This window comes from Sorex fumeus, unplaced genomic scaffold (assembly GCF_029834395.1).
Source record: "Sorex fumeus unplaced genomic scaffold, SorFum_2.1 ptg000125l, whole genome shotgun sequence".
Taxonomy (NCBI): domain Eukaryota; kingdom Metazoa; phylum Chordata; class Mammalia; order Eulipotyphla; family Soricidae; genus Sorex; species Sorex fumeus.
In genome coordinates, this window is record NW_026606182.1 from 3,385 (window position 1) to 75,091 (window position 71,707).

Genomic DNA, 71,707 nt, shown 5'->3' on the forward strand with positions numbered 1-71,707 from the left:
GGACGCTTCGAAGAGGACAATTCAAAATGCTACAAGACTGTTTTTATACAGCCCAGGAGCTAAGGGTCTTGTTTCCGTTTGTTTTGACAAATGTATACAGTTGGGGAAGATATATAATACATAAGTATTATTAATGGTCTGTGAAAAATTACATGAAGTCTAAACGCCATAATCGTCCTACTGGAACTTAGCCTTGCCGTCTGTGGTTGGGCCTGGTTGCAGCCAGTTGCCCCTCAAACTGGAGGGTCTGCGAAACTGGAAGCTTTGGCTAAGGAGATATTTGCATGAAGAGCCTGTCCACGCCACCCACACACACACACACACACACACACACACACACACACACAGACACTCCCTGCAGGAAATCGCCTACAAGCAGAAAGGCCGTCAGTAAGCCCACCAACTTGCTCTGATTGCACATGCTTCCTTCCTTTCATATTTGTCAAAGTTATTTTCAACATTTTAAACATCAATTTGCATCTATGAATGCATAAAATGGGAAAATGACAAACTAGGAGATAAGTACAGTGCCTAGCACGCACTGACTGGGAGTCAATTCCGTGAGCAACCGTGGTCTCCTAAGTGACTGGGTACAGCCCTGGACGTCCCCACACACCCCCTACCCACCCACCCCCAGCACAGCAGGTTTTGGCCCAGGTCATCTCCGCCACTGCCAAACTCCAGCAGAACCACAATCTTTTTTTTCTTTTTTTTTTTAATTTTTATTAGTGAAACACCATGAGGTACAGTTGTAGACTTACAAATTTTTGTGCTTGGGTTTCGATTATACAATGATCAAATACCCATCCCTCCACCAGTGACCATTTTCCACCACACTGATCCCAGTATCCCTCCCAGCCCCCTATTCCCCCCATCCCACCCTGCCTTTGTGGCAGGGCATTCCCTTTTGTTCTCTCTCTCTCCTTTTGGGTGTTGTGGTCTGCAAAAGAGGCAATGGGTGGCAATCATGTTCTGCCCATAGTCTACTTTCAACATGCATCTCCCATCCTGGGAGGATCCTCCAAACACCCTTTATTTGGTGCTCCCTTCTCTATCTGAGCTGCCCTTTCCCCTAGCATGCCCGGCTGGCCTCTAAGTCATGGAGTAATCCTCCTGGTACTTATCTTGCAGCATAACCACGATCTTAGACCTTGCCTTCAACTCCCAGCTTGTTGGCCAAGAATCCCTAGTGGGTGGAGCGCCCTGGAGGGGGCCAGATGAGACGCCCTTGCAGCCCCAAGGGACCCAACCCCGGCAGCTAAAAACCTCCAGAACTCAACCACCGCCAGGCTCAAGGCCACTTTCCACATACTCAGCCAAGCCTCACGCACGAGTGAATCTATTCCTGAACTGCGTGGCCATGCAGCCACTCGATACTTCAAATCACACACCCTACCCATACTCCAAGATTACCACACCACATTTGATAGGGTTCAAAGCAGGAGGCAAACAATCTTAGAAGGAAATATACTTTGTTAACAGATATATATGTGTGCTATATATATATATATATGAAGTACGGTCCTCCCGTTGTTCATCGATTTGCTCGAGCGGGCCCAGTAACGTCTCCTTCGTGAGACTTGTTGTTACTATGTTTGGCATATTGAATATGCCACGGGTAGCCTGCCAGGCTCTGCCGTGCGGGCGTAATACTCGGTAGCTTGCCGGGCTCTCCAAGAGGGGCGGAAGAATCGAACCTGGCTCGACCAGGCTGGCTTTGTGCAAGGCAAATGCCCTACCCGCTGTGCTGTCGCTCCAACCCCATATATATATATATATATATATATATATATATATATATGTAAAGTAAAGGCCCTCCCGTTGATCATCGATTTGCTCGAGCGGGCCCAGTAACGTCTCCATTGGAGACTTTGTTATTACTGTGTCTGGCATATCGAATACGTCACGGGGAGCTTGCCAGGCTCTGCCGTGCGGGCGAGATACTCTCGGTAGCTTGCCGGGCTCTCCGAGAGGGGCGGAGGAATCGAACTCGGGTCGGCCATGTTGGCTGCGTGCAAGGCAAACGCCCTACCGCTGGGCTATCCCTCTAGCCCTCCTATATATATATATATTTTTTTTTTGGTAGCATTTTCAGCAGTTTTTCATAACAAACAATACAAAATATATTTTTTTCGGTTAGCTTTGGGCCAGAGGTTGGGATTTGAGATGGAAACATCTAAAATATGGTGGTGAGAAGGTGGGATTGTGGTGGGATTAGTGTTTGAATATTAAATGTAATGAAATATTGTGAGCTACTTCATAAAATTAAAATATATATATATTAAAAAAAAGAATCTCTAGTGGGGCCCCAGAGTCTTCTGACCCCCCTTTTTGACACCCCTTCCCAACCCCAGAAAGAAAAATATCTGCAAAATACATTGGATAAAACATTCCTAAACTATCTGAGACCAGCTCTTCAGAATCTCTTTCTGACTCCAAGGCCCTTTTTGCTCTTGTTTTATAAGAAAAGCTGCCTCTCTTTGGTGCCTCTGTGGAGTACTTAGAAGAACACATCAGGGCTGGAGCGATAGCACAGCAGGTAGGGTGTTTGCCTTGCACGCAACCGACCCAGGTTCAATCCCCAGCATTCGATATAGTCCCCCAAGCACCACCAGGAGTAATTCCTGTGTGCAGATCCAGGAGTAACCCCTGATCATGGTCAGGTATGACCCAAAAAGCAAAAAAATAAATAAAAATTGAAAAAAAAAAGAGCTCATCTCGGAACTGGTCCTTGTTCAGAAGCTTGTCACTAGGGCAAGAGGGAGGGGAGGGGAGGAAGTGAGACCGTTAGACGATGATGGAGGGCTTGGTCCCTCTGGAGTGAGTGATGAAAGGAAGGGACATGGCAGGCATGACACCCCAGTGCGACGCCCTCACTGTAGCGGAGCTGTAAGCCACTGTGTCCCAGAGGCAGGCTAGGGGACAGGCAGGTAACTGGGGATGCTAGTGGAAGAAAGTGGACACTGGTGAAGGGATGGGTGTTGGAACATTATACACCTGAAGCCCAATCTTGAATAACTTTGTCATCCATGGTGATTCCATTTTTTTTTATTAGTAAAACACCATGAGGTACAGTTGTAGACTTACAGATTTTTGTGCTTGGGTTTCAGTTATACAAAGATCGAATACCCATCCCTCCACCAGAGCCCATGCTCCACCACCGCGGGTCCCAGCATCCCTCCCACCCCCCATCCGCCCATCCCACCCTGCCTCTGTGTCAGGCATTCCCTTTTGTTCTCTCTCTCCTTTTGGGTGTTGTGGTTTGCAAAAGAGGCATTGAGTGGCAATCATGTTCGGTCTATAGTCTACTTCTCCCATCCTGGGAGGATCCTCCCAACACCCTTTATTTGGTGCTCCCTTCTCTATCTGAGCTTCCTTTTCCCCTAGTACCTGTGGCTGGCCTCCAAGTCATGCAGCAAAATTCCTGGTACTAATCTCGGGTGATTCCATTTTTAATAAAATTTGCTCGATTTGCTCGAGCGGGCCCAGTAATGTCTCCATTGGAGACTTTGTTGTTACTGTGTCTGGCATATCGAATACTCTCGGTAGCTTGCCGGGCTCTCTGAGAGGGGTGGAGGAATCGAACTCAGGTTGGCCATGTTGGCTGCATGCAAGGCAGATGCCCTACCCGCTGTGCTATAAAAAATTTTTTTGAAGAATGCTGCTCTAACATCTTGGTTTTCCTTCTCGGCTTCTGATGCCAAAAGTTTGGAAGCTTCGGGGTGTATCTTTTGGTAATGAGAGCTGCTGGCCCCTGATGCTGTGACAGTTCCATACCAGGGGCTGGAGAGATTGTACGGGGTAATAAAGCACTTGCCTGGCATGTACCTAACCTGGTTCAGTCCCCGCCAGTGGACGGGGTTCCCCAGCATCCCCCCTTAGCATCACTCCTTAGAACAGAGCTGTGATTGTGGAGTGTGACTCAACGCTCCCTCCGTCAAAAGAAAGGGGGTGAGAAAAAGAAGAAACATCTCAATCCCAGAGACGTGACAATGGGCAGAAAGGGAATGACATGAATAATGAGGAATAGCAAACTTTTTCAAGGGGATTACTTGATCACTTGATCCCCCGTTATTCATCGATTTACTCGAACAGGTGCCAGTAACGTCTCCATTCATCCCTGTTGAGTGCTAGAGTAACCCAATGGCATCTGTTCATTCTAGGAACATGCAGAGCCTCAAACCGATCATTCAGGGTCTTGACAAAGAAGTCTGACCATCTTGTAGGTGGGCGTCCACGCAATATTTTGACGTCCCATGGAATCCAGTCAGTAATGGCTCTAGTCCAGCGGTTGTCTGTAAACCTCATTACATGTCCAGCCCATCTGATTTTTGATGCCTTGGCAAATGAGACAGCGTCCCTGATTCTTGAGCATTGACGGAGATCAGAACTTCAGATTCTATCTCTCATTTGAGTGAATCATGATATTCCAAGCATAGCTCTTTCGATTCCTCTTTGAGGGACCCGAATAGCGTTCTCATCCTGTTTTCGTAGGGCCCAGGTCTCTGAGGCATATGTTAATGCAGGAAGAACAGTGGAATGTGCTTGAAGCTGGAGGTTCTTTGTCCTCTTACTTATTTCAAGGGGATAACAATAGGAAATGCAACATCCAAATTCTGTCTTCTAGGAACTAGACTCTCACGGGCTAGGAAGATAAAAGATAGGTGTGTTGTGTTTGTGTGTGTACATTCACGTGCACTCATGAATGTGTGTGCGTGAGTGTGTGTGCAAGTGTGTGTGTACATGTGTGTATGCATGTGTCTGGGTGCTTGTGTGTGCATGTGGGTACGCACATGAGTGTGCATGTGTGTATATGTGTGTGCGTATGTGCATGTGTAACATGTGTGGATGTATGTGTGTGTGTTTGCATGTGTGTATGTACGTGAGTATGCATGTACATGTGCGCACATGTGTATACATGTGTGCATGTATGTGCATGCATGTGTGTACATGTTTGTGTGTATGTTAAATAGGCTACTAATAAAAGCTCATGGGGGAAAAAGCATAAGAGGAAGGGAGAGGGACATGAGAAGATTCTTGGAAGTGGGTCTACCAAGGAGGGTTCGGCTGCCCATGGTTCTATCCAGTGGGTCTCCCCTGGGAAGGCACAGCTGTCCGTGACCAGCAGGAGACCAGCCTTCGCGTTTCAAAGCAAAAGACCAGGCCAGGAGAGATCCTGAGAAGGGTCAGGAAGTCCTGATTCTGTATGAGACCCTCCCCAAAGGGGGAGTGGGAATCTGCAGAGATACTCTGCAACTCCTCCCGCCCCCCAAAAAATACCTCCCGAGGGCTCAGTTTCCAACACAAGTTCAGACAGATGAGAGGAACCATCAGCACTCGGGCCGGCCACATCAGGAGCTGGAAACGTAGGGACCCATCCTGGAAGTGAAGAATTGCAAACTGGGGGCTGGAGCGATGGCACAGCGAGTAGGGCATTTGCCTTGCACGCGGCTAACCCAGGTTCGATTCCCAGCATCCCATATGGTCCCCTGAGCACTGCCTGGAATGATTCCTGAGTGCAGAGCCAGGAGTAACCCCTGTGCAACGCTGGGTGTGACCCAAAAAGCAAAAAAAAATTAAAAAATAAATTGCAAACTGACGGTGGCCCAGGCCTTTCATGAAGCTATGAAGCTTGAGTCCCTGAGTGGGTATGTCGCCAACCCACCTCAAAACTGGCCTGGCCCAGGAGCCAGACATCAAGGCAAAGGTGACAAGCGCCGAGAGGAGACAAGAACGTATACCAAGTATACCGAGGACAAGTGGGTGAAGGACGTGAGGATTGAGAAGGGCTGGAGCGAGAGCCCAGAGGGCAGGACATCTGCCTGGCAAGCAGTCAATCCGGGTTTGATCCCTGCAACTTCATTCGGTTTCAAACCCCACCAGGAATGATCCCTGAGCTCAGAACCAGGAGGAAGCCCGGAGCACCACCAGGTCTGACCCCAAAAACCAAACGCATTGAATTGATGAGCGTCCACTAGACACCTCAATAAGATAAGTGCGGATGTAGTGAGGGGTGCATGCAGGGGGTACAAAGGCTTGATGGGTGGATCATCCAAGAAGAGAGTGTTGTCAGGGATGGGCGAGTTTTGAGGATTTGCTCTAGAGGAGGAGGAAGAAGGAGCCTGCAGCATAGCCAGATTACGTTCTTATCTAGGCAGTGTTGTCACTGTCACTGTCACTGTCATCCCATTAATCATCCATTACTCGAGCAGGCTCCAGTAGCATCTCCATTTGTCCCAGCCCTGATATTTTAGCATCGTAAACTTTATGATCTCTCTCCCTGGATGCGGCACGCCAGCTGGATGTCCTCAGGCATAATGGTGATGCCCTTGGCAGGGAATGCGCAGAGGTTGGTGTCCTTGAAGAACCCCACCAGGTAGGCCTCACATGCCTCCAGCAGTGCATTGATGGCCAAGCTTTGGGAGCGCAGGTCAGACTTGAAGTCCCACGAAATCTCGCATACCAGCCACCAGAACGGCAGCTAGGAGATCTCGAGTAGCACCACGGTGTCAGGCCGGTAGTAGTGTGGCCTCTTCACGCCACCCGTGGCTGGCGTGCTCTTGCGGGCTGCCTTGGTGGCCAGCTGCTTGTGGGGTGCCTTCCTGCCTTTGACTTGCACGCCATCTGCTTAGTACAAGCCCTCTTGTTCTTCCCATCTCAGCTGGGGACTCCGTCGGGGTTAGGGAAATGAGATCTATTTTAACTACTGTTGTTGGCATATTTGGTACATCACAGGTGGCTTGCCAGGCTCTGCCGTGTGGGCTGGGTACCCTCGGTAGCTTGCCAGGCTCTCCAGGGGAAAGATGAAGGCAGTGTTGTAGGCTGATGAAAAAGTTCTGGAGAGGATAGAAAGTTGATTAGCATCAAAGAAATTGGGGGCTTTGCAGGCCACGGGGTTGGAGGAGCTGGACTTCTGCGGACAGACAGTTGGTCTACAGATTGAATTAAAAGGAAGGCCAGATATTTCCTCTAAGGATACCTTTTTGTAGCATTTTCAGTGGTTTTTCACAACAAACAATACAAAATATATTGGTTCTGCTTTGAGGCAGGGATTGGGGTTCAGCATGGAAACATCTGAAATATGGGGGTAGGAAGGTGTCATGGTGGTGGGATTGGTGTTTGAATATTAAATGTAATCAAACATTGTGAACCACTTTATAAATTTTTTTTAAATTTAATAAACACTCTAAAAAAATTTTTTTAAAAAGGGAGGCCAAAGAGATAGTATAGCATATAAGACACTTGGCTTGCATGCAGTCAATCTGGGTTCAATACCGGCACCTTATATGGTCTCCTGAGCCCACCAGGAATAATCTCTGAGCAGAGTCTCACTGTAGCACTGTCCTCCCATTGTTCATCAATTTGCTCAAGCAGGCACCAGTAATGTCTCCATTGTGAGCCTTGTTACTGTTTTTGGCATATCAAATATGCCGTGGGTAGCTTGCCAGGCTCTGCAGTGCGGGCAGGATACTCTTGGTAGCTTGCCATGCTCTCCAAGAGGGATGGAGGAATCGAACGCAGGTCGGCCATGCACAAGGCAAACGCCCCACCTGCTGTGCTATTTGAGTGGAGTAATCCCCTTTATCTTATATCAGTTCCTCTATTTGGTTTGAGGCCAGTGGGGTCAGCATCCACCTTTGGGTATAAGTCCTTTGCCAAGAAATGAATGACGGGCCTCCTGCCACATGCATGAAGAAAAAAAAATGGCTCCAGGACCCCAGGACCTGGATGGTGTCCAGAAGGAGGCATCAGGATAGTTAGTACCAGCTTTTCTACCACTGATCCCTAGGTCCTCAGCATCGATCAATCCCTAGGCTTTGCTCTCCAAATCTCACTTCCTCTGTGTGTTCCTCCGCTCCCTCATTAGTTCAACAATCCCTGAGCAGCGAAGCAGTATTTCTTACAAATCAAGGGCAAAACGGGACTTTGAGTCAGAAAGGGATTCTGAAGAGTTGGTCTCAGGAATGCCTGATCCAATGTATTTTGGATCAGATATTTTTTTTCTAGAGCTGAGTTAACCAGATGAAGTCACTCAGTCATCCTGTGGCTCCATTTCTTTACCTGTACAATGGACCAAGTCGTCAATTTCTCCCAGGCTCATATTCAAGACTAACTGGTCCTGAGTCGGTGTCCAAAAAAACTGTCAATTTGACTCCTTCCACTTCCTTCCCCTCCTCTCCCTCTCCTAGCTCCACACAATAGTCATGACTGACTCTTCATTATGTCAAGAAATGAATCTGAGAGATAATCTGAGAGAGGCTTGAGTTGACCAGCCACACACACAGCTGTGAACTTGCTTCTCTGACTCATGCAGTTCCTTCTGAGGTCAAAGAAACGCTCACGCAGTATCTTCTTTCTTTTTTTTAAATTTTTATTAGTGAAACACCAGGAGACACAGTACCTTCTGAAGTCAATAAAAACAGACATCAAGAACTGGCCCCTTCCTAAACTCGCCCTGGCTCAGTGCCCCACCCTCAGTGACTCCGGTGTCCCTCCTGGCCTAATGCACCCAGGCAGTCATCAGTCACAGCAGGATGGCCATTCTCATGCCACTCCACCGGGCCCAAGGATCACATGTTAATGTGACTCACTGTGTCACTGTAATCATTGTCATCCCGTTGTTCATCGATTTACTCGAGCAGGCACCAGTTACGCCTCCATTCGTCCCAGCCCTGAGATTTTAGCAGCCTCTCCTTACTTGTCTTTCCCAACGCTGCCATATTGGAGGCTCTTTCAGGGTCAGGGGAAAGAGACCCGTTATTGTTACTGTTTTTGGCATACTGAATACGCCATGGGGAGCTTGCCAAGCTCTGTCATGCGGGTGGGATACTCTCAGTAGCTTGCTGGGTTCTCTGAGATAATAATATATATATATAATATATATATATGTCTTATAATATATATATATATGTCTTAGGAAGCCCTCAAGCATTTTTGGGTAAAAAAATTGTTAAAATGACTCTCTTTTAAAGCTGTGCAGAGAAAAATCTCATAAAAGTGAAGGTTGCCCTAACCTGCCGCGTTATCAGTTTGTTGGAGGAATGAAACAAGGGCTAAGTCTACAACGCCCCCAGTAACTGCCCTTTGAATATATATATAATTATTATTATTATTATTTTCCATAATATATCTAGATGTCTAGATATCTAATGAAAAATGGGTAGAAAGTATTTTATTAGGGACTTCGCGCCAGGCTGTTAATGTGACTAAGAAATGCGAATCTCACCAACATCCCTGGTGGCAAGAGAGCACACAGTATCTTTGACAAACGGAAGGGCTGGGAGACTGCCCCTCAAGCGTCTCCTCCTCCACACACGGTTGCCAAAGGGAGTTCCTTCTCCCGACCTCAGCTTCCTGGGCATCCATCCCTAACCATTTGTCCTCCCTCTATGAGCTCAGGGGGAATCCATCCACACACAGAAGGAGCCCAGTGCCCAGAAAAGCACTCCAAAAATGCTAGTTATTAGCACTATGGAAAAAGGTGAGACGTGTTAATAATTAACCAAGAGGAAATCAATGAGGATAATGAATAAGTACCTCCAAGGAGAATCGTTTAAAGATTCTCTTTTAAAGCAAGGCCCTTAGGAAAACTTAGGAAGCCCTCAAGCATTTTTTGAGGGGTGGGGGGAGAAATTGTTAAAACGACTCTTTTTTAAAAGCTGTGCAGAGAAAAATCTCATAAAAAGTGAAGGTTGCCCTAACCTGCCACGATGTCATTTTGTTGGAGGAATTTGGCCAGAAAGGGAAGCAAATGATGCCTTTCCCTGTTCATTCTAAAAAATTGCAAACTCTCAGTTGCAGGAAAATAGCTTTACTCGTGAGTACTTTTTTTTTTCCCTTTGTATTTAGCTTTGAATGTGACAGTGACAGATGGGTCGCATCCAAAGGAGGCTGACCCTTGAACACAGAGGGAAGTGATGTCTAAATGTGTGCTCTGAAGCCTGTCCCACGTGCTATGCGTACTTGGGGTGCTGCAAGAGATATGGGCCCCTGCCGGGAGATGCCGGAAATAGGAACTTTCTTTGTCAAAGTCCTTTGCAATGTCGCCTCTTCTCTTCCCCTCCTCCACAAAAGTAAGTGTTTTTTTATTTTTTCGGAGAGGAGGGTTTTTTGGTTTTGGTTTTTGTTTTTGTTTTTGTTTTTGTTTTTTGCTTTTTGGGTCACACTCGGAAATGCACAGGGATTACTCCTGGCTCATGCACTCAGGAATTACTTCTGGCGGTGCTCGGGGGATCATATGGGATGCTGGGAGTCGAACCTAGGTCGGCCGCATGCAAGGCAAATGTCTTGCCTGCTGTGCTACCACTCCAGGCCCAGGAACTGTTTTTTTTCCCCAGTATCCCTCCTGCCACCCCCACCCTACCCTCCACCCCCAGCCTGCCTCTATAGCAGGCACTTCTCTCTCTCTCTCTCTCTCTCTCTCTCTCTCTCTCTCTCTCTCTCTCTCTCTTTCTCTCTTTCTCCCCCCCCCCTTTGGACATAATGCTTTGCAATATAGATGTTGAGAGGCCATCATGTTTGGTCCTTTGCCCACTTTTGACCATCATGTTTGGTCCTTTGTCCTTTGCACACATCTCCCATCCAGAGCGATCCCTTCCAACCATCATTGTCATAATAATCGTCCTCTGTCCCACCTGCCCTCTCCACCAGCCCTTGAGGCCGGCTTCCAACCATGGACAATTCGTCCCGACCCTTGTTTCACCTCCGGAACTACCCCTCATAGCATCACAAAAGTAACTTTGAAGGACTCTCTGGGCTGAGGAAAAACTGAGGCGGACTCGCTCTTGTCTTTCAGAGCTTGTGACCGCCTATCTCTGGGAGAAGGTACCCCTTGCATTCTCTTAGCTCTAGTGAGGCCAAAGCAGAATTTTAAGGACACTTTTGCTGCAATGAATAGAGGCGTGCAAATGTCTCTTTTGGGGGCTTTGAGGGTAGATGCCAAGAAGTGGAATCGCTGGGTCATATGGAAGCTCGGTTCTTAGATTTTTGGGGAAAGGTCCTACCAGTAGTTGGTAGTACCATGGGTAAGGTACATGCCTTGCATGCAGCTAACTGGGGTTCAATCTCTGGCACCTCATATAGTTCCCAGAGCCCCTCCATGAGTAATTTCTGAGCAAAGAGCCAGGACTAAGCCCTAAACATAGTCCAATGTGAATCAAAATCAAACAAAAAATCTGGAAACAATTCAAGTGTCCAAGAATAGAAGACTGGATAAAGAAACTATGATACATATACACCATGGAATACTACTCAGTCATTTAAAAAAAATTCAATGAAGTCATGCAATTTGCTGCACCGTGGGGTTTCTGGAGAGAGTGGGGCTGAGTGGGGTTAGTCATAGGAGAGGGATCGACAAAATGGTTTTCCTTATATGTGGGATAGAAAGAAAAATAGTAAGGAAGAATAAATGCCCAACAGCAACAGAAACTGGGAACTGGTCTTCAGGAGGAAGATGGAGTGAGGCAGGGTATGAGAAGAGGGGGTTAGCGAATGAGGGGAGAAATAGGATGGAGGCTACCAGGCCAATGGCTGGAGGGAAGTAGATGCTAATGTAGGGTGAGGGTGGGGTGCTGGGATGCTTTATGCATGCCTAATACTACCACTAACACGACTGTAAGTCACAATGCCTAAAACAGAATCACACACCCCAAACAGAAACATCACTACTGGTACCAGCCAGTGAAGACCGTGCTGAAGAATCCATTTCAACGACTAGGTCTACATGGTCAAACTAAACTGCACACTTCTGAAGACACATCTCACCCCTGCGCAAGCTGGTTGGTCTCCCTCATGAATACGTATGAGTTTCCTGGGAAATTCCTAGAATACGCAGAACCTGCTTGAACCAGAACCCCAACTCCCTCTCTTTGAAGCTTTTCTCCAGCCCATACTAGTGGATGCACCTTCCCAACTTTCAGCTGCTCCATTGCCAATAAACTGTTCTGTTCTATTCCATTGTTCTGGTGCTTTTTCTAGGAATGGCGTGATCTGTAGGCTAATACTCTAACCATTGTGCAATACCTCCGATGGCAGGATCAAGAAATAGTGTGTGTCTGGACAGATAGATTGCTCCATAGCTGGAAGCCGGCCTCATGAGCAAAGAGGAGAAGGCATCTGGAATAGAGAAAGGATCACTAAGAAAAAGATGGCTGGAGGAATCGGTAGGGATGGGAGATGTGTGCAGAAAGTAGATCAAGGACCAAACAAGGTAGAGAGAGATCATGGGGAATCATGTCTGCCATGGAGGCAGGGGGAGGGTGGGAAAGGTGGGGGGATATACCGGGGATATTGGTTGTGGGGAATGTGCATTGGTGGAGGGATGGGTGTTTGATCATTGTGATTGTAACCCAAACATGAAAGCTTGTAACTATCTCACGGTGATTCAACAAAATTAAAAAAAAAAAAGAAATAGTGTGTGTGTGTGTGTGTGTGTGTGTGTGTGTGTGTGTGTGTGTGTGTGCGCCCGCGCGCACTCGCGTGCCAGAGATTTCTTGAGCTGCTAGGGATACAATAGGGAACAGGTAAACAAAAATTCCCAGTCCTCATGGTGGTGTGGAAGGTGGATCAAACCCAAGCCATCCACTTGCTAAATAAGAAGGCTGGAACCTGGGTAAGAAGGGAGAGGGAGGATGAAGAAGTAGATAGGGTAGCCCTACACCACAGAATGGGGTTCGAGACGACTCATAGAAATGTAAGTCAGCCATGAGACTGGGTGGGGAAAGTTGGAGCCAAGATGTTTCGGTCTGGGAGTCCAAAGCAATTGTCAGGAGGTCTGCATAGCCAGAACACAGAGAGGCCGGAGAGGAGCAATTTCACAGGGCCAGAATCCACCATACAAGAAGCAAGACACTGACCTTGCATTCAGCCGACCCCGGCTTGATCCCCTGCACCACATATGATTCCCAGAGCACTGCCAAGAGATCGCTAAATGAGTTAGAGAGTGGAGAGTGAGTTAGAGAGTGAAGGATGAATGCAAAAAAAAAAAAATCACCCAGAGAGAGTTCTGGAACCCAAAGGGGCGCAGGAGGGTAGGGCGTGCATTTGGATGAGACTCAATGCAGTCCCTCGGTAGGAAAGCACTGAAGATCCTGCCACTTCCCCCCCCCCCCCCAGCAATCTTTCCTTCCCTCGCCCTCCCCACCCCCCACACTCCACAAGCCGAGAGCTCTTATTTCCCTGATGGATGGTGGCGCAGACGGAAATGTCAATTGACCATAATTGGCCCGTAAATGGGCCCTGGCACACAAGTTATCAGTTTAAGACCCCAGGGATGTGTTATTAATATTTCTAATTTATGGGCTCCCAGGAAGAGTCATCAGGGACCACAAACCTCATCAATTGTGGATGAAAAGGTTTGCAGACAGCAGCGCCCAGGGCTGACCGCACCCGGGGGTAGAAGTCGCTCAGCTTTGAGGAGCAGGAGAATAAATGATGGCAGGGAAAAAGGCACTGTCCCCCCCCCCACCCCCCGGCCTCACCGGGAGGCTGGCATCCTTGGCGGTGGCAGCTGGCAGCAGATTACCCAGAACAGGGTGGCATTCCCTGGTCCAGCCAGTGGAGGGCAGGGCATGAACTCATTGAGTGTCTACTTTGCACAGGTGGCCATATCCCCTGACCTACAGAAGGCAGCTGACAACGTCATTACACTGCCCACATGCCCCGTCTTACCATGAGGCAACCAAGGTGCAGAGAGAGCTTAACTCCTCAGATGGTCCAGGTGGGATTCAAAGACCCTTTCTTGGATATTGCACAGTCGCTGGGTATCAGAGAGAGAGAGAGAGATGTAGCGATCATAGATAGGTCACCCACACAGGTAGCTAGCGATACCACTCCCATACCTTAAAGTCTTATTTCCTGCCTCTCTCAGACCCACCCTTGCATCCCTTCTCATTACCCTTTTTTACTCCATTTCAGTAGGGCGTTCACCTTACACACGGCCAACATGGCCGACCCAAGTTCGATTCCTCCGCCCCTCTCGGAGAGCCCGGCAAGCTACCCAGAGTATTTGATATGCCAAACACAGTAACAACAAAGTCTCCAATGGAGACGTTACTGGGCCCGCTCGAGCAAATCGACGATCAACGGGAGGGCCTTTACCTTTACCTTACCCTAGTTTTACTCATGGAGGACATGTTCCTCTAACAAGGCTTCATTTCCCAGGCCCACTTTTAGCTAAGAGAGGCAGTCGAATGGGATGAAAGAGAATGTCATTGGATGAAGCTGTTGAAAAGTGACAGGGCTGAGAGATGAGTCCTTCATTCTTTCCATCTGGAACTCAAGCCTGATGACTGGAGCCCCAGCAGCTGTCTTGGACTGTGAGGAAACTTGAGGGTGGGGCTGAGGGGAAAGGGGCAACTATGGGGTCCCATTTACATAGCAATCGTTGCATAATTTTTATATTCCATCACAGGCAGCCAAATATAATGCTAATGGATGTGCTAACACTTGCTCTTTCATTCAGCAGACCCTCACTGAGTCCTTTCTACAGATAAAGTCACATATGTTCCTGTGTGACTTAAAAGTTGAGTAAACCGACCCTGTGCCAGGCTGTCTTCACTGTGGCAGCTCAGAAGGGGGCAGATTGAGTTTTACTCCCTGCCCCAAGCAGAACCACGGCAGCCAAAAACCTCCAGATCCCAACCGCCGCCATGGCCAAGGCCACTCTCCACACGTTAGGAGGGACCTCACCCAAGAAGGGACGAGCCTCACCCAAGATGGGATGAGCCTCACTCGGGAGCGGATTGGCAGGAAAACCCAGGTACGCCGGAACCCGTGACTGAGATCTCCAAGCCCACTCAGATCAGGACTGGGCCTCCTCCCCCCAGTTCCCCAGTTTTCCAGAAACTTGGCAGTCACACCCACAAATCACCCCAGCGCCATGTAATCTCATCAATGGCCAAGACCCAGAGACTATAAACTAAAGCTCCCAGAAGAGAGTACCACAGAAGTTCCGAACCTCTTACACTCTACCTCAATTACTTACCCAAAATATCACACATTTGTTTGGTTTTTAACATACTTGCTTGTATTCTCTTAAATTCAAGCTTAAATGGTTCCAGAATGAAATATAGCAACCTTCACACGCTTACCTCTTATTATGGTGGGAAGGTGCTCAGTGGTGGGATTGGTGTTTGAATATTATCTGCAACGAATTATTGTGAACTACCTTTATGGAAATAAAATATATATTTAAAAAAAACGGTTGAGTAAACTACAGCCCTTGCTTTCAGCGTTTCCATGGGTGAACGATGAGAACAGTGCCCAAAGAAGAACTGAGTTTTGCTTGATATAAATATTTTACGATGTGAGTGTTCTTACAGAGAGAGACTTCAAACCCTGGCTGGCATAGAGTCGGTGGTGCAGAGTGAACAGGTTGACTTATAAATGAAAACAAGGATGTTGTTTGTTACAACAGTGGAGCAGCAGAGTTCAGGAAGGGGAACCTGACCCAGCGAGGGATACCTTGCATGCCAGAGTGAGAGTTCACTCCAAGGTCTCTGGGCAGAGAGAGGGAACTCCTCTGGAAAGCTGGTTCTCTTAACAGAACAGCTCTGTGGACCAGAGAGATAGAACAGAGTTAAGGCTCCTTCCTTGCATGGGGTGGACCCTGGTTCAATCCCCAGCACCTCACCCCTGATTATCACCAGAAGTGTTCCCTAAGCAAAGAACCCTGTGCATTACTGGGTCTGGCCCAAAAGACAACACAGAGAGAGACAGAGAGACAGAGAAAGACAGAGATAGAGAGAGACAGAGAAAGACAGAGATAGAGACAGACAGAAACAGAGACAGACAGAAAGACAGAGAGAGACAAAGAAGCAAAGACAAATAGAGACAAATACAGACAAAGAGAGACAGAGACAAATAGAGACAGAGACAGAGAGTCAGACAGATACAGACAGACAGAGAGAAAGAGACAGACAGAGACAGACAGAGACAGAAACACACAGAGACAGAGAGACAGAGACAGAGAGAGACAAAGACAGACAGAGACAGACAGACAGAAATAGACAGACAGACAGAGAGCACCTCTGGATCTACTCCCACACCACAACTAATGTCCTCATCCATCAAGCCAGGCCATAATAATTTTAACTTAAACATTTTTCAAAGTACATTTAATAAATCGCCCCCAAAAGTTCATAGAAAAATTCTAATCATGCACCCAGAGACACTTAATGTTAAGCAAATATCACCTCCTGATGAGTCCCCCAAATAGCTCCGTTGGAAGGCAGAGTCCTAAGTGGCGAGTGCAATCACGGGTTGTTGGATAAAAGCCAACTCCACGTTGGAGACCATCTGCCCAATGTGACAACGGAGGGCTGGAGAGGTTCATCTGGAACCATTTTTCTCTAGCAGTGATGGGGCCCATTCCTGGCGTGTGACAATAAAACCAAGTCATCTGCATAAAAAAGACATTTAACTTTCTGTTCCTAGTAGCAAAGGGCAATTCATTCCACTCATCCAAAAATTCTCGCAAGTTGTAAAATACCTGTTAAAGAGAGCAAGGAGCAGCGATTTCTCCCGATGCCAGCCCACACACTGCACTGAGGTGCGCATGCTGGCCGGGCACCGATCACGGCATGAGGATTAATCCAGAGGGCCTAGAGCTCAGTCCGTAATTGGTTTCTCTCCACATTATTAGTTTCTCTCCACCGAGTCAAAGGCCAAAATCAGTCATTGCCATTGCAAGTCTTATATTGTTCTTGACAAATTTTTCCACAGGTGGCATAAAAAAAAGGTCAATAGTGTAAAATTAATGTGCTTCATACCCCAGGGCTTCGTTCACAGAATTTTAGCTGGAGAAACCCAGACTTGGAGTTTATAAAAAGAGGAAGCTCAGGTCAGAGAGAGAGAAAGAGAGAGAGAGCAGAATTCAAGGAGATTGTTTTGCATGTGGCCAGTCATAACTCCATCCCTACCACTCATGGTGTGGTCCCAGAATACTGGTAGAAGTGATTTCTGAGCACAGAGCCAGGAAGAAGCCTTGAGCACAGAGCTTGGATGGAGAGGGGAGGGAAGGGGAGGGGAAGGGAAGGGAAGGGAAGGGAAGGGAAGGGAAGGGAAGGGAAGGGAAGGGAAGGGAAGGGAAGGGAAGGGAAGGGAAGGGGAGGGGAGGGGAGGGGAGGGGAGGGGAATAGAGTGGAGGGGAAAGGAGGGGAGGGTCACAAACTAATACCAGACTCTATATTTCTACTGGGGAGAAGTTGTCCTCTCAGCCTGATCACTGTACCTAAGGGGCAAGATCTATAGAAAGAAACAGTTACATAGGTATGTGCATGTGAGAGAAAGAGACACAGAGACAGAGACACTGAGAGATACAGAGAAAGAGGACAGAGAGAGAGAGAGAGAGAGCGAGAGAGATGTTCCTTCCACTACAGGGTGCTTCAGGCATCAATTCACAGGCAAAGCTGAGACACTGGCCCTCCCTCATGGCTGCATGGGACATCTAAGACATTTCCCACATCTAAGGCGTGGTAAATAAAGCTCTGCCTTTTCCATCAAAAAGATAAGGAGATTGGGTCTTCCGAGGAGATGCCAGTAGGGAGATATTTGCAGATAAACTTCTTTTTTAAAATTAAGTTTTATTTAAAATATCATGATTGGGGCAGGAGTGATAGTACAGTGGATAGGACCTTTACCTTGCCCAGCTGACCCAGGTTCAATTCCCAACACCCCAAATGGTCCCCTGAATACCACCAGGGGTAACTCCTGAGCATCGCCAGGTGTGGCCCAAAAAGGCAAAAAAAAAAAAACTGTGATTTACGAAGTCATTCATCATACAGTTTTTTCAAACATCTAGTGTTCCAACACCACCAGCGTGACCTTCCCTTTACCAATATCTCCAGTTTCCTAGTTCCCTTCCAATTTCACATGCACATAACAAATTTACTTCATATTAGTTATTCCAACAAGCTTTAAGAACTGGCAAATAGGATGACCAGAAAATAAAACAGGAAGAGAGCATTTGTGATTACTATATGATTTTGACCCATGTGAATAAGAAAATTAAAGCCATTTAAGGCAATATAATAAAATGCCTGTTCTCGTTTACATATAAACGTTTTCAGCTCTGGAATCGGGCACCTCCCCTAGTCTTCCTAGCCCCTCCCATGAAATTAAATTTTTTCCAGACATATTTGGAGGTGGCAGCTTCTTCTCCCCTACATGGCAAAGGGGTGGGGGATTAGGGTGGGAGACAAGGGGTTGGAAATCTCTTGGTATGTCGTGAAGAAAAGAAAATAAGTAAAGCAAATTTGCTTTCCCCTGAAATCTAGTAGTAATACAGCAGTGGAGGCTGTGAGACTTGGGGGTGCAACTAGGGCTAAGCCTGAAGACAAGGTCACTGCATCAAGGAGGGCATGGGGAGAAGTGGTCACTGCAATGGCAACAGAAAGAACCAGCCCTCGAGGAAGCACAGAAACAACTGGGTGCCAGCAGGCACTTGATGGACAACTGAAGCTGCCAATAAGGAGGTCGTTCCAAGGGGGTGAGCAAAAGGGTCTCCTTGGGTGCCCAGCAGCGACAGAGTGATGCCACACCCTAGATTGATCTGAGAGGTGATTCGGGAGACTCAGACATATTCAAGGGTATGAACGGTGCTGAAAGGAGAACCTTCCAGCATCTGTATTGTAAACCATGGTGCCCAACGAGAGAGAGAGAGAGAGAGAGAGAGAGAGAGAGAGAGAGAAAGACAGAGACAGACACAGAGACATAGAGACAGATAGAGAGAGGGAGAGAGAGAAGGGGAGAGAAAGACACACACAGAGACAGAGACAGAGAAGAAGAGAGACAGAGAGAGGAAGAGAGAGAGAGAGACAGAGAGAGAGAAGTTCCTGCCATAGAGGCAGGCTAGGGAGGGAGGTGATGTGAGGGGATCTGGGGACACTGGTGCTGGGAAACTATACTGGTACTTGGATGGGTTTGGAACACTGTATGACTGAAACCCAATCATGTAATGCAATACCTCACAGTAGCAGTGTAGCACTGTTCTCACGTTGTTCATCGATTTGCTCGAGCGAGTACCAGTAACGTCTTCATTGTGAGACTTGTTACTACTGTTTTTGGCATATCGAATACACCACGGGGAGCTTGCCAGGCTCTGCCGTGTGAGCGGGATACTCTCAGTAGCTTGCCGGGTTTTCCAAGGACAGAGGAATCAAACCCAAGTCGGCTACATGCAAGGCAAACTCCCTCCCCGCTGTGCTACCGCACCAGCACAGTAATTCAATAAATTATCTTTTTTAATGGTGAGTATGTCCAGTCAAGGACAAGCAGTGGACATGTGTCATGTGTTCAGAAAATAGCAGAGAAGTGTCATCAGGGGATGGAGTGTGGTCTGTGTGTCTGTGTGTCTGCGTGTCTGTGTGTGTATCTGTCTATGTGTCTTTCTGTGTCTCTGTCTCTCTGTCACTGTGTGTGTTTCTGTCTGTCTCTATCTCGTCTCTCTCTGTTCTCCCTCTGTGTCTCTATCTCTCTCTGTGTCTGTCTCTCCCTCTCTCTGTCACTGTGTGTCTTTGTATCTGTCTCTCCCTCTGCTCTCTCTCTATCTCTCTGTGTGTATCTCTCTGTCTTGTCTCTCTTCCTCTGTGTCTCTCTCTGTCTCTGTCTCTCTGTGTCTCTCTCTTTCTGTCTCTCCCTCTGTTCGCTCTCTATCTCTCTGTGTGTATCTCTCTGTCTTGTCTCTCTTCCTCTGTGTCTCTCTCTGTCTCTGTCTCTCTGTGTCTCTCTCTTTCTGTCTCTCTCCCTCTCCCTCTCTCTCTACTGCTCTCCTCCACGTTGTCTCCTTGTAACCTACCTGGCATCTGAGCCCCACTGGGGTGCTCTGCTTGTGACCTCTGCCCCACCCCACCCCCTTCATCGGGTCCTCCATCTCCCCACCTGCTCCGTGAGAACCTCATAAGAAAATCCAAATGAAACCCCATGAGACCACTTGTGCAATAACAGCCATGAGCCCTGGAAAGCACATCTCAGAGGGACAGTTGGTGGCCGACACCCAGCACACCCCACCCAGCCCAGCCCCCAGGAATTCTAGCTGAGAAAACACTCTCTGGGGCTGGGGGACGTTTCCAGCCCTCCCTGCCGCCACCTAGCAGGGTCCTGTCCCACCCACCTGATTCCCCCTACCACAGCCCCCTTGGCCTGCGCCTCCTGCCACCTCCCCGCCCCCAGCCCCAACACCTGCACCCCGGCCGGCCAGGGAGGAAGGGTGGGGAGTTTCTCCTCCTCTTATCAGGTTTTACTACCCCCTCCTCCCTGGTTACACAGTCACTGGGGACAGAGCTCCAGGGACGACGGTGGAGACGAGGTCAGTGGCTATCAGCTCAAGGTCCCCAGCTTCACCCACAGCCAGCGAGAGGCTATTCAGGGCTGGATCGAGGGGCAGGTGAGGGGCCGGCGAACAGGACACCCCAGAGAAAGGAAGAGGCGCCCGAACCAGGAGCCCCGGGAGCGATTCGGGGAGAGAAGGAAAGGAGTGGAGGCCAGAGAAGGAAAGAAGTAGAGGCCAGAGAATGAAGTGAAGGCCCAGATGCCCAGGGCGGCTCTGCACAGCCCTGTCACCGTCAACAGCCCCGAGGGAGCGAGAGTCTGACTTTGGCCCCAGGAGGCCCTTCCTTCCCGGGGCTCTGACCACAGCAGAGTATGGAAACGGCCACAATGTAGGAAGTCATGCACCGCGGCTGGCAGTCTCCCTACAGCGGTGGCACCTTGGGGTCCAGGTGACCCCCCTGTCTTGCAGCGGCCTGGCCAAAGGCAGCCAATGACCGGGAACCACCGGTGGGAAGCAGGGCGCAGAGGCGGACACAGCACCTCCAACCCTGCTCCCTCTTCCTCCCAGCCGCTCCCCACGAATCTTGGGGACCCAGGTCTGGACGAGAGGGCGGCTGTGAAAGTGACCACGGTAAGACAATTCCAAGGACAGCGAGCCCCCCAGGCCAGCAGCCCCTGGGCACAGAGCTGGCCTGGGCTCTGAGCCACGACTCTCCGATGTGACCCGGCGTGTGACACCCACTGAGCCCAGGAAGGAGGGAACTGCTCTCGAAGACCCCCAGACTCCAGCTCCGCGTGCCTCTCATCTTCCAGAAGTTTCTGGAGAGGCAGTCCACAGGCCACCCTGGCCGCTTCCCACGGCGTGCGCAGCCGTGCTGTCTCCGTGGCTATGGAGAGGAAGGATTCGGGGTGCTGGGAGCCCCCCAGCAGGAAGGGGCTGTCCTTTTCTATCGAGGAGATCTTAAAGAGCGATGGGGCGAGGCCAGGCGGGAAAGGTGGACAGGTCAGCGGGCAAGCAGTCGTGGCCGACGCTGAGGCCGGGAGGCTCCCACGGGACCAGCCCCCAGGTAAGCGCCTCTCTGTTGTTTCTCTGCCTCTCCCGGGTTTCTGAGCCCGCTCGTCAGTGTCTTCCGGGGAATCCAAAAAGATTAGGGGAGGCATAGGAGGAATTTCTCTAGGGTTCCATGTCGAGTGTCTGTCTCCTGGGACAGCCCCATAAATTCTCTGACTGTGTGTGGTTAAGAATTAAGGGAGCGGAGGCATTTGGGTGGCAGTCATGTTCAGTCTGTAGTCTGCTCTCAGCACTCGTCTCCCATCCTGGGAGGATGCTCCCAACACCCTTTATTTGGTGCAAAGGCTGTATTTCGTTGATCAGTTAGAAGCTGTGTTTCCAAGGGTAATAGCATGTGTTAAGTAAGCACATCATCCCTGGAAAGAATCTGCAATACTTATGGGCTTAGTTCTAGTAACTTCATTCATACTGACTGCCCATGGAAGAAAAATGGAAGGGTGCCTTTCACCCACGTTACTATACTCTGTTCTGCTTGACTCTATTATGGAATATATTGTTAATTAAAATAAAATGTCACTGCTGCATAGAGAGGGGAAAAAAATTAAGGGAGCGAGACAAGAGGATTTAAGGCTGTCCTTGTCCTACCAGCCCTGAAGCTTTCATCTTTCTCTAGCCTAACAAAAGGTGCTCTAAACATTCTAGCCTGAAAAAAACACATTCTAAACCTCTGTATGGATCCCAGCGTGTCCTGCTGGGCTGATAACAATCACCCCACCCCACCCTAACAATCACCATCGTCTCCCCAGAATAGCCACTGGACATGGGCTCCTGGGATGCTTTCATGGCCACTGTTCCATCAAACCACTGCGTTTGTGAGTCTCTCTCTGTCTGTCTCTCTCTGTCTCTATTTCTTCGTCCCTCTCTCTCTGTCTCTGTCTGTTTCTCCTTCCCTTTCTCTGTCTGTCTATGTCTCTCTCTTCTCTGTCTTTCTCTTCTCTGTCTCTGTCTCTGTCTCTCTCTGTCTCTCTCTCTCTCTCTCTCTCTCTCTCTCTCACACACACACACACACACACACACACACACACATACCAATAGATGCCTGAACCGTGACCAGCTAATTAATCACCTGAAAATGCCAGAAGGGTGAGGGACTGCTCTCCACTCCCAGGTTCAAATCTAGTGGAATTGATTTGACCCATTAGACCCGTCCCTCACTCCTGGACTGAGTACCAGCCCTAAATTCAAACACACTCCCCCACCTGGAACTCTGCTGGAACTCAGCCTTTCCAACCCACAAGGGAAGGAGGGCCCCTGGTGGCTTTCAAATGGCCCCGGAGGGGGCACGCAGGTGAAGACTGTTGATATCAGTGCTTCTGTGATAATTTCTCCATTCCCCTCCATTACCAGGCGTGATATTGGTTGACCGTTTTATGGGGATGATGTGACGTTTTTCTTCTCGGAGATAAGTTTATTTAAGCAAAACCCCAAAAATAAACTGTCCGGGGAAAGAGCAAACAACAATCCAGATAGGGCGCCCACGTAATCAGAAATTGCGAGGGAGCCGGAGACTCACAGGGCAAGGAGGGCAGAGGCTGGCCTACGGGGCACACCCAGTTGCTCAGTTCCGGCCCACCACGCAGGCCTGGGAGAAGCTCAGACAAGCTGCTTCCTCAGCGTGTTCCCTGTACCATGGAAGAGCAGAGCTAGAACATTCCCCAGATCCTCTCCACTCTCAAACGCCATGACCCACTCAACAAATGCCATAATAGATTGGTGTTCGCTACAGAGCTTCCGCCCTGCGGACAGCTATCTCTCCGTGCTGGGGCGGGGGGGGGGGGGGGGGGGGGGCGGAGAGTGGCTGGAGGCCAGGCAGAGACCACTAGCCGTGCAGGCTACCCCCTCCACCCCAGCCCCGTTCTCCTTACTGCAGTTACCTTCTCTCTTTCTTTTTTCCTGCCCATGGACATGACCCATTGGGGAAGGAAAGCTCAGGGCCAGCAAGGGCTCGTCCAGGGCCCTCCTCTGCCCCCCGCCCCGTCGAAGCCAAGAAAGGAGCAAACACCTCCTCACCCCTTTCATGCTTCATGTACGGGCTCACAGAGGCGACTGGTTCCCCTGTGACCTCGAGGCCGGGGGAAACGCAGCATTCCACACCAGGCACCCAGAACTTGACTCCAGCCTGGGGAGGACCCAGGTCTAAGAGGTATACTTCTGTTTGATTCTGAACTTAAATGGCCCTAGGACCCCTGTAAGAGAGGGTTGAGACTCAGAGGGGCCAAGTGGTGTGATCTGAGCTACAGAGAGAACGTGAGAGAAAGTCGGAGCCAGCTAGAGATGCAGGCCCAAGGCCATGGCTCTGAGCCCACACAACCCAGCAAAAGTCCCCAATCAATGGAAAAATCCGTAGATGGTCTCCCGACTTAAAAGGGTGCTCACTTAATGGTTTGCCCATTTACTCTCCAGAGTGACAAGAACCCCCTACCCCCCAAGAATGGGGATCCCCAAGTTAAGGACACCCATGGGGTCGGAAGGTAAGTCAGGAGTGAAGGCACTGGCAAGCCACGAACCCCAGTTTGGTCTTCGGCGACTCAATATTTCTCCCCAAGCCCCACCAGGAGTGAACCCTGAGCTCAGAGCCAGGGGTGAGCCCTGAACATCACTAAGTGTGATCCAAACCCCATAAAGAAGTTTTTCTAGCAGTAGTCTTATTTTTCCTGCAAAGTTTTTGTTGTTTTGATTTTTTGGTTTTGGGGGGGTGTTCTGGGTTTATTGCGGGGGGGGGCTTGGTTTTATGTTGTTGTTGTTGTTGTTGTTGTTTGGGGCTCACACCCAGCAGTGCTCAGGATTTACTCCTGGTTCTGTGCCCAGGGATCATTCCTGGCAGGGCTCTAGGGACCATGGGGTGGTGGGGATCGAACCCAGATTAGCCGTGCACAAGTCAAGCACCTTACCCACTGTCCTCTCGCTCCAGCCCATTTCTGCAAAGTTTTGTCCATCAAAGGTCACATGGTCATTTTATTTTTTTTTAATTTTTATTAGTGAAATACCATTAGCTACAGTTGTAGACTTACAAACTTTTGTGCTTGGGTTTCAGTCATACAATGATCGAATACCCATCCCTCCACCAGTGCCCATTCTCCCACATGGTCATTTTAAACTGTGACAGCCACTTGGTATCCATTGCAATGTCTCAAGGTTAAAAATTAAGCAGTGTGTAAGTGACTGGGAATATTTCTGTTCTAATCAAACTGGATTTACAAGAAGAGGCAAGGAGCCAGATATGGCAGATGTGGCACCAGCTATAGCTTCCCAAGACATTCAAGTCCTTCACAGATCGGCTCTTGTTTGTTATTTTTCTTGTGTTTGTTTGTTTGTTTTTCATCTTTTTGGCTTTTGGGGTCACACCCAGTGATGCTCAGGGGTTACCCCTGGCTCTGCACTCAGGAATTATTCTTGGTGCTCAGGGCACCATATGGGATGCTGGGGATCTAACCCCGGTCGAATGGATGCAAGGCAAACGCCCTCCCCACCGTGCTATCGCTCCAATCCCTTCATGACTTGCTTTACTGCTCCCTCATCATGCCCTCCCTGCCTTTCATCCTCTCTCCTACCTCCATCTTTCCTGTCCTTTAAATGCCTCCAAATCTTTACTCTTGAAAAATTTCTGTGCCACCTCCCCTTCTTCTTTCCTTCTTTTCTTTCCTCTTCCTCCGGCTCTATGAGTTTCCCATATGGACCGTGTTATCAACCCCCACAAACCACATGGTCGAAAACAACAGAAATTTATTCTCTAAGTTCTGGAAACTGGAAGTCAGAAACCAAGGTGTCAGTAGGGCTGATTCCTTCTGGAAGCTGAGGCAGACTCTGGTACTGCTGGCCAACCTCAGCTGTCTTTGACCTGTAGGCACGTTACTTGGATCTCTGTCTCCAATGGCACCGGGCCATCCTTTCTGCATCAGGGTCAAATCGTCCTCTCCTTTCTCTCATAAGAACACCAGTCAAATACCCAAGGACATTAGAAACAAGGGCCAGTAGGATTGATCCGTGGTTGGAGCCTGTTTCAGGTGCTGGAGAAAAGGGCAGTTGGGATAGAGAAGGGGTCATCATGACAAATATAGTTTGGTCACTCTGGATAGAACTGTGTGCTGAAAATAGGTAAAGGAACAAACATGATAACCTCTCAGTATCTGTATTGCAAACCATAATTCCTAAAAGGAGAGAGAGAAGAGCAGGGGAAGGAAGGAAGGAAGGAAGAGAGGAAGGAAGGATGGAAGGAAGGAAGGAAGGAAGGAAGGGAGGGAGGGAGGGAGGGAGGGAGGGAGGGAGGAAGGAAGGAAGGAAGGAAGGAAGGAAGGAAGGAAGGAAGGAAGGAAGGAAGTGCCTGTCATAGAGACAGGCTAGAGGTCAGGAGGGATACTGGGGACACTGGTGGTGGGAAACGTACACTGGTGGAGGAATGGATGTTGGGAAATTGTATGACTGAAACCCATGGACAGCTCTGTAACTGTGTATCTCACAATGATTCAATTTTAAAAAATTAAAATAGAATACACCAGTCATTGGATTTCAGATCCTCCATAAATCCAGAAAATTTCATCTCAAGAACCTTAATGACCTCTTCCAAGATACTACTTCCAAATAAGGTCACAGTCGCAAGTACCAAGGGTAAGGGCTGAATTTTATCATTTTCTTTGTTTTGTTTTGGGACCTCACTAGTGGCCAGGGCCTGGTTTTGTGCTCAGGGACCACATGGGGTGCCAGGAATCAAAACCAGCTTGACTGCATGCAAGGCAAGCTCCCTGCCCACTGTACTATCTCTTTGGCCCCAGTTTTGTTTTTGTTTTGTTTTGCTTTTGTTTTTTGGATCACACCCGGCAAAGCATAGGTGTTACTCCTGGCTCTGCACTCAGGAATTACTCCTGGCGGTGTTCAGAGGACCCTATGGGATGCTGAGAATTGAATTCTGGTTGGCCGCGTGCAAGGCAAACGCCCTCCCCACTGTGCTGTCACTCCAGCCCCTTTGGCCGCAGTTTTGAGGGAATTGAATTCAACCCATGACACCTTCTCTCATGTCTTCACTTCTCTCATTTTCCATTTTCTCCTTTCTTCTTTGCCCCACTCCTCTTTTTCCTCTCTTCCTCTCCTCCTTCTATTCCTTCCCTGCACTGTTAGAACCAAAGATGCCAGTTCTGCATGGACTGTCCTGGCCACTGGGAGTAGGAGCTCAGGGAAGTGGCCAAGACCTGGGATTCATCTCATTGAGCTGTGATTAATGTCTCTGACTCTCAGGCAGGTAGGGAGACCGAGGGCCTCACCTCAGAGAAGATAGCAGTAGGGCAGAAGGGCACGTTGTTAAAAGCTCATACTTCCTTCACAATAAGTGTGCTTTGGTCTCCGTGCCTAAGCACTTCTGCACCCCCAGACCCTGTCGGAAGAGCCACATCCTGGGGCCATAGCCATAGTACAGCAGGTAGGGTGTTTGCCTTGCATGCATCTGACCCGGGTTCTATCTCTGGCAATCCCATAGGGTCTTCCAAGTACCACCAGGAGTAATTCCTGAGTGCAGAACCAGGAGTAACCCCTGATGATCACTTGGGGGGGGGGGGCGTGACTCAAAAAGCAAAAAAATAGGGGCTGGAGTGATAGCACAGCGGGTAGGGTGTTTGCGTTGCACACGGCCCGACCTGAGTTCGATCCCCAGCATCCCATATGGTCCCCTGAGCACGGCCAGGAGTAATTCCTGAGTGCATGAAACCAGGACTAACCCCTGTGCATCACTGGGTGTGGTCAAAAAAAAAGCAAATAAATAAATAAATAAATGATTTTTTTTTTAAAAAGGCAAAAAATAAAAAAAGAAGAGTAGCCACATCTTAAAGTGAACATGGGAACCTTCTTACAGGATATGGGGATAGCTGGAGTGGTTCAGAAACTGAGAACCTGGCTCTCTTAGACCCTGTGAGAGTAAGAGGAAGCACAAGTCTTGAACGCTGCTTGCAGGAAAACAACTTAGGACCAGATATGGCTCAGTGGTGGGGTACAGGTCTCATGTGTGTAAGGTCCAGGTCCAATCCTCACCTGGCCCCTGACACTACAAAAAAAATAAATGAATGAATGGAATTTATTCTGGTAGAGTGAAACAAGAAGCCTTGTATCCGTGGGACTTTACCCCATGAATGCAAAAAAGGTTGTGTGCGCAAATGGTTATTTGGGGGATGTGCAAGGAAGACTGGTAGGGAAGTGACAAGCTACTCCACAGAATATAAGGGTGAGGAACAAAGAATGTGTGATTTGGCTTTGGTTTTGTTTGAAGGTCACACCAGCAGTGATCAAGGGAGCATATGGTACTAGGAACAGAGCTCAGGAGTTCCGCATGCAGAGCATGTGCTCCAGATCTTTGTGTCACTTCCCCAGCCCCCAAAGGGTCTGTGAGAAACTGAGTGAACCACTGTGGGTACCTGAAGCCTCAATCCTGTGGGAAACCAAAAAAACCTGTGGGCTTTTTTGGTCCAGAAATGCACATCCGGGGAGAAAGAGATTGACCAGGAGCACAGCGGGATCCAGGGATGTAAGCAAGGCACTGAGAATAGTTATGGAATCATTAGATCCCAGAATGTGGACACAAAATAAAATCCAGGTGACAGAGGAGACAACAGGTCAGCTATCATTTAAGTGGCTCTCTACAATAGGAAGATAATACAATAGGCACTGTAGCACTGTAGCACTGTCCTCCCATTGTTCATCGACTTGCTCGAGCGGGCCCAGTAATGTCTCCATCGTGAGACTTGTTACTGTGTTTGGAATATCCAATACATCACGGGTAGCTTGCCAGGCTTTGCTGTGCTGGTGAGATACTCTCAGTAACTTGCCGGGCTCTCCGAGATGGGTGGAGGAATCGAACCCGGGCTGGCTGCATGCAAGGCAAATGTCCTACCATTGTGCTACCACTCCAGGTGCTTATCTTGCATGTGGCTAATCCACGTTCTATCCCTGGTACCCCATATGGTTCCCAGAGCACCAGCAGGAATGATCTTTGAGTGCAGAGCCAGCAGAAGTCCTGAGCACAGGTGTGGTCCCCAAAACAAAAAATATATATAACATAAATAGATCCCCACAAAAATTTGTAAGTCTACAACTGTACCTCATGGTGTTTCACTAATAAAATTTTAAATATATATATGTGTGTATAAGTTATCTGACAGTCAGAAAATTTAATGTAATTAAAACTTATCATTTAAAAAAATAAATAAATAAAATAAATAGATCCCTGTGAGTTCTCATCTAGGGATGTAACCATTAGCTACCGAGTGGTGGCCAAGGCCTACTGGTGCTCTACAATCATCCCACAATTTAGGGGGTTGAAGAACAAAATAATCTCACTCAGTTCTGTGCATCAGGAATTTGAGATGGTTTGTCTAAGTGATTCTGGCTCTGAGAATCTCAAGAGGTTTCAGGAAAGATGCTGTTTGCTTGTGCTCTCAAGGGGTGTGGCCCCTTAAGATGACTCGCTCACAGGGCTGATGGGGGTCCAACCAGCTCCTTCCCACTGATGATCCTCAGCAGGTCACTTGAGTGTGACACAGAATGGCAATGACTTTCCTCAAAGTAGGTGATCCAGGAGTAGGTAGGCCCCATGGAAGTGGCATCCTTCACTCTGAGAAATTTCTAGCAACACTTCCATTATCTGCCCCTTGTTAGAAGTGAATCTCAGAGCAGTACTCCTGTGAAAGGAGAAAAGAATGGAAAGGAAAATGTGTCAAAGATTTATAAGTCACCCGCCCGTTCCTCTCTGGAAAGAAAGATGGCGGCCGCACGGGAGCCTTGTGGAAAGCGGGTTTGAGCCGGGCTCGGGGGGGGGAGCAGCGGGGACCTCATGGGAAGGGGGGCTTTGTGGGCCGTCCCCCACGCCCCACCGGGGTCGCCAGCTGCCCCCCACGAGCGGCTCTCCGGCACGGCCACGGCCCCGGAGGCACAAGGACTTAGCACAGAGAACCAGCCGCTTGGAGCAGAAAAGCAAATGGACTCGTGTTGATCCGCGCCACCAAGCCTGCCCGGAGGGGGAAGGGCGTTGACCAGCCCGCCCGTTCCTCTCTGGAAAGAAAGATGGCGGCCGCACGGGAGCCTTGTGGAAAGCGGGTTTGAGCCGGGCTCGGGGGGGGGAGCAGCGGGGACCTCATGGGAAGGGGGGCTTTGTGGGCCGTCCCCCACGCCCCACCGGGGTCGCCAGCTGCCCCCCACGAGCGGCTCTCCGGCACGGCCACGGCCCCGGAGGCACAAGGACTTAGCACAGAGAACCAGCCGCTTGGAGCAGAAAAGCAAATGGACTCGTGTTGATCCGCGCCACCAAGCCTGCCCGGAGGGGGAAGGGCGTTGACCAGCCCGCCCGTTCCTCTCTGGAAAGAAAGATGGCGGCCGCACGGGAGCCTTGTGGAAAGCGGGTTTGAGCCGGGCTCGGGGGGGGGAGCAGCGGGGACCTCATGGGAAGGGGGGCTTTGTGGGCCGTCCCCCACGCCCCACCGGGGTCGCCAGCTGCCCCCCACGAGCGGCTCTCCGGCACGGCCACGACTCCAGGACACAGAAACCAATCTCTTAACTAGCTAACTTTTAATAGAAATTCTTCCAGGGTCAATAAGTAAAATAGCAGAAATTCAAAACCGCGCGGCCGCTATCGCGGCCGCGCGACATCATTTTATTCTTAAACCAAGTTGTAGAAAGCAAATCATTTCACAACGCTGTTTCAGCATGTCTGATTGGGGGGGGGGGGGTGGGTCGTAAACTCTTAACAATAATTGTGCATCTTTTATCGAAATAATCTATCTAGTCAAAGTAGATAGAGTATTAACTAGAACTCATCTACCTCACAAGAATTGGGAGGGGTGGGAGGTGGGGGTCTATTGGGGTTCGGGGTTAAAAATGAGTATCGGTAAAGGGAAATGTGTTCGGTATCTACATGACTGAGACCTAAACCCGAAAGCTCTGTAACTTTTCCCACAGTGATTCAATAAATAAATAAATTATAAAAAAAAAAAAAAAAAAAAAAAAAAAAAAAAAGATTTATAAGTCAAAGCCAGTTCGGCCACCTCAGGCAGTAAGTCATGAGTGGGGATGATGTCGAGAGAAAATTACCAGCACAGTCCTGGCCCATCTCTAGCATCTACCTACCAGGGGAGCCTGAGAGTCAGTCAATAATCACAAATGAAAGTACAGCTACAGTTGTGATAAGTGCTGGAAGATGGTGACGTGTCACTCAGAGCGTTGCTCAGCCTGTCGGGGAAGGCTTCCGGTCGTGAAGGTCGATGACAGTGAAAGGGAAAAGCATTCCATGTGGAAAGAAGCCCAAGGAAAAGGGCCTTGTGGTAGACCAGATGTTCAAGAGTGCAAACTAAAGACTGAAGGGTGTAAAGGCCCTGATCTTCTCTGAGCCTTGGAGGTCATGGGAGGGATTTTTATTTTTTATTTTACTTCCCAGGAGGCATGAAGATCCACTTTAGGATTTTAAACAGAAATGGTATAAATGAAAACTCTTAAGTTCTGATGAATAAAAGTTCTTTTATTTTGTTAAAGCACTGCAATTTACATGGTTATTCGTAATTGGGTTTTAGACATTCCAGCACCAATCCAACCACCAGTGTCAACTTCCCTCCCTGGAAACCAGTGTTCCCAGGCTTCCCCTCCTCCACCCCCTCCCTCAGCCTACCATCTTGACAGGCACCTTTTTAAAGTTTGGTTGTTAAAGTTTGGGCCAACGGGTAAAAAATGGTAAGTGAACAGAAATAGGAAAGAAGGTGTGAGGGTCATCTGGCTGTGGTGTCTGTAATCCCATTGATCAGCAAGTTTGACTTCGCTGATGAAACAGTGTCCCCTCTGACCCTCTGTGCTATTGCGCCTCCCTCCCAAAGCCACAGGCTCTATTGAAGAGAAAATCTTTCTTGCTAAAGGAAGCTGGGGGTTGCTAGGGCATTTGCCTTGCTCACGGCCAACCCAGGCTCGATTCCCAGCATCCCATATGGTCCCCTGAGCACCGCCATGAATCATTCCTGAATGCAGAGCCAGGGGTAACCCCCTGTGCATCGCTGGGTGTGACCCAAAAAGAAAAAAAATAAGAAGAAGAAATAAAAAAAAAAAGGAAGCTGGTGCGTTGGTCAAAGGGTAGTGCCCTTGCCCTGCTGGAACCTCCAGACAAGCTTTCAACGTGTGTTTGTGAAAGAGTGTAGAGTCTAGCTTGTCGTTTCCAAGATCCAGATGCGTCCAAACGAGGTGCTGCATGGGGTAATACTTCTCTCTTAAAAAAAAAGAGAGAGAGAAAGAAAGAAAAAGTATTTAATGCAAAAGCAAGGTGTTTCCTTAAAGAAAACTAAGACACCACTTCCCTGATTAAGCCCTGGGAGGGGCAGGACGATAAACAGATTTCAGTCACCTGAGAGCCAAAATCAATAATACCATCTTGTCTCTTAAGTTACTTCTCTCTTTCCATGTTGACTCAACTCTTTCATACTCCAACAATCATTCTCCACATGTCCTCCAGTAATTCCAAGAGTTAGAGCAGCCTCTATGCATTTTCCTAGCATCCCAGAGAAGGGAGCATGAGTTAAGCTGAAATGAAAAGTCCACTCTCTTGGTCAACAGCAGCTAAGATAAACGTGTTTGGGTCTGGACTGGGATCTTCTTCCTGCATCTCCTTTTCTCGCACTGTTCAGGGCTGGGACAACCGGTTTCTTATTCCCAGCCCATCTAGCTCTTCCTGAGGTACCTGTAGTCTGTTCCTCTGGAACTCTCAAACTTTCTTATTTACTAATCTATTTTGTTATGTCCCTTGTGTCCCTTGGAGGGTTTAATCTACTCCTTGAAGGGTGACAGTTTTTTTTCTTTTCGGGCCACACCCGGAGATGCACAGGGGTTATTCCTGGCTCATGCACTCAGGAATTACTCCTGGAAGTACTAAGGGGACCATACAGGATGCTGGGAATCAAAACCAGGTCGGCCACGTGCAAGGCAAACGCCCTACCCACTCTGCTATTGCTCCAGCCCCAAAGGGTGACAGTTTTTTTGTGGCCAGCTACAGCCCTTCTGTTCACAATGTTCTATGTTTTGGATATCTTGACACTGGATAATCTGCATACTTGCCACTTGGATTGCCTTCGGCTTGTCTCTTTGGAGAGAAAACAGTCAAATTTCATCCAAATTGTCAGGAAAGGCAATGAAATATGAATTTCCCCAACATGACAGAAATAAGTTCTTTAAAAATGTCATGTAAATTATCACAGAACCCAAGAAAGAAAGAAAGAAAGAAAGAAAGAAAGAAAGAAAGAAAGAAAGAGTGGGAGGGAGGCAGGGAGGGAGGGAGACAGGGAGGGAGGGAGGGGAAGAGAGAAGAAAAAGAAAGAAAGAAAGAAAGAAAGAAAGAAAGAAAGAAAGAAAGAAAGAAAAGAAAGAAAAGACTTCCATGACACTTGCTATGTCACACCATGAAATAGTCTCTAGTCTCAAAACTTGAGATATTCAAACATTCCTGTGAATTCTTGAAGCCCACTGCCCAGGTCATCTAAAAGCCAAAGTCTATGCTGCAAGAAAGGAAAAGGCTTTATTTAGTGTCGAGTACAAGGGGAATAGGAGCAATGCTCAAACTTACCCTCCAGTCCCTTGGCTTCAGGGAATCTTTAGACATAAAGGAGGATGTGCAGGAAACTTCTCACTTGTTGATTTCTTGTAAAACAGGAGATGGGATTGCTGGGTCAAATGGGAGCTCAATTTCTAATTTTTGGAGAATCGTCCATACTGACCAGTTGGCATTCACCAGCAGTGAAGGAGGGTCCCTTTCTCGCCACATTCGCGCCAGCACTGGTTGCTTTTGTTCTTGTGGATGTGGGCCAGTCTCTGTGGTGTGAAATGATATCTCATTGTGAATTTGATCTGCATCTCACTGATGATTAATGATATGGAGCATTTTCTCATGTGCCTTTTTGCCATTCGAATTTCTTCTTTGAGAAAGTTTCTATTCATTTCATCGCCCCATTTTCTGATGGGGTTGGACTTTTACTTCTTGTGGAGTTCAACCAGTACTTTGTATATCCTTGATATCAACCCCTTGTCGGATGTGTATTTGGCGAATATCCTTTCCCATTCTGTAGACTGTCTTTGTATTTTGGTCACTGTTTGGAATTTTACTAAATGGCTTGGAGGCCAGCAAAACATGCTAGGGGAAAAGGGAGCTCAGATAGAGAAGGGAGAACCAAATAAAGGGTGTTGGGAGGACCCTCCCAGGATGGGAGATGCACGCTGAAAGTAGACTATAGACCAAACATGATTGCCACTCATTGCCTTTTTTGCAAACCACAGAACCCAAAAGGAGAGAGAGAGAACAAAAGGGAATGCCCTACCATAGAGGCAGGGTGGGATGGGGAGGATGGGGGGTGGGAGGGATACTGGGATCCGTGGTGGTGGGAAATGGGCACTGGTGGAGGGATGGGTATTTGATCATTGTATAATTGGAACCCAAGCACAAAAATTTGTAAGTCTACAACTTACCTCATGACGTCTCACTAATAAAAATTAAAAAAAGAAACAGGAGGTGGGTTTCCTCCTCTCTTGGAGAGAGCAGGAGATAGGTTTCAGGTATGAGGATCTACAGTCTTCTGTACCGTTGCACTGTAGCACTGTTGTTCATCGATTTGCTCGAGCGGGCCCGGTAACGTCTCCATTGTAAGACTTGTTATAACTGTGTTTGGCATATTGAATACTTCACGTGTCTTCTGTACATTTCTTCTTAAAATGTAAATGATTCTTTTGATTGGTAAAAGGTGGGAGGGATGGGTACTCAATTATTGTATGACTGAAACATAAGCACAAAAGTTTTTAAGTCTGTAACTGTACATCACGGTGATTCACTAAAAGAATTAATTTTTTTAAATATAAATAAATAAATAAAAGTAAAAGGCGGGAGAGCAGGGCAATAGTATAGCAGGTAGGGTGTTTGTTTGCCTTGCACACGGTCAACCCGGGTTCGATTCCCAGCATCCCATAGGGTCCCCCGAGCACCTCCAGGAGTAATTCCTGAGTGCAGAGCCAGGAGCAACCCCTGAGCATCGTGGGGTGTAACCCAAAAAGCAAAAACTAAATTAATTAAAAAAAATTTTTTAAAAAAAAGTAAAAGGTAGGCAGAGCAAAAAGAGGGAGTAAGCATATCCATAGAAACCCAGAGTTTGGGGCTGGAGTGATAGCACAGCGGGGAGGGCGTTTGCCTTGCAAGTGGCCGACCCGGGTTTGATTCCCAGCATCCCATATGGTCCCCTGAGCACCACCAGGAGTAACTCCTGAGTGCAGAGCCAGGAGTAATCCCTGTGCATTGCCAGGTGTGACCCCAAAAATCAAAAGAAAAAAAAGAAAAGAAAAAGAAACCCAGAGTCTGGGAACACAGGGTTGTGGGAATCCTCCACCATGGCTTCAAACAGGCAAGAGACAGGGCAGGTAGGAGTCGCAGGAAGGAAGTTCTTTTGAAAAATCTAAGAAAAGCAGCTTTAGACTTGGTGTGGAAAACTCAGAAGCCATGTGACAGGCGGTGAGAGGGCCAGTCTGGCTGAAGGTCAGGCACACCAAACCAAGAACTTTGACCTTCACATACGCACAGCAGAGTTTTAAAACCGGAGTTTGGGTAATTTCAGGCTTCCGCCAAGATGGATGATCTTGGATGCAGGGATGTGGCATCAGCGGTACTGAGGGAGGATGGGGCTCTCACCCAGGGAGAGAGAGATCTGCTGCTTAATTGCTTTGCAGGCGTCCCTGAACAGTTTCCTTTAAACAAATACTACAATTGCTATTGCAAAGAACAACAACAACAACAAAAAAAGATACACACAAATTAAATGTGATGTGTGTGTGTGTGTGTGTGTGTGCGTCAGAGAAAGAGAGAGAGAGAGAGAGAAGAGCTAAAAGTCACACATTCAAAATTCAAAATAATATGCATTGAGGGAGCTGGGTGCCTGAGCAATAGTACAGTGGGTAGGGCATTTGCCTTGCACACAGCAAATCTGGCTCAAACCCTGGCATCCATATGATCCCCTAATCAATTCCTGAGTGCAGAGCAGAAGTAACCCCTGAGTATCGCTGGATGTGACCCAAAAAGCAAAAAAGAAACCAGTGACAGGACACTGGTTGTTTGATCTAGGCTGGGTTTGATATCCAACCTAGGCGGGGATATATATATATATATATATATATATATATATAGAGAGAGAGAGAGAGAGAGAGAGAGAGAGAGAGAATAATACTGGATGCAATCATGAACATATCAAGAAAATGTGCACAACACATGTTTCCTTGAGAGAGATGGAGAGAAGGAGAAAGAGGAGAGAGGGAGGGGGAGATAAGGGAGGGAGAGAGAGGGGGACAGAGAGGGAGGAGAGAGAGGAGGGTGAGTGAGGGAGAAAGAGGTGGAGGGACAGACATTGGGGGGGACACACTCGCCCATGATCCCTGGGAGCCAGCCCACGATCCTTCGCTGGTCAGCTTTTCTTTCTTTGATTTTTTTTTTCTTTTTGGGTCACACCCGGTGATGCTCAGGGGTTACTCCTGGCTCTGCACTCAGGAATTACTCCTGACGGTGCTCGGGGAACCATATGGGATGCTGGGAATTGAACCCGGGTTGGCTGCGTGCTAGGCAAACTCCCTACCCTCTGTGCTATCGCTGCAACCCCTTCCCTTCTTTGGTTTTAAGGTGACTTTGGTCGCCTGCCTCGCCTAGGTGTCCGTGTGCAGCATGACCAAAGTAGCTTCTCTTCCCGGTTCTCCCAAGCATCCTGCTCCTGGAAGTGCCTTCTCGCCTCACCCCTTCCCTCTGGTAACTGCCAGTCCTGACCCTGTGAGAGTTTGGTTTGGTTTTCTTCATTCATGACTTTAGTTTCTCTTTCCTCTCCAAGTGACTTCATAGGGAATGTGTCTTGCTCCAGACGACACTGATGAGTGTTTTTGCTTTTGTCTAGGGACTGCGGGGAGTAGAGGGTGTATTTCTTAGTTCATCTGGGGGCACTTCCTGCAATTCTCAGCCAGTCAGGTTGTGAAGCCTTGGGGTGTGGTGCTACCCAGGCCCTGTGGTACCCTGGAGGTGATGAGGCCACCAGGGCTATCTCCGGAGGCCACGTGGGTCCGGAGATCTTGCCCAGGTTTCATCTATACAAAGCCAGTGCCCAAATCCCTGGGCTCTCTCCCACCAGCTTTTTAATAGTCTTTGCTCAATTGCCTTTTTTTTTAATTGAATCACCGTGAGATAGAGCATTACAAAATTGTTCAGATTGCATTTCAGTCATACGGTGTTCCAACACCCATCCCTCCACCACCAGTGTATTTCCCAGCACTGGTGTCCGCAGTTTCCCTCCCGCCCCTTCAAGCTACCCCCCACCCCCGCCTGCCTCTATGGCAGGCACCTCTCTCTCTCTCTCTCTCTCTCTCTCTCTCTCTCTCTGTCGCTGTCTCTGTCTGTCTGTCTCTGTCTCTCTCTGTCTCTCTATCTCTCTCTCTGTCTCTGTCGCTATCTCTGTCTCTCTCTCCGTCTCTGTCTCTCTCTGCCTCTCTATCTCTATCTCTCTCTGTCTCTGTCGCTGTCTCTCTCTCTGTGTCTATGTCTCTCTCTTCATCTTAGGCATTATGGTTTGTGATACAGGCACTAAAAGGTTATCATGCTTTACATGCTTTCAACACTCAGTTCTTGCCCAGAGTGATCATTGCCAACTAGTATTGTCATAATGGACCCTCCTCTGTCCCAAATACCCTTCATCCCCCTCACCATTGACCCACCATTGACCAGTGCTCCTGGCCCATTTTCCCTGGCCTTGGATATTAGTTTCATACTTTTTTTTTTAATATCCTTCAATTGCCTTTTATTGTCTCTCTCATTGTTTTCCACCCTTTCCATTTTCTCTTTGTTCTCATTCATTTTCCTGAGGAACTGTGTTTATCACTGAAAGAGACAGTAAACAAACAGAAGGCCCAGGAAATTGTCACTGTCAATCGACCTCTAACCTTCACTAATAAGCACTGTTAACACTTTGATCCACAAAGATATAGAAAAAGAGAACTCTTTTAACAAATATATGTAATTTTTGGTTTGTTGGTTTAGATCTTTACACATAAGGGGAATTTTTTTTTTGGTTTGTGGCAAGCAGTTAAAAAAAATTTTTTTTTGGTGTCTTTTATTTTGGTTTGGGGGCCATACCTCCCAGACAGGTGTTTCTGGCAGTGCAGGGGATGAAACCCAGCTTACCTGGGTGCAGAACTGGTTATCCAGTCCTGTTGAACCATCTCTCCCAAAAAAATGTGTTTTGTTCTTAAAAACAAAAACTTGGGTACTTGTCTTACATGCAGCCAACCAGGGTTGAATCCCGCCACCCCACCCCACCCCCAGATGATCTCCCGAGTCCCACCAGGAGTGATCCCTGAATACACAGCCAGGCATAAGCTCTAAACATAGGCAGGTATGACCAAAATAAACAAAATAAAAACCATAAATACAATTTTAAAAAATCTGGGCGCTGGAGCGATAGCACAGTGGGTAGGTTATTTGCTTTGCACACGAACAACCTGGGTTCAATCCTCAGCATCCCATATGGTCCCCCGAGCACCACCAGGAGTCATTCCTGAGTGCAGAGCCAGGATTAACCCCTGTGCATCCCCGGTGTTACCCAAAAAGCCAAAAATTTTTAAAAAAAAAACAAAAACACTGTGGTATTCCTTGGGCTGGAGCGATAGCACAGCGGTAGGGCATTTGCCTTGCGTGCAGCCAGCCCGGCTGAGCCGGGTTCGATTCCTCCACCCCTCTCGGAGAGCCTGGCAAGCTACCGAGAGTATCTCGCCCGCACGGCAAATCCTGGCAAGCTATCTGTGACGTATTCCATATGCCAAACACAGTAACAACAAGTCTCGCGATGGAGATGTTACTGGGCCCGCTCCAGCAAATCGATGAACAATGGGAGGACTGTGACCGTGACCGTGGTATTCCTACTTGGCACATCATAACCATCCTTGGAAAGAAAAGATGGCGTAGTGGTTTGCATTGGAAGTAGGAGGAGAGAGGACAGGAGTAGGGGGTAAGTAAGTGTAGGAAATAAGAGTGTGGAGAATCTAGGAGTCAGACAAGGGAAATTGCAGAAAAGCAGGTAGGGCCAGAGAGACAGTGCGACATGAGGCTTGGAAGACATTAGGCTCTTCCAAGGAGTGGCCCCTGCACGCTGCCAACTCATAGGGTGTCGGAGGGAAAGAAAAGGCCACCAGCAGAGGAGGGTCCTGTACCCCCATGTGAGTCATGTCCAGGAACTGTCCCTCCCTTCCCTGCAGGAAGGCTGCCCCTAGGGGATACCCTGCCTCTCCCACAAGCTAAGGATGCTCTCCCGTATCCTTAGAAAGGTGGGGATGAGGCCCCCTTTTTGGAGTCTTTGTCCAGGGGTCAGGCATTCCCCTCCCACTCCCTCCCCCGCCCCCAGGGGCCTTTGGCCGAGCAGTCTTGGGACCAATTAGAAGAGCACAGAGAAGGAGCAATCCGAGAAGGGAGCTGAGCATGGAGGACATCGCTTTATAATTAGGTGGCCTAATCACCTGTGTAAATTGTGTATTTCTTATGATCGATGTGCTAAACGGCTCCCGTTTAATTAAGTTCTGCTGACTCCTTCCCTTTGAAAACCCACTGAAGCGTGATTCGCCGCTCACCCCATTAATAACAGGGAGAGGAACAACTTGAAGGGGTAGCAGTTTCCCCCACCCCCCTCGAAGCCCCCTCTCTGCCCACGGATGCTGCCCTTGGCCAACACGGTTGAGGATGGGGCTTCCCTGTGGTCACCCCCTTCTCTGCTGCTCTCCCCAGAACCTGGTTAGGAGATGCTGGCTAAACAGGAAGTCAAGGGGCCGGAGAGATAGTAGAGCAGGGAGGGCTGCTGACCCGGGTTCGATTCCCAGCATTCCCTATGGTTTCTCGAGCACCACCAGAAGGAATTCCTGAGTACAGAGCCAGGAGTAACACCTAAGCATCACGGAAATGACCAAAAAAAAAAATTTTTTTTTTTATAATACAGGAAGTTGAGTCTGTTTTCACGTGCAGTATAGTGCTCCTTCTGGGGCTCAGAAAAAAAAAGGGCCCATCAATCTCTCTAAGCTGAATCTGGAATACCAAGCCTTCCTAGTAATTAAGACTCTGTCTGACTCTGGTAGAGGGTGTAGGATCCGGCTATTGTGAATTCTTGAATGTCTATTTATAGTATTGTAAAGCACAGTGTCACCCCCCTCCAATATTTTTTTCTTTTTGGGTCACACAGAGCGATGCACAGGGGTTATCCTGGCTCTGCACTCAGGAATTACTCCTGGCAGTGCTCGGGGGACCATATGGGATGCTGAGAATTGAACTCGGGTTGGCCACATGCAAAGCAAACACCCTACCTGCTGTGCTATCGCTCCAGCCCCTCTTTTGACTTTCTAGCTTCTTCTAGATTCTAGATTCTTCTAGCTTTCCTGCCAACCACCAGGGTTGGCTCTCTCTCCCTGAGAGCTACTCTTTTGCCTAGAGATCTATTGCCAAAGGAGAAACTTAAAGTGAACCCTTAAATCATGACTTGCAGGGGACAGAGGGAGAGTTCACCGCTGTGGGTCCCTGATGCAGGAGACCAAGCGCCAAGCTAGAGAAACTCCTGAATACCGCCAGGTCTGCCAGGGGTGGTCCAAAAACCAAAACCAAAGCTATGTTGTTTTTTTTTTTCTCAAGAATCCAATGAGAAGAGCCATAAGGCAGTTCTAGCCAATAGAACATTCTCTAGTGATAAAAAATGTTCTCTGTATGCACTTTACAATATTGTAGCTCTCAACCACACTTTTAACGATGGCTACTAAGACTAAAAAAATGGATTTTTTAGTTTTATTCACCGGAAACAGCCTCGTGCAGACAACCATATTACAGAGTAGAGTTCCAAGAAGTTCGGCTAGTCCTCTGGTTGGATCTCACCAGTCATATTTTGGAGATCCCCACTCTCAGAGTTATCTCAATTCCTGCAGCCTTCTCCTTCACACTCTTCACATCTCTTTCATTTGGGAGTGCTTGGTCTAGAATAATTTCCCATGAAGAGATATACAGGAAAAATTAATACTAACTATTGATTTCCCAAAACCCACTGCTTCTGTTTCAGTTTTTTTGTTTGTTTTGTTTTGTTTGTTTGTTTGTTTGTTTTTGACTTTTTTGGGGTCACACCGAGTGATGCACAGGGGTGACTCCTAGCTCATGCACTCAAGAATTAGTCCTGGGGGTGCTCGGGGGACTATATGGGATGCTGGCAATAGAACCCGGATCGGCCACGTGCAAACCTTACCCACTGTACTACCGCTCCAGCCCTCTGTTGCTTTAAAAAAAAAAAAAAAAAATATATATATATATATATATATATATATATAAAGTAAAGGCCCTCCCGTTGATCGTCGATTTGCTCGAGCGGGCCCAGTAATGCCTCCGTTGGAGACTTTGTTGTTACTGTGTCTGGCATATTCGAATACTCTCGGTAGCTTGCCGGGCTCTCCGAGAGGGGCGGATGAATCGAACTCGGGTCGGCCATGTTGGCTGCGTGCAAGGCAGACGCCCTACCCGCTGTGCTATCGCTCCAGCCCTATATATATATATATATGTTTTTTCCATTTACCTTTGGAGGGTATGTGGGGCAGGAAGGAGGGGTGTTTGTTTGGGGGCCACACCCAGCAGTGCCTAGGGGTGATTCCTAGAGATGCTTTAAGGTCTATATTTGGTGCTGGGGTTTAAATCTGCCACGTGCAAGGCAAGAGCTTTACCCTAAATCCTCAGTCTCAGATTTGTGGGAGAAGATTTGGTACTCTGAGTCCTGCTAGCTCATCCATCTGGGGGCTCATTCTGCATCTTCTCATCCCACTTCATTGCCTGGAGAAATCCTCAAGCTATTGGAGACACATCAAACCTCTCTACTCCATCATTATCATCACTTCCACCATCTTCACCATCGTCTTTCAAGATGGTGACCCTTGTTTGATTCCAAGAACTGCTCATGGTCATCAAGCACCACCAGGAATGGTCTCTGAGCACAGGACCCTAAGTACCAATAGGTGTAACTCCAAAAAAAATAGATTAGACATTAAATTTAAAAGTAGGCTTGCTCTTTCATTTATCCAGACAATCACGGTCATCCTGTTATTTGTTGATTTCCTCGAGCAGGCACCAGTAACGTCTCCTTCTTCCTAGCCCTGAGATTTTAAAAGAGCCATTTCAATGCTCTTTCAGGATTAGGAGAACGAGACCCATCATTGTTACTGGTACTTGGCATATTGAATACGACACGGGAAGTTTGCCAGACTCTGCCGTGTGGGCAGGATATTTTTGGTAGTCTGCCAGGTTCTCCAAAGGAAAAAATAAAATAATATGTCCAGAAAATATAGAATTCAAATATAGTGAGAACTAATAGCTTTCTAACTGGTCGGGCAAACCTTGTCCATGAAGTCAACCTTCATCATCTCATGTAAGTAGGGTTGAGCTTCTTTGCTTTTCACTCCATCTCTAAATCATGCCCTACCAGCCTTTCTGGGACAGAGCACAGGGGTACAGCCTCAACACTCCTCCCCAAGTTATGCAAGTGGAAGCTTTGAAATAATTCACTGTCACTGTCATCCCGTTGTTCATCGATTTGCTCGAGCAGGTGCCAGTAACATCTCCATTCATCCCAGACCTGAGATTTTTAGCACCCTCTCTTCTTGTTTGAAATAATTATTTTATTGAAAAACAATACTTAGTCATGATTCCCCACATAACTCTTAGGAGAAAAAGGGGAATGGTGACTTATTCTTTTTTTTATTTTTTATTAGTGAAACACCATGAGGTACAGTTGTAGACTTACAAATTTTTATGCTTGGGTTTCTATTATACAATGATCAAATACCCATCCCTCCACCAGTGCCCATTCTCCACCACCACTAATCCCAGTATCCCTCCCACCCCCCATCCCCCCCCATCCCACCCTGCTTCTGTGGCAGGGCACTCCCTTTTGTTCTCTCTATCCTTTAGGGTGCTGTGGTTTGCAAAAGAGGCATTGAGTGGCAATCATGTTCGGTCTAGAGTCTACTTTCAGCATGCATCTCCCATCCTATTATCCTTATAAGCAACATTCTACTCCTAACCTTCTATCAACCATATTGTTTTCTTACCCGTGTTCTTTTTCCTACTCTATGCTCTTGTTCACCATCCTCTATGGACCATTTCCATCTTGTCAGAAGAATCCCACTTCAAATTTTCCACTTTGTGTGGTGATGTTTTCATTTTTGGCAATTGTACAAAGAATCACACTCTCTCATTATCATTATCTGAACGCTGACCTAGCGATGAAAGAAATGAATGAATGGGAAGCTGTCAGCACATGACTTGTTTGTTTGTTGCCCCCTTCGGACAAGATCTTGGTGCCTCAGAGAAACTGACCACAGAGAGAACATTCCAGAAGAGTTTGGTGAGGGATTCACCTGGGTCATTCTCTCTATCTCAGTTCTGGTTGGATTCAGCTTCATCTCTCAAACGCATCACTGGGTCTAAATATTAAATAAATGTTCATTCAGGGGGCCAGAGAGAGAGTAAGCACAGCACTTGCAGGGTGTTTGTCATGCATGCAGCCAATCTGGATTGAATCTGTGGCACCCCAGCTGGTTTTGCAAGCCCTGCCAGGAGTGATTTCTGAGTGCAGAATCAGGAGTAAGCCCTGAGCACTGCCAAGTGTGGCCAAAAATCTTTTTCTAAGTTTAAAAAAATATTCATTCTGGACCAGAGAAATAGTACAGCGGGGAGGGTATTCACCTTGCACACAACCAACCCAGGTTCAATTTGCAGCATCCCATACAGTCCTCCTGAGCACTGGCCAGGAGTAATTCCTGAGTGAAGAGCCAGGGGTAACCCCTGAACACTGCTGAATGTAACCCTCCCCCCCAAAAAAATGTTTATTCAGTAAAATAGGATGGAGTCCTCACTTTGCGTGTCAGAAACCCATATTCACTCCCTGGTATCACATGGTCCCAAGATAGTCACCAAGGGTGACCCCTAAACACCAAGCTGAAAGTAGCCTCTGATCACTGCCAGGTGTGTGACCCCAAAAATTGTATTAATAACAATCTAATCTAATTCAAAATATAAAATTATCAAAGAGACAGTAGAGAGCTTAAGGTGCTAGCCTTGTATGTAGCTGACCCTTGTTTGATTCCTGGAACTTCATGTGGTCACCAAGAACCACCAGGAATGGTCTCTGAGCACAGAACCCTAAGCACCAATGGGTATAACTCAAAAAAAAAAAAGATTAGACATTAAATTTAATAGTAGGCCTGCTCTTCCATCCCATGCTCTCTTTTGAGCATGTACCTCACTTGCTTGTCTCTCTGTTTTTTTTCTCGATTATTTCCACTCTGTGTTCTCTCTTGGCTGGAGTGATCGCACAGCGGGTAGGGCGTTTGCCTTGCACACAGCTGACCCAGGTTCGATTCCTCCATCACTCTAGGAGAGCCCAGCAAGCTACCGAGAGTATCCCGCCCACACGGCAGAGCCTAGCAAGCTCCGCTTGCCGTATTCGATATGCCAAAAACAGTAACAACAAGTCTCACAATGAAGACGTTACTGGTGCCCGCTCGAGCAAAGCGATGAACAACCAGAGAACAGTGCTACAGTTCTCTCTTGAATGCATTTCCCCTCTTTCCTCTCACACCTTCCTAAGCAAGTTTCATTCAATAGAAACTACCTTGTGGCTCTAAAAAAATAAATTAACAATGAAACAAAAAATAATAGTAGGTGTAGATTGAAGATGAACTAGTGAAGGCCTCAGGGGAGAGAGGAGCAGATGTGCCCACAGGAGACTCATAGGCCAATCGCTGGCTCCACTGGGGTAAGAATCCTTGACATGCCTGTCTGCCATTCACTGCCATTCACAAGAACCTTCCATGAGTCAGCAAAGTGAAGAAAGCACTCCAAAGATATATATATATATATGTATATATATATATATATATATATTACTGTATCACTGGAGTGATAGCACAGCGGGTAGGGCGTTTGCCTTGCACGCAGCCAACATAGCCAACCCGAGTTCGATTCCTCCGCCCCTCTCGGAGAGCCCGGCAAGCTACCGAGAGTATTCGATATGCCAGACACAGTAACAACAAAGTCTCCAATGGAGACGTTACTGGGCCCGCTGGAGCAAATCGATGATCAACAGGAGGGCCTTTACCTTTACCTTTACCTTTGCCTTTACTGTATCACTGTCATCCTGTTTTTCATCAATTGCCTCAAGCAGGCATCAGTAACATCTCCTTCATCCTAGCCCTGAGATTTTAGAAAGTGCCACATTTGAGGCTCTTTCAGGGTCAGGAGAATGAGACCCATCACTGTTACTGGTTTTTGGCATATTGAATACGCCTCAGGGAGTTTGCCATGAAGGGTTAGGGTTAGGATTAGGGTTAGGGTTAGAGTGGATTTTGGGGTCACACCCAGCGATGCACAGGGGTTACTCCTGACTCTGCACTCAGGAATTACTCCTGGCGGTGCTTGGGGAACCATATGGGATGCTGGAAATCGAACCTGGGTCGGCCGCATGCAAATGCCCTACCCGCTGTACTATCACTTTAGATCCTCTGAAGCAAGTTTTTTAATTTTTTTAAGTGGATTAACAGCAAACGTGAGAAGGCAGTAGGGAGGGAAGAGACCAAAAGCTGACTGAGATGCCTCTCCAAAGGAGGTAACAGGTCTGGAGCTTCCTTCAAGATGCAGGAACTGTCTCTGCCAGGAACATCGGGAGCAAACCTTCTCTTCTCTCTCCTCTCTGGTTCTCTTTGCCAAGCAAACTCAAACTCACTCCCAGTAAGGTGCATGGGCAAAAAATGGGGTGTGTGTGTGTGTGTGTGTGTGTGTGTGTGTGTGTGTGTGTGGGGTTTGGATTTGAGGACAACATTCAGTGCTGCTAAGAATAGAAAGAGCCTACTTCTTGCTCACTGCTTTTGAGGTCAGGCTTGCTCCCAGTCTGGTGGTGTGGGGGATGGGGGGGAACCATGCAATTCTGGGGGTTAAATTCAGAGCTCTCTCATGCAAAACTCACACCAGCTCACTGAACTATCTCTGTGACCAGTGCAAGATATTTAAAGCTATTTGAACCTAGCACTGTACCTAGCACTGTCCTCCCATTGTTCATTGATTTGCTCGAGTGGGCCCAGTAACATCTCCATTGTGAGACTTGTTATTACTGTTTTTGGCATATCGAATACGTCACGGGGAGCTTGCCAGGCTCTGCCATGCGGGCGGGATACTCTCGGTAGCTTGCTGGGCTCTCCAAGAGGGATGGAGGAATCAAACCTGGGTGGCCACGTGCAAGGCAAACGCCCTACCCACTGTGCTATCACTCCAGCCCAGCTATTTGGACAGGAAGGAAAAAAAATCAATAAGAGACCAGAGTGTCCCTCCTGTTGGCTGGTCCAACCCACTGACCCTGTGCACTGCCCATCCCATTCATTGGATCCTTGATGCCCTAAGCTGGCAGGTGGGGGTCTCTCCCCAGAAATATTCACTCCTGCAACTCAAGGCCTCTGAGGAGTGTTTCGACTGCAGCTGAATTGAGTGGTTCTTTCCATGCATGTCAGGTCCTACATGTCATGCAGCCAAGGTTCACTTCTATGCCCACCAAAAGTATCCCTGTACTCCCCTCTCAGTGTCTCCCCTGGGACTCTGAAACCATCCTGTGCCTCAAATCTTCTCTTGCTTTTAGTCCTCAAAACCATAGACCAGCTTATTTGGTTGAGAAGAACTGTTTTTCATGCTCACATGAGTATATTTTTAATAATTTATTTTTTAGTAGTGCTTTTTATTCAACCATTGATTAAGCTGACTGAATTGGGCATGAATTCCACATTACTTTTTTTCAGAATGTTAATTATTATTATTATTATTATATCCCCTATGAGATACAGTTACAAAGCTTTCCTTTTGAGTTTCAGTCATACAGTGATCAATCACCCAACCCTCCATCAGTGCACATCTCCCACCATCAAGGTCCCCAGTATTCCCCCCACCCTGCCTCTATGGCAGACAGTCTCCCCCATACTTTCTCTCGTATTGCTTATTATGAATAGCATAAGATGTCAGGCCACGCTCTCCTGGAATTCTAAACTTTTAGATGGTTAGGGTCTGGAGAAATTTCTGCAAGAGCTGCTCAGTTAGAAGATCCTTTTGGGGGCTGGAGCAATAGCACAGTGGGGAGGGCATTTGCCTTGCATGCGGCTGACCCAGGTTCGATTCCCAGTATCCCATATGATCCCCTGAGCACCCACAGGGGTAATTCCTGAGTGCAGAGCCAGGAATAACCCTTGTGCATTGCCAGGTGTGACCCCCCCCAAAAAAGCCAAAAAAAAAAAAAAAGAAGAAGATCCTTTTGTGTGTCTCTTGATCCTGGCCTTTAGGGAGCTTAAGTAGCAGCCAGAGGCAGTTTGTGGGTGTGACCTCTGGGACAGGAAATGAGAGGGACTGGCCCATCCCCTATCCCTTGAGGCCTGGAGTTTGCTATCACTGAACCCACGTACATGCACTTCTTACTAGGTTCTGGAAGTTGGTGGCCGCCAGGGTTCTTAGGGGGCAGGTGGAGAGATGACCTCTGGGCCACCCCGGTGAGGTCGGCCTGGCTTAAAGTCTAGGATCATCTCTGCAGCGAGCTGCTTGGTTTGGAGATTCTTGTGTGTGTCTCTGAATCATGGCCCTTGTTTCCATCTTTTCCAGAGAAATAAACTTTTGGCATCTGCCCTGCAGGGCGCTCCCACATGCCCACAATGTGCTGCGTCACCGGCCCTAACCGCGGCTTTTGAACTCTTTCCGCATTTATGGGTCTCTGAAATGAGGCCAATAAAAGAGCTTGTCTAGCTGAGCCAGAGGTGGTTTGTGGGTGTGGCTCCCACATACCTAACTTTCGGCTGCTTAATTTCTTGGTAAATCTTGGACCCAAGTTGTTGGGATCCGGCCAAAGGCACAGCGGCAATTTTGGAGTATCAGAAAGTCTGATAGCACCTTCAGGCTACTTGATGCACTCACACGCAGGTACAGATTGTACTGCTGGCGGCACCATACCCAACATGAACATTTTTAATAAAGAAAGCTATTCAGCCTCCACCAGAAGGAAAAGAAGTCAAAGACTATCAGGGTGAATTGGACCTTAGCAACTTGATTGTTGTCCTCTTTCTTCCTGCTACCTCGGCTGTAGATGGGGAGGCTGGGCCCAAAGAATGAAGCATGCTGAAAATAGACTATAGACCAAACATGATTGTCACCCATTGCCTCTTTTGCAAACCACAACACCCAATATGAGAGAGAGAACAAAAGGGAATGCCCTGCCACAGAGGCAGGGTAGGATGGGGGGTGGGGGGTGGGAGGGATACTGGGATCCGTGGTGGTGGGAAATGGGCGCTGGTGGAGGGATGGGTATTTGATCATTGTATAATTGAAACCCAAGCACAAAAATTTGTAAGTCTGCAACTGTACCTCATGATGTCTCACAAATAAATAAATAAATAAATAAAAGGAATCAATACATTATGACCCAAGTTGGAGGGTAGAACCAGGACCAAACCACAGGTGTTCTGGCACTTGAGTCAAAGAGTCTTCTAGAAGCTGATGATAGCAGGATGGAAAATAAGAACTCTTTCTGGGGCTAGGAGATCATCCAGCAGGTAGGGCACTTGCCAAGCATGTTCCTTACCCAGGGTCCATTCCCAAGCATCATCTTGCATCACCCGAACTCCCAAGCACCACCAGAGGCACCCAGATATCCCAGACACTGTAGGGCCCAAGCAGCATTGCATCCTCACGCCTTTACATCGAACCGATGTTCCAGTTTCCTGTGAATCACTCTTGGGATCTCAGGACCTCCTGAACCCCTCTTGGGATCCCCCCCCCACACACACACACAGAAAATAAGAACACACTAGTTATCTCTTTAGTTATTAAATCATCACTTGTGAGATGCACCTTTCCCTGAGTGTTGGCTCACATTTGTAGCTCCTCTTGGTCTGACTTCTTTGGTTTGGGTAAAAAGAAAGCATTGGAATGGAGTAAAAAGATCTCTGCAGGAGTTTAAGCCCCTACCCTTCCCTTCTGATAGTTTCATCTCTTGCCACCCACTCATTGGACCTGCATCCGTATTCAAATAGCACCACAGTGAATAAGTTCCAATATGTACTAGTTACTCAGTGAGCCTAAGATACAGGCCCTCCCTGCCTGAAAGAGGGACAGAGACCAAAAGAGAGATAGAGATCCTTGGGCAAGTGTGCCCCATTCAACCCCCCTTGAAGGCTCCAAGTCCTCCCCACATGATGGAATGATCCTGGAACGGGAAGTACCTAGATTCTGGCCATTTCTTCCAGAAACGAGAGAGAAATTGGGAACCATGGTAGTCAATTAGCATGATCAAAATAGTATAATGGGTAAAGGGCTTGCCTTGCATGTGGCTGACCCAGGTTTGATTCCAGACCCCCCATATAGTCCCCCTTAAGCCATTCCAGAAGTGACCCCTGAGTGAAGAGCCAGGAGTAAGCCCTGAGCACTGATGGTTGACCCAAAAATTTTTTAAAAAATTAAAAATGTTTAGAATAATCATATCACTTGGAATTTGTTCCAAGGAAGACTAGAGTTATAACCCTGTGCTCAGATATTCAGCACCAGGAAGGCAAACCCACTGCCACCTGGTGGTCCATCTTCCTGTGAGGGTACGAGAGTCTACTCCCTTTTATCCCCAGTGCTTCTTCAGATCTCTTTCTTTGGCCGAGACAGGGGTCACTCCTGGAAGGGCTAGCGGGAACCATATGGAGTGTCAGGGATCAAACCTGTCTCATCCATCCTATAAGGAATCAATTCAGTTCAGTGTACTGAGTGTGGAATGAGTTTTATAGGATCAAACGCATACCATCTGACACCATAAATGGGTGACCTGGGATCCCTATTAGTATCTCCACATCACAAGGACGACAACCTTCTACAACAAGTGAACACCTTGCCAGGTAGAGAATCTAAAAAAGAAAAAAAAGAAAGAAAGAAAGAAAGAAAGAAAGGAAGGAAGGAAGGAAGGAAGGAAGGAAGGAAAGAAAGAAAGAAAGAAAGAAAGAAAGAAAGAAAGAAAGAAAGAAAGAAAGAAAGAGAAGAAGGGGCTGGAGCGATAGCACAGCGGGTAGGGCATTTGCCTTGCAGGCAGCCGACCCTTGTTCGATTCTCAGCATCCCATAGGGTTCCCCAAGCACTGCCAGGAGTAATTTCTGAATGCAGAACCAGGAGTGAGCCCTGTGCATTGCCAGGTGTGACCCCAAAAAAAATATTTTTTTAATGAAAAAAAAATATTTTTTAAGTTTCTTTAATAAGAAAGCCCACGTTTTCATTTTGCACGAGGTCCCACAGATGATACAATTGACCTAGAGTAGACAGAAGATGGACAGGTGAGGAAATATAGGCTTTAAGGAGTGTCTTATGCAGAGTTAAGTCTTCACTTTGGAGCCAGCAGTGAAGCATTTACTTTGCACATGGATGAACCCGATTCCTGCTCCAGTGCTACATATGATGCCCTGAACACTGACAGGGATCACTCCAAAGCTCATCACTGAGCCAAGACTCATCACTGAGCACACCTAGGTGTGGCCCAAAAACAAACAAAAACAATCCTTCCTTTTATAGACCATATTTGGCAAACGTTGTCATTATTTTACCACTTGCAAGCTAAAGGGTCTCTCTTGCAACAATTCAATTTTGACACTATAGTGCAAAAAGCAACCGTAGAGGATGCATAAACAAATGGCGGGGGCTGTGTGCCAATAAAGCTTTATTTACAAACAGGCAATGGTCAGAGTTGGCTGGTGGGCCACAATTTGCCATTCCTTTTGCAGACAAAGGGGTAGTCGTGGAAGACACCAGAGCAACAGAAAAGAGGGTCAGAAGTTTCCAGAAAGTCATGTTTGCATCCCGTGATCAGGAAAGTCATCCAAAAGCAGGATTTCTAGAAAAGGGATTGTGGCAATTCTCAAAGCATGAGACAATAAGGGAGCAAGACTCAGTAATCACCACAGGTGCCAGAGGTATGAACAAGAGACCGCAATGCCCTATATGATCATTGCAGCACTGTTCACAATAACCAGAATCTGGAAACAACCCGAGTGAGTGCCGGAGAACAGACAACTGGTTAAAGAAACTTTGGTACACCTGCACAGTGGAGTACTATGCATCTGTTAGAAGAGATGAAGTTATGAAATTTGCTTATAAGCGGATGGACATGGAGTGTATTGTGAGTCAGAAAGAGAGGGACAGACACAGAATGACTGTACTCATTTGTGGAAAATAAAATAATATGAGACTGACAACCAAGGACAGTAAACACAAGGGCCAGGAATATTGCCCCATAGTTGGAAGCCTGTCCCATGAGCTTGGGGAGAAGGCAGCTGGAATAGAGAAGGGATCACTAAGTCAATGATGGTTGGAGGGATCGCTCGGGATGGGAGATGTGTGCTGAAAGTAGATAAAGGACCGAACATGATGGCCTCTCATTATGGTATTGCAAACCATAATGCCACAAAGTATAGAGAGAGAGTATGGGGAAAATTGTCTGCCATTGAGCCAGGGGGAGTGTTGGAAAGGGGTGGGTGGGGGGGAGACACTGGAAACATTGGTGGTGGAGAATGTGCCTTGGTGAAGGGATGGGTGTTTGATTATTTTATGATTGAAATTCAAACATGAAAGCTTGTAACTGTATCTCGTGGATCTCATGGCGATTCAATTTAAAAAATAAGAATTAAAAAAAAGGCACCACAATGCCTCCTGGGTGTCAGCACTGAGGTGAATCACACCATCTGGCCCCTTTCCCCTCAGAGGAGAGGAAGAGCAGGAGGAGGATCCGAACCACCTTTACCACAGAGCAGCTGCATGAGCTGGAGAAGATCTTCCACTTCACCCACTACCCGGACGTCCATACCCGCAACCAGCTGGCAGCCAGGATCAACCTGCCGGAAGCACGGGTGCAGGTACCACCAACCCCTCCCCCACCCCCAGGGATCCTGGTCCCTCTGAGGTTGCTCCATCACACGCTCTTCTATCCCATGAGCACTGTACTAGCCAAAGATCACAGTTTTGAAAAGATGGCCTTGCTCTTTGAGGGGATGGCAGTGAGAGATGGCAGCATCCTAGGTGGGCACAGAGTAATAGCTCCGGAATGTCACCCACCATGACCATCTAGATCAGAGGACAGTAAGGTCAACCAATGTGTTCTGTTAAGGGTCAGAGGGTAATTATGGGAAGCCTGGGGGAGGGGTGGGCAAAATAACATCACTGTGGCAACTGCACATCTCCCCAGAATGCCAAGGCAGGGACCAGAGTGATAGTACAGCAGGGAAGGCGTTTACCTTGCACACGGCCAACCCAGGTTCGATTCCCAGCATCCCATATAGTCCCCCAAGCACAGCCGGGAGTAATTCCTGAGTGCAGAGCCAGGAGTAACCCCTAAGCATCACTGGAGACCTAAAAAGCGAAATAAATAAAGATTGAAAAAGAAGAAAAAGACCACGCAGAATGCCAAGGCACTCACAGCTCCTTGGACAACAAATGAACATGGCAGAATTCCAAGAAAACATTATTGGAGAACAGCAAAATCCAAACTTGGTATAATTCACCATGATCACAAGATAGTGTTCCTTCACTTTTTTTTTTAACTCCCCAGTCATTTACAGACATGAAACTGTTCTTACCTCCTAGACCCAATCACGCAGGGTGGGACGACAGATTGAGCCCACCAGAGTTGCTGAGCCAACCAATATCTCAAGGATGGGCAATAGCTTTGGAGAAGGCAGAGAGGAATGAGAACAGTCTGGGGTCCATAGACACATCATCATCTGGTTGATGTGCCACTAGCCTTGTGTATAACCTGTAATCTCTCTCACACACACACACATACCTGCCCTGCCACCAACTACAACCATAGCTTCGTCTCTGTGGCACTGTCCTCCCATTGGTCATCGTTTGCTCAAGAGGGCACCAGTAATGTCTCCATCATGAGACTTGTTACTGTTTTTGGCATATCGAATATGCCACGGGGAGCTTGCCAGCTCTGCCGTGCGGGCAGGATACCCTCGGTAGCTTGCCAGGCTTCATCTCTAGCTAAAGAAATTCAGAACCAGCCTCTTCATGGGGGCATGTTGGTGTCCTGCCTTTTCACATATCCCCAGTTTTGCAAAGCAACTCCAGCGCCAATGGTTGCGTTCTTGGTCCACTCACCAGAACAATGGTCTAAGTCCTTTCATTTTCTCTCAACAAACGCCATCAATTCATTTCAACGTAAACCCTGAACCTGAAGAGCATCCCACTCGTTATTTCCTTCTGATCTATCTTTTTTCTAGCTAACAGCCCCCACTCCCCCAACGTAGCCTTCTCCCCTCCCTCCTTTGCTTCCCACTTGGACTCAGTGACCCACTACGTCAGCAGCACTCACGGCTGCCTCAGCAGCAGGACCAAGTACAAAGGGTCACGTGTCATAGACAATTAGGAACTCCAGCTTTCAGGAAACTCCTCATGCTCCATCTGTAGATGCCCAGGGGCCCTCAGGGGTGGCAAACCCATGACAAGCCAGCAGAAAACAGCCCACCAGTGGGTTTTCATTAGGTCTGCCTGATCCTGGACATCCCTTGAAGCTTTTCCCCTAAAAAAAAATAAATAAATCAAGATTTTGACCTTGGAAATAGGGTGGGACCACAATCCTGGTACCTATGGGCTAAAGTAGGGACAACTTGTGCACGGACCCCACCTAAAACTTTTCAGCTTTGCAGATCCAATCACTCTACTTCTGAATGAGCCCTACACACCCACCCACCCACCACCTCTTATAGACACTGCACCAGATGACAAGAAACCCTGCATGCTAGGACATTGTCTCTACTGCAGGAAGGACCTTGGGGTGGGGGGTGGGGGGTGGGGGGTTTAGCCTTAAGGTGGAAAAACCCTTTCTGCTTCTCTCCGCTCTCTCTTGCTCTCATCTCAGATCTGGTTCCAGAATCAACGCGCCAAGTGGCGGAAGCAGGAGAAGACCAGCAGCCTGGGGACACCCCAGAAACTGAGTGAGGCCACCAGTCCGGATGTACGTGTGAGTGATCGAGACCCCCACGGAGGGGCTGGGAGGAACCTCAGGCAGGACTCCAGCCAGACCCAGATGTGAGAAGGGCGGGACCCCACGGACGGTAGCAGTGACAAGGGTTGGGATCAGAGAGATACTACAAGGTGCTAAAATGATTGCCTGTCACGCCGCAGACCTGGGTTAGATCCCCAGCACTGCATGTGGATGGTCCCCTGAGCACCATCAGGAGTGATCCCTGAGCACAGAACTGGAAGAAAGCCCTGAGCATCACCTGGAACGGCCTCGAAACCAAAATAAATATAACAATGTCTTTAAGTGCTAGGGGAGGTTCTTTGAGAATGGGTTTGAACAAGGAAGTGCTGGGAATCTGAGGGGCCTGGGCCGGATGTTATGTCTCTCTGTTCCCACGTTTCCAACTCCCTAGATAATTATCCCAGTGCCTCGCCTTCCTTTGGGGTGTGGCCTGCTTTACCTGTGCACAATTTCGAGAGTCCAGAAGAAGGGCACAGAGTAAAGGATACTGCATGACAGTCAAGCCCAGGGGCTCTGGAATGGGGTGGGGGAGCCGTTTGAACCCAGATCTGCACTCTGCAAGGTTAGAGCGACCATGTCCCTCTGAGGACAGGAATGGGGTCCTGATGAGGTACAGATGGGGTCTGGGTGGGCTGTTTCCCATAGTGGCTGAGAAAGAACGAGTGTTTGGCTCCGAGAAAGAACTCCCAAAGCGTTAGCAGTCCGACTTCATGCCCACCCACATACCAATGCATGCCAGATGCAAACAAATAGAATAAATGACCGGTCCCAGGGCTTCAAGATCTGGAGGTGGGGGCATGAGCCAGGAGCTTCTAGCCCACACTGGGGTGTGCCAAGGCTGAAGGTGCCACTGAGGACAGGGTTTCTGACCCCTGACAGGCAGCTCACCCCAAGCTGAGCCCCCTCCCCACCCCAGCTGCCCCAATCTCGAGGGAAGGGCTGGGAAATTGCACAGAACAGCCCTGCCCGGGGCCAAAACTCATGATTCTCTCCTGCCCTCTTGTCCTGAACAGTGTCCCTTGCTGCCGGGGTCAGCTCCCTTCACCGGGTGCTATCAGCCTCCTCGAGGTCAGCTGGCCTCCATCTGGTTCCCGGCCAGGCTCACCGTCCTCCCGTGCCACCCCTGGGAGGCGACGCCTCTCCTGGGCCCCCTCGTCCAGCCATCCTGCGTGTCCACGCTCTGCTTCCTGCCCCTCCCCCACCCCCAGTGGGGCAGCGCCTGTACCGCGTCCACCTAGCGAACCCGGGACCCGGGAAGCGGAAATGCCTTCCCAGGAAAGGCAAGGCGTGAGAAGGCGCATAGACTACTCAGCATCACTACCCAAAGATGCCCACTGCCCAGGAGGATGCTCTGGGCATCCGAAGAACCCCCACAGGCACAGAGGCAAGGACACCCCCTGTGAACAAGCCTCTCGGATGCTGCCAGTGGACACGCCAGGAAGAAACCGTTCTCAGCCTGAGCTTGGCCAGAGAACGGCAGATGGTGCAGGCAGGATAACGCACTCATGACACACCTCAGTAGGTCACTGCAATTCAGCAACGAAGAACCAGAAAGAGTCTTCTCTCTTCCTCCCCTCCTGGTCAGAGGACAGAAGCCACACCTGAGCTCAGGATGAGCCCTGGAACCAGGGGGTCACCGTCCCTCACCTGAGCTTCCCCCGCCTGGCACCTTGACATCCCTCTGGACCTCACTTGCAACTGGAGGCAGTTGGACAAGATCTACAACAGGTAGAGAGATGATGTAGGAGCTTAATTCCCACTTCCATGACGCAAAGATCAAGGTCCTGCACCAGCGTTGCCTGGAACTGGATTTCCACAGGAACGCCTGAGTCTGCCCCTCTCTGAGAACGTTGGTGGAAGGGACCGTACCCACCAATCCCCGAAAGTGGAATAGATGCTCCAGACGCAGTGCTCGGAGCCCACATCGTACACAGTTTTGCATAGCTGTGTGTAAATATCCTTGAAGTGAAAAAAGGACAGCGGCAGGGAAGGGGATGATGTTCATTTAAACAGGATTTATATTGTCGGGTTAGGGTGCCGCAGGGGGGTAGGGGGTGGGGGTGCTTTCATTAAAGATGGGAATGAAGAACCAAATGTTTCCCACTGGTTTGGAGTTCCGCCGCTGAACTGCATGAGGGGGCGGGCTGGGAGCCGGCTCTGTGGGCGGGCGGGAGGCTGGGGTTTCCCTGCGTTGGCAAACCACACACCAAACTTGAGTCCTGCTTCTCACATCTAAGAAATAGAGGAGCTATCCCCCTGCCCCACCACCTGCCACCCCCACTCTGCCTTTCAGAGCAGGGGTCTTGAAAGGAAAGGAAGGAAGGTAAGTCACAAACTGTGGGTAGGGTTGGCTTCACGGCAGGGATGTTGTTTTGGTTTAACGGGAGGTCAAACCCCACCATGAGGACCTCTGAGACCTGCCCGGGGTCTTGTCTCCGAGTTGGACACTCACCTCCACTCTAAGTTGGGAGTAACGGGGCCCCCATCCCGGCACCTCTGCAGCAGGCCTGTGTCCCTGACGCACCCATGGGCTCTCGGGAGTTGGACCTCCTGGGTAGGGAAGCACACCCTCTAAAGGATGGGGTGACCTCACCCTCTCCTCCCTCTGGGCCTTTGCATTCTCTTCTTCAAATTGAAGACTCCAGGCTATCGCTGCTTTCAAAAGGGGCCCCAGCCCAAACATAAAGTAACAAAATAGGAGACTAACACCCAAGAATGGCCGAGATTAGTACCAGGAATTTTGCTCCATGGCTTGGAGGCCAGCCACACACGCTAGGGGAAAAGGGAGCTCAGATAGAGAAGGGAGCACCAAATAAAGGGTGTTGGGAGGATCCTCCCAGGATGAGAAAAGTATGCTGAAAGTAGACTATAGACCAAACATAATTGTCACCATGTTTGGTCTATAGTTTTGCAAACCACAACACCCAATAGGAGAGAGAGAACAAAAGGGAATGTCCTGCCACAGAGGCGGGGTGGGACGGGGGGATGGGGAGTGGGAGGGATACTGGACTCCGTGGTGGTGGGAAATGGGCACTGGTGGAGGGATGGGTACTTGATCATTGTATAATTGAAACCCAAGCACAGAAATTTGTAAGTCTACAACTGTATCTCATGATGTCTCACTAATAAAAATTTTTTTAAAAAATTAAATTAAAAAATATATAAAAAAGGGGGTCCCAGCCCCCAAGACAGGGCTACAGAGATCGTCCAAGGGCTTCATGGCCAAGCGAGGTTCGAACCCCGGCACCCCCTGAGATCTCTGTAGCACATCCAGGAGGGATCCATGAGCACAGATCCAGGAGTAAGCCCTGAGAATGGTGAGCCCCTCCCCCAAACTACCAACCCCCTCCAAGTTCAGCAATGTTCTTCCTCTTTTTTTTTTTTTGGTCACACCCAGCAATGCTCAGGGGTTACTCCTGGTTACTCCTGGTTACTCCTGGTGGTGCACCAGGGGAGACCCTATGGGATGCCGGAATTGAATCTAGGTTCACTGAGTGCAAGGCAAATGCCCTACCCACTGTGCTATCGCTCCCGCATCAGGGACATTCTTCTCGATAAGCTCCAGTAATTCGGGACAAAAGAAGGCAAAGGCTGGGGGAGCCAGTACCCAGGAACCTCTTAAAAGTAGGTGCAGGCTGGAGCGATAGCACAGCGGGTAGGGCGTTTGCCTTGCACGCAGCCAACATGGCCGACACAGGTTCGATTCCCAGCATCCCATATGGCCCCCCGAGCACTGCCAGGAGCGATTCCTGAGTGCATGAGCCAGGAGTAACCCCTGAGCATCGCTGGGTGTGACCCAAAAAGCAAAAAAAAATTAAAAAATAAAAATAAAAGTAGGTGCTCCCAGTGGTTGCCTGTTTCACGGCCTTCAACTCAAACATGCAACGCAAAACTTCTGTTATCTCTATTTCCTTTCTGTGTTCTTGGAAATGTGTTCTAGTGTCTTCTTTGTTACAGATTTCCCGGGCACTTCTGATTTCAACTCAGGCACATTTTTGAGGGCTGGAGAGAGAGAGAGAGAGACAGAGACAGAGACAGAGACAGAGACAGAGACAGAGACAGAGACAGAGACAGAGAGACAGACGGAGACAGAGACAGAGACAGAGAGGGAGAGAGAGAAAGAGGAAGAGAGAGACAGAGAGAGAGGGAGAGAAAAGAGGGAGGGAGAGAGACAGAGACAGAGAGAGGGATAGAGAAAGAGGAAGAGAGAGACAGAGACAGAGGACAGAGAGAGAGGGAGAGAGGGAAAGAGAAAGAGGAAGAGAGAGAGACAGAGACAGAGAGACAGAAGACAGAGGACAGAGACAGAGAGTGAGGGAGAGAGAGAAAAAGAGGACGCGAGAGAGAGAGAGAGTATGTGCAGGGGTGAAGGCATGAAGCAGATCCCTGTTTCAACCCCACCCCCACTACTGCATATGGCCCCCTGAGCACAAAGCCAAGAGTACCCCCAGCATCCCAGGTGTGGCCCCAAGATCCCAATAAACAAACTGTCACATGCAGTGTGCGCCCCTCCACCCTCATTCCCTTCCTTCCTGCTGGGTCTTTGCTACCATGAGGGTGACTTTTTTTTTTTTATTAGTGAAACACCATGAGGTACAGTTGTAGACTTACAAATTTTGGTGCTTGGGTTTCAGTTATACAATGATCAAATATACCCCTCCCTCCACCAGTGCCCATTCTCCACCACCACTGATCCCAGTATCCCTCCCACCCCCCATCCTCCCCCCATCCCACCCTGCCTCTGTGGCAGGGCATTCCCTTTTGTTCTCTCTCTCTCCTTTTGGGTGTTGTGGTTTGCAAAAGAGGCAATGGGTGGCAATCATGTTTGGTCTATAGTCTACTTTCATCATGCTTCTCCCATCCTGGGAGGATCCTCCCAACACTCTTTATTTGGTGCTCCCTTCTCCATCTGAGCCGCCTTTTCCCCTAGCATGTGCGGCTGGCCTCCAAGCCATGGAGTAAGCCTCCTCATACTTATCTCGGCTATTCTTGGGTGTTAGTCTCCTATTTTGTTACTTTATGTTCCCCAGACAAACTTGCAGGACAAACTTGCAGGCTATCGAATGTAGCCTGCCCACAGGGCAGAGTCTGGCAAACTCCCCGTGGCGTACCAAATATGCCAAATACCAGTAACAATTATGGATCTCATTCTCCTAAAGAGCCTTGAATATAATCTCAGGACTAGGATGAAAGAGACGTTACTGGGGCCTGCTCGAGGCAATCGACGAATAACAGGATGATGAATGAATGAATGAATGTTCCCCAGGTGAATGCAATCTTTCTATGTCTATCCCATGAGGGTGGCTTTGGAGAAGTCTTTCTACAGAGTCCTAGACTGTCCCTGGAGCCACCGGAAAAATTCGAACCCGTCCTTATAGATGCCTGCTGGCCTCCATGAGCGTCGGCTACGCTGGCCTGGGACGTGCCCCCTGAGTCAGGACCTTCCCTCACCATGAGAGATACGTCAGGTCCTCTCTCCACCGTCCAGGTTATCACTCATGAGTGGGAGGAAACGTTGAAGTCCCTCCTCCCTCACAACCTCCAGGGTTATGGAAATCTACCCCAGGTACCAGACTCTTGTTTTAGAACTCTCAATGCCGTGGCTCAGGCCTGCTGACAGCCAAGCTTGCAGGTATCCAAACTTCCCCACGGAGTAGCTAGGCCCAGTCTCCTCTGCCCCCCCACATATATTAATCTGCATTCTCAAAAAAAAAAACACAAGCAATTGCATAATGTATTTTTAAAATATGTACTGTGTTCCTGAACTTGGTAAGATCCCCGTGGCGTATTCCATATGCCAAAAACGGTATCAACAAGTCTCACAATAGAGACGTTACTGGTGCCCGCTCGAGCAAATCGATGAACAACGGGAGGATAGTGCTACTACATTTTGTATATATCCTCTGAGCCTATATGATAGAATATACTATTGTACATGATACTTTGTATCCCACATAGATAGCTAGTACAAAGATAGATTTGCATATGCATATATATATATATATATATATATATATATATATAATGCAGAAACCGGGAGAAGCAAATTAATGATAAGGAAATGGCTCTTGTGGTTATAAAGACGGAAGAGAGCAGATGGTCTGGGCTTCCGTAGGACTCTGAAGGCAGGAGATCTACGCCCCAGCTCCAAGACGGTCTGGGAGAGCGAGTTCTCCCTCCCTCTGCCTTTATGTTCCACTCAGGCCTCAGACAGATTAGTTAGGGCCATCTGCTTTACTCTGGAGCAAATGCTTCTACACGGATTTCAAACGTTCCTCTTCTCCCTAATCACTTAACACCCGGTACAATGTTTGACCAGGTTCCTGGGCATCCTAGGCAGTCAAGGTGGCACATAAAGTCAACCATCACAGCCCCCAGCCCCTTCCCCAGTCTTCCCCTTCGTTTCCCCGAGAACCTTCTAGAAGCAAGCTTAGGCTCATCCACCCAGGTGAGCTATAATATTTCAGCTTTGATACAGATGATAAAAGTTTATTTGTGGGAGGATGGGGGAAACTTCCTACCCATGGGATTTATTTTTTTCCCCAAAGCAATTCCATTCCCCTGCGAGTCCTATTCCCAGTAGACTGAGCTTCTTTACAATTGAGAGGAGGGAACGCCTTTGTTCACACTCCATAAATAAATGTTAGGGGGAAAGTCCATTGCCCAGCTCAATTCTGTCTTCGAATTCTCTACTTCCAATTCTAAGCAATTATTCTCATTCCAGATTCTGTACCAGGAGTTAAACGAGCTTCCTCTGTGGGCATGGAGGCAGGAGGACCCTCAAGAGTATGGAAAAAAATGGCAGGGTGGGGGAGGGGAGCACTGGTGGCAGAGCAATAGTATAGCCAGTGGCTAGGGCTTTTGTTTAGCACAGCAGGTAGGGTGTTTGACTTGCTCCCGGCCACCCACCAGCCAGCCGACCTGGGTTCGATTCCTCCACCCCTTTCAGAGAACTGGGTTTGATTCCTCCGCCCCTCTCGGAGAGCCCGGCAAGCTACGGAGAGTATCTCGTCCACACGGCAAAGCCTGGCAAGCTCCCCATGGTGTATTCGATATGCCAAACACAGTGACAACACGTCTCACAATGGAGATGTTACTGGGCCCGCTCGAGTAAATCGGTGAACAACAGGAGGACAGTGGACAGTGGACAGTTCAAACCCCAGCATCCCATGTGGTCCCAAGCACTGCCAGGAGTAACCCCTGTGTATTGCCAGGTGTGACCCATAAAGAAAAAAACAAACCTGTGTGTGTGTGTGTGTGTGTGTGTGTGTGTGTGTGTGTTTCTTTTCCCAGGGAAAAGTTCAACTTTAAGGGGCCGGAGCAATAGCACAGTGGGTAGGGCCTTGCACGCTGCTGACCCGGGTTCGATTTTCAGCATCCCATATGGTCCCCTGAGCACCACCAGGGGTAATTCTTGAGTGCAAAGCCAGGAGTAACCCCTGTGCATTGCCGGGTGTGACCCAAAACACACAGAAAAAAAAAAAGAAAGAAAGGAAAAAGAAAAGTTCAACTTTATCAAGCACTGTGAAACTAAAAATAATAATAATAATAAGGAACTTTTGTCAGATATACCTGAATCAGACCCTGAAGTGTTCATATTCTAGCTCAGCTACCTGAAGTCCTCAATGATCATTTTTTTTTATTAGTGAAACACCATGAGATACAGTTGTAGACTTACAAATTTTTGTGCTCGGGTTTCAGTTATACAATGATCAAGTACCCATCCCTCCACCAGCGCCCATTTTCCACCACCACAGGGTCCCAGTATCCCTCCCACTCCCCCATCCCCCCATCCCACCCTGTCTCTGTGGCAGGGCATTCCCCTTTGTTCTCTCTCTCCTTTTGGGTGCTGTAGTTTGCAAAAGAGGCATTGGGTAGCAATCATGTTCGGTCTATAGTCTACAATGATCATTTTTTTAGAAAAAAAAATATATAAATATGAGGGCCCTGCAAGCTACTGAGAGTATTTCGCCCACACGGCAAAGCCTGGCAAGCTACGTGATGTATTCTATATGCCAAACACAGTAACAAGTCTCGCAATGGAGACGTTACTGGTGCCCGCTCGAGCAAACCGATAAACAACGGGAGGACAGTGCTACGTACAAATATAATGAAGATGTGTCAAAGTTTGATTGAACTCGCTAATTGAGTTAGGGGCGGGGGGAGGGGGTGTTGGGGACCAGTAAGAAGCAGAAACAGTTGCTAGGAGATTTAGGACAGCAGACAGGCATCTATAGGTGATGGAGAGTGTGGGAAGGGGAAGGGGAACTGAATCACAAATAAAAGACACAGAGTTCGTTCCCTTAGGGAAATGAGCTCTTGCCTCTCTACCAGACAACTCATTTGCTCATTTGCATCTCTGTGGAAAAGAATCATTTGCATTACGACCAGCTTCGGTCAATTTAAAGAGAGGAAAACAAGATCCGCGCGTTGCAGGGCACCACTGCGGATGAGAGAGAACTGGGCGGGGGAGGGGGGGAGGGGAGGCTTTCAATGGCTTTGAGAATCGTGCCCGCTGGACTGGGGCCTCGGTGCTCTGGTTCTCACTTTCCTCACCAATTAAGGGGGAAAACAAACCTTACTTGAAAAGACAGCCCGGAAAACCGCTGGCTTGACGTCTGCAAAACGCTTTGTACTCGGTACTTTTTGTACGTGTAAAGTGCTTTATGAGTTTGAAAAATTATTATTGATTGCCTTTTAAGCTCCTCAAGAACTCGAAATTTAAGCCTTCAGGTAAAAGGTTTTGAGACACTCAGGAGCATTTCTTTAATATACCTTTGATAGGACGATTTAAAAAGACTAATCAGGCCTTAGAAAAAAGTGCAAAGACCAGAGATTCGGGCTGGGGGGGTGAGGGGTACCCATGGCATAAAAATATTCTCAACCTCGTCCATAATTTGACACTTTCAAATAACTCCTTGGTGGAATACTTCTTTTACCTTTCAGATTGGCAAACGCTTAAAAGCATTGGCGAGGGGTTAATGAGTGAAATCGCTACTCTCACATACAAGGAAGTATAAGTTAATAAATCATTTCGCATGATAATTTGACAGCTATTAGCATTTGAAATGCAAATTCCCTTGGGCTGGGAGTGGAGGCTAGTATGTTTGCAAGAATCTCTAATTGATAACGCAGGTTTCTAAACACCCAGGCTGAGACCCTTCGCTGAGACTTTGCGACAAGCAAAAGTTGGAAGCCACTTAAATAGGACATGGATTGGACCAATTACGGCATATTCATCCAGCTGTTAAAAATACCGAGAGACTGAAATGTACCTCATGGGGAAATGTCATTTAGACACGGTGCTTAATGGGGAAAGGCAAGTTACAGAATAGCAGTATGATCTCATTTGAGGAAGAAAAGGATCAAAATATCCTGATATGTACAAACATCATCTAGATGCTGATGGTTACCACCTAAGCTAGCTTTCGCTCCAGCATGAGTTGTTCCAAAGCGTAAGGTTGTATGAAACAGTTTCTTGGGCTTACGACTGGTTAAAGTGGATTGGGCTGACCCGGCTAATCCCAGCTGGGCTGGGTTTTTTACGTCTGTGGTCCGTCAACAAAGCGTTGCCTGCTGAATGGTCAAGGACGCTTTTCTCCAGCCTGTGCTTGGCACGTTGGCAGATGTCTTGGCATGTTCTGTTAGGGTCCAGGGTCGACCACCTCTGAAGGACAGAGAGCAGACTGATAATGCAAATCACATAGCGAGGTTTATTGTTCCAGCTAGCTGGGGTCCAGGTATCCGCCCAACACAGAGGCCTTCAACAAGAATCCCGAACACTAGGTTCAGCAAGTTCTTTTTTCTTTTTATTTTTTCTTTTTTATTTTTTTTTTTGCTTATTGGGTCACACCCGGCAATGCACGGGAGTTACTCCTGGCTCTGCACTCAGGAATTACCCCTGGCGGTGCTCAGGGGACGATATGGGATGCTGGAAATCGAACCCAGGTCAGCCGCGTGCAAGGCAAATGCCCTACCCCGCTGTGCTATTGCTCCAGTCCTCAGCAAGTTCTTATACTTTCATTTTGGCAAGTAATCATTACTCAGCAATCTTCTATTACCTACAGAGTACACATCTATTTTGTTGTTGTTGTTTTGGCCCTTAAAATCCAGCCCACCTCCCTGACAGTTACGTTCCGGGAGATCTAATCTTATTCCGGGCATGTAATCTTTGACAAAAAGCATCTGGTTTCTCTGCTTTTCTTGCTCCTGGAAGAAGCCTAGGTCACTCAGAAGGCCACAAAGCCTGTCATGGCAGAGCTCCGGCTAAGTGGGTTCTCACAGCTCCCAACTGCATGGGTCCCCAGGGTACTAGAGCGTACATCAAGAGTTCTGAGATGCAGGCTCAGAATTCATATACACACCTGTGAGTTCCATGGGTCAAAGCAAGCCCCAAGAACAGCCTGGATTCTGGGAGGGAAAAGGATACTGAAAGAGGAAATCCTCAGTTTCCCCTTTCGAACAAGAGGAGAGTTCCCCCAACCCCCCTCAGCAATTCTGTTTCTCCCCATAGACCAAACACACCTCATCCTTTAACACTCCTAGTGGGTTCCCATATTCTTCTGTCCCAGAGATAGGAGTCACAAAACTAAGATAATGAATAATGTCCGAGGCAGGTGACCAGAAAGACAAACCAGCCCAACCACCCTGTAGATTCCCTGCAGTCTCTGTAACACAAAAACCTGGTTTTCCTATAAAAAAAAAAAAAACTCACAAAAAGATGGTTAGTTAACTTAGTCCTATACTAAGTTCCTCTCCACTTGGGAAGTTCCTTTTCTTTTCTCTTCTACTTTCCAATAAGCTTTTCGACTTTCCGACTCTGAGTCTGAGCATCTTTCTTATTCAATATTTTCAAGAATGAAAATCTTGAAGGCACTGGAGCGATAGCACAGCGGGGAGGCCATTTGCCTTGCACGCGGCCAACCCAAGTTCGATTCCCAGTTTGAGTTTGCTGGGAACTGCAGCAGAGAGGAAGTGCAGAACCCAGAGGAAGGGGGCCAGCCAGCCAAGTTGTCTTTATCAGTGAAAAATTTCTCAAGGGTCCACCTTGACCCAAGCAGAGCTTAGAGGAAGTTAACAGGACTTTGGGACCACTGTTTTAGCTTCTCCTGAGTCCAGAGAGTTTTTCTGAATCTTGTAGGAAGGGGAGTACGAGGGAGAAAGGGTGATTTTGAAAAAAAAAAAAAAAAAACTTGCCTGATACTCAGTAATTCTTGGACAAGTGCACGTGAGTGCAAACACACACACACACACACACACACACACACACACACACACACTCACAGTAAGATCCTAAAGGAGACACATTCAAAAAGCTGCCAGCAATTATTTCCAGTACAAGGATGTTTTTCTTCCTTGCTGCCCTGCAGTGTTTGAATTTTCACCATAGGTAGTATACAACTTTGGACATTAAAATGTTATTGACTCGCAAAACCATAACAGCTTTCCCCCCAATTGATCTTGTACTGTACAAGCTTCCATCATGATATCAAAGAAAAGTGGTTTTTCTACCTTTTCAGGTGCTGGAAGGGCTCCCCTTAGGGGGCCAGGGAGGGGGGGAGTCCCCAAGGAGCCATTGACGAGATGGCAGAAGATTGGAACAGAGCCTGGAAAGCAGGCTTGGTCCTGGTCAGGGAATTCAGGCACAGGAAAAGTGGACAGAGAGGGACAGAGTCAAAGCACAGTGGATAGGGCGCTTGCCTTGCACATGGCCAATCCAGGTTCGATCCCCGGCATCCCATATGGTCCCCCAGGCACCACCAGGAGTAATTCCTGAGGGTAAAGCCAGGAGTAGCCCCTGACCATCACCAGATGTGAAGAAGGAAGAAAGGAAGGAAGGAAGGAAGGAAGGAAGGAAGGAAGGAAGGAAGGAAGGAAGGAAGGAGGGAGGGAGGGAGGGAGGGAGGGAAGGAGGGAGGGAGGGAGGGAGGGAGGGAGGGAGGGAAGGAAAGAAGAAGCATTGGGGTTGAGAGTAGAGAGAGCAAGTTCGAGCCCAGAGAAAAGCAATGAGCATTGCAAGACAAGCACATTCAGACAGAGCAGGATGGATGGGGAATCCAGGCCTGACATGCTGGCCTGACATGTGGTAGACCCTAGTTTGATCCCAAGCACCACCATGAGCAACGAGTGGGACTAAACCCTGAACACCTCCAGGAGGGAACCAGTTCTCCTCCCCCCAAAGGAAAACCCTGGGGATTGCTGGGGAGAAATTGAAAGGATGGATGGCAGATACCCCGCCTGTTTTAAGAAGGTGATTCTGCTTGCCTTTACACCTAAGGAGGGTAGAGACAAGGGCCAGGAGGATCGCTCCACGTTTTGGAAGGCTGCCTCACATATTGGAGGAAAGGGCAATTGGGATGGAGAAGGGACCACTGAGTCAATGAGGATTGGAGGGATCCCTTGGAATGGGAGATGTGTGCTGAAAGTAGAATAAGGACCAAACATGATGGCTTCTCGGTATCTGCATTGCAAACCATAATGCCCAAAAGCAGATAGAGAGAGAGAGAGAGAGAGTAAGAAGGAATGTGCCTGCCACAGAGGCAGGGGGTGGGATGGGGTGGGGGTGGCAGGAGTGATACGGAGAACATTAGTGATGGAAAATGTGCACTGGTGGAGGGATGGGTGTCAATCATTGTATGACTGAAACTTAATCATAAAAGTTCATAACTGTATCTCACGGTGATTCAAAAAAAGAAGGAAAGAAAGAAAGAAAGAAAGAAAGAAAGAAAGAAAGAAAGAGGGAAGAAAGGAAGGAAGGAAGGAAGAAAGAAAGAAAGAAAGAAAGAAAGAAAGAAAGAAAGAAAGAAAGAAAGAAAGAGGGAGGGAAGAAAGGAAGAAAGGAAGGAAGAAAGAAAGAAAGAAAGAAAGAAAGAAAGAAAGAAAGAAAGAAAGAGGGAGGGAAGAAAGGAAGAAAGGAAGAAAGGAAGAAAGGAAGAAAGGAAGAAAGAAAGAAAGAAAGAAAGAAAGAAAGAAAGAAAGAAAGAAAGAAAGAAAGAAAGAAAGAAAGAAAGAAAGAAAGAAAGGAAAAAGAAAGTGATTCGTCACCTTTCAGTCTGGCAGGAAGGCTGAGCCACATATAAATAAGGGGAGTGGCTGGAAGGAATATCTCAAATGATCCTCTGAAAGGTGCTGTGATGACCGGACACTGCAGGATGTCTGTGATGACCAGACAGAACTGCCGAGGGGGGGTTGGAGCAATAGTACAGCGGGTAGGATGTTTGCCTTGCATGCAGCCAACATGGCCGACCCAAGTTCGATTCCCAGCAACCCATATGGTCCCCCGAGCACCACCAGGATTAATTCTTGAGTGCAGAGCCAGGAGCAACCCCTGTGCATCTCTGGGTGTGATCCCCCAAAAAAAGAACATGCCGAGGGCTGGATTTCCGGCTCCTGCTCACCCCCACCTCACCTGCATACTTTGATAACAGGTAGGATTCAGTGGTGACCCCTTTCTCTGCATCCTTTCCTCTGGGCTCTCTGGTTCTCATCTGGTTCCCTTCTGGCCCCCTGAGAATCACCCCGTCTACAACCTAGAAAGAACAGAGGGGTGAGAGTTCCTGGGTGGTGCTTGCCGTGGGACAGAGATCCTGGGGGGACCAGTCCTCCTTCCAGCCCTTCACTTCCCTTTCTCTGCAGTAGCTGGTCTCTCATGGTCTTTTTGTTTGTTTGTTTGTTTGATTGATTGATTGTTTTAATTTTTGTTCTTTTTAGGTCACACCTGGCCATGCTCAGGGAGTACTCCTGACTCTGCACTCAAGAATTCCTCCTGGGGCTGGAGCAATAGCCTAGTGTGTAGGGCATTAGCCTTGCATGCGGTCGACCCTGGTTCGATTCCCAGCACCCCGTATGGTCCCCTGAGCACCACCAGGAGTAATTCCTGAGTGCAGAGCCAGGAGTAATCCCTGTGCATCACCGGGTGTGACCCAAAAAGCAAAAAATAAAATAAAAAAAAAAATAATTCCTCCTGACAGTGCTCAGGGGACCATATGGGAGGCTGGGGATCTAACACTGGTCAGCCGTATGCCAGGCAAGCGCCCTCCCCGCTGTGCTATCACACATCTGCCTGCTTTGTGGGGGGAGAGGGTTCCCTTGGCCTCGACTTAGCAAAGGTGCTGAGATCCTGCGCCTTCAAGATTATCTTGTGGGGGCTGAAGCGATCACACAGCGGGTAGGGTGTTTGCCTTGCACGCGGCCGACCCAGATTTGATTCCCAGCATCCCATAGGGTCCCCTGAGTACCGCCAGGGGTAATTCATGAGCGCAGAGCCAGGAATGACCGCTGTGCATTGCCGGGTGTGACCCAAAAAGAAAAAAAAATTATCTTTTTTTGTTTGTTTTCCTTTTTTGATGGGGGGGGGGCACACTTTAGGTGCTGGGGAGGGGGGCATTCCCAGCTGTTTCTCAGGAAACCTGTCATGCTGGGGAAGGGCATTTGGGTGCCTCCTTGCGAGGTATGCCCTGGCCCCTGAGCTCCCTCCCCGGCCCTTTGCCAGGGCAGTTCTGGAATTCGGAGTTGGGGTCCATCCACCGCAGCCCAGCTGTGCCCACTTTGCTGGCCTCTGCAGCTTCACGGGGGACTGAGCTGAGATTCCCAGCAGTGATGACTCGCTTCCTCTAGGGTCCCAGAGCCAGACGCAAATGGCTCCCAGGAAGCTCAGCTCCTACTTCCCTGGCAAGAGGGAGATGGAGGTTAAGAGTGTGACCTCCAATGCAAAAAAAAGCACAGTAGAAAAGACATCTGTACCAGTGTGTTTATTGCAGCACTGTTCACAATAGCCAAAATCTGGAAACAACCCAAGTGGCCTAGAACAGATGATTGGTTAAAGAAACTTTGGTACATCCATACACAATGGAATACTATGCAGCTGTCAGGAGAGATGAAGTCATGAACTTTGCTTGTAAATGGAGAGACATGGAGAGTATCATGCTGAGTGAAATGAGTCAGAAAGAGAGGGACAGATATAGAAGGACTGCGCTCATTTGTGGAATATAAAATAACATAACATGAGGCTGACACCTAAGGATACATGGGACAAATAGATTGCTCCATAGCTGGAAGCCTGCCTCATGAGCAAAGGGGAGAAGGCAGCTGGAATAGAGAAGGGATCACTAAGAAAAAGGTGGCTGGAGGAATCGGGCGGGATGGGAGAGGTGTGCAGAAACTGGATAAAGGACCAAACATGATAACCTCTCAGGGTCTGTATTGCAAACCATAATGCCCAAAATAGAGAGAGATTATTGGGGATCATGTCTGCCATGGAGGCAGGGGGAGGGTGGGAAAGGGGGGTATGCCAGGGATATTGGTGGGGGGGAATGTGCACTGGTGGAGGGATGGGTGTTTGATCATTGTGTATTGTGTAATTGTAACCCAAACATAAAACCTTGTAATTATCTCACAGTGATTCAATAAAATTAAAAAAAAAAAGAGTGTGACCTCCAGGTTTTGGACTTTGTGAAGGAAGCTTCCCCAAAGAAGCTACGACTAATCCTCAGGGGGTGGGGTAGGGGCTTCTTTACAGCCCACAGAACAGCCCCTCTCAGGGCTGAGTCACTCCAGGTGACTGTTCTTCCTTTTCTCTTTCAGTCCTTCCTCAGTCTGGAGCTAAACCCGGTGAAGGAGCAAAAGGGTCTCCCCCAACAGGAAACAGGGTCTTGCCCTTTCTTCCAACAGAACACGGCATGTGTACCATCACCTTAGAAAACTGGAAGTATATGATGGAGAGAGGAAAAAGAGAGTGTGAGTGAAAAAGTGTGTTTGTGGGGGTGTGTGTGTTTTATGTGTATGTGTGTATAAATGTATGTATGTGTGTATATGTGTGTGGTGCGTGTGTATGTATATGTACATATGTGTGTGGTGTGTATATGTGTGTGGTGTGTGTATGTGTGTATATGTGTGTATGTGTGTGGTGTGTGTATGTGTGTATGTGTGCATATGTATGTGTGTATATGTGTGTATGTGTGTAGAGTGTGTATGTGTGTTTGTGTGTCTGTGTGTGGTGTGTGTGCATGTGTGTATATGTGTGTATGTATATGTGTGTGGTGTGTGTAGTGTGTGTATTGTGGTGTGTGTGGAATGTGTATATATGTATGCATGTGTGGTGTGTGTGTATGGTGTGGTGTGTGTATGTGTTATGTGTGTATGTGTGTGGCATGTGCATGTGTGCATGTGTGTATGTGTGTATGTGTGTGGTGTGTGTATGTGTGTATGTGTGTGTGGTGTGTGTATGTGTGTATGTGTGTGTGGTGTGTGTATGTGTGTATGTGTGCATATGTATGTATGTATGTGTGTATGTGTGTGTATGTGTGTGGAGTGTGTATGTGTGTTTGTGTGTCTGTGTGTGGTGTGTGTGCATGTGTGTATATGTGTGTATGTATATGTGTGTGGTGTGTGTAGAGTGTGTATGTGTGTATTGTGGTGTGTGTGGAATGTGTATATATGTATGCATGTGTGGTGTGTGTGTATGGTGTGGTGTGTGTATGTGTTATGTGTGTATGTGTGTGGCATGTGCATGTGTGCATGTGTGTATGTGTGTATGTGTGTGGTGTGTGTGGTGTGTGTGTGTGTTGTATGTTGGCCACAATTTATCTTCATTCTCTCTTCTCCACGCTAAGCATGCTGCACTATTGGCCATGAGAACACCAAAGGAATGGATAACCTCTATGGTCTAGAGAGAGATCAGTCATCACAGAACAATGTTCCAGTCTTTCTTGGTGCCGGAGAAATAAATGGGGCCGACCCCAGTCTCTGAAGCAGACAGTCTAGCAGGCAGGAACAGACACTCAAGAACAGCTTTAGGACCTAAAGGGATTTGAGGCATGGAGCCACTTGGGAAGACAATTCGGAGAGAACTCCATCAGAGTAAGGTTCATCTAAGTTCAGCACCAAGAACTAACAAGAGAGGTTTCCTCAAGTCCCTTTCCCAACCTCCACTTCCTCCGTGACATGGGCAGACGTGTAATTTGTTTAAACACAGGTTTTAACTTGATACAGCTTGGTAAACATAGGTTTCCCTGAATCCAAAGCTTTCCTTAGGCTATTTACAATTTGAATGCATCAGTAATGTGTCTTATATCACCATTTACTACAGAAGTATTTATGAAATAAATGCATAGTGTGCATATATAAACAAAAATTGATTATAGTAATTGTATCAGCACGTATAATATTATGTGTAAATGGTATGTATATGTAACATATCACTTAAAACATTTTAATATGAATGTATCAATGGTATCATGGTGCATATAATTTGTGCTATAATAGCATTTCTATAATATTTAAAATATGAATATTTGTTGCACATATGTAAATGTACACTACCATATGTTATAGTATTTATGATATGTGTACAAAAGTGGCATGACTATATATAAACATATGCCATTACAGTAATATTAATATAGAGAGATTATATAAATATATACTATACAAAAAGTATGTGTATGTCTATATTCACATATGCTATAATTTACAGTAGCATTTATATTAATGTATGCACGGTATGAGTATATGTATTTTATTATTATAATATTTATACAAGGTCACTTGAACTACATAAACACACTATTGTTGTAACATGATCTTCTAAACAGTGTGAATGTGAGGCTAAACATACACTATTGTTTTAATAGTAATTATAACATGAATGCCCAATGATGTAGATACATTAGCACACACCATTTTTTTAATAGGAATCACATTATCACTGCATCGTTGGTGAACATATATCAGCATGCTGATATATTACTTTGATTGTAATAGAAATGATGATACGGTTAGGTCCTGCTTTGGGGGCAGGCTTTGGGTGTCAGGGTGGGAAATCTTTTTTTTCATTTTTATAAAGTTGTTCACAACAGTTATTACAGATAATATTCAAAACACCAATCCCAGCACCGTGCTCCATCCCAAAGGTGGGAAAATTCTAAATACGGTGATGGGAAGGTGTCAAAGTGGTGGAATTGGTGTTGGAAAATTGCATGTAATAGATTACTGTGAACACCTTTATAAAAATTAAATTAAAAAAAAAAAGAAGAAAGAGATGCATGCTGAAAGTAGACTATAGACTGAACATGATGGCCACTCAATGCCTCCTTTGCAAACCACAGCAGCCAAAAGGAGAGAGAGAACAAAAGGGAATGCCCTGCCACGGAGGCAGGGTAGGATGGGGGGTTGGGGGGTGGGAGGGATACTGGGATCCGTGGTGGTGGAAAATGGGCACCGGTGGAGGGATGGGCATTTGATCATTGTATAACTGAAACCCAAG

At 47.9% G+C, this 71,707-nt stretch overlaps 1 protein-coding gene across 1 annotated transcript; it reads left to right on the forward strand.

The window, feature by feature from the left end:
• The first annotated feature begins 6,317 nt into the window (after positions 1-6,317).
• ISX (intestine specific homeobox) lies at positions 6,318-54,683 on the forward strand. The gene is made up of 7 exons (XM_056137605.1): positions 6,318-6,376; positions 20,266-20,383; positions 20,837-20,899; positions 21,020-21,335; positions 51,162-51,313; positions 53,320-53,415; positions 54,459-54,683. Exons 1-7 carry the CDS (start codon positions 6,318-6,320, stop codon positions 54,681-54,683), a joined length of 1,029 nt encoding a protein of 342 aa, XP_055993580.1.
• The last annotated feature ends 17,024 nt before the right edge of the window (positions 54,684-71,707 follow it).

What these genes read in the sequence shown, in the direction of transcription:
- ISX (XM_056137605.1), top strand. Translation starts at nt 6,318, where the DNA reads ATGGTGATGCCCTTGGCAGGGAATGCGCAGAGGTTGGTGTCCTTGAAG. An exon ending in CCCACGGGACCAGCCCCCAG is followed by an intron (nt 21,336 to 51,161) that starts GTAAGCGCCTCT and finishes CTTTCCCCTCAG; the next exon opens with AGGAGAGGAAGAGCAGGAGG. An exon ending in GTGAGGCCACCAGTCCGGAT is followed by an intron (nt 53,416 to 54,458) that starts GTACGTGTGAGT and finishes TGTCCTGAACAG; the next exon opens with TGTCCCTTGCTGCCGGGGTC.